This window comes from Scomber scombrus, chromosome 18 (assembly GCF_963691925.1).
Source record: "Scomber scombrus chromosome 18, fScoSco1.1, whole genome shotgun sequence".
Lineage (NCBI taxonomy): Eukaryota > Metazoa > Chordata > Actinopteri > Scombriformes > Scombridae > Scomber > Scomber scombrus.
In genome coordinates, this window is record NC_084987.1 from 18,990,503 (window position 1) to 19,055,347 (window position 64,845).

The 64,845-nt window shown below is 38.7% G+C and overlaps 2 protein-coding genes across 4 annotated transcripts; both read right to left on the reverse strand.

Annotated features, from left to right (window-relative positions):
• Nucleotides 1-33,791: 33,791 nt before the first annotated feature.
• Nucleotides 33,792-41,453, reverse strand: atf7ip2 (activating transcription factor 7 interacting protein 2). Of its 3 annotated transcripts, none has more exons than XM_062438853.1 (17): nt 41,318-41,371; nt 40,395-40,680; nt 39,108-39,180; nt 38,825-38,956; nt 38,371-38,439; nt 38,203-38,240; nt 38,031-38,071; nt 37,881-37,936; nt 37,116-37,161; nt 36,498-36,574; nt 36,243-36,383; nt 36,056-36,093; nt 35,888-35,928; nt 35,746-35,786; nt 35,377-35,496; nt 35,039-35,232; nt 33,792-34,378 (listed from the first exon to the last, which is right to left on the reverse strand). In XM_062438853.1, exons 2-17 carry the CDS (start codon nt 40,574-40,576, stop codon nt 34,168-34,170), a joined length of 1,500 nt encoding a protein of 499 aa, XP_062294837.1. In that variant the 5' UTR covers nt 40,577-40,680; nt 41,318-41,371; the 3' UTR covers nt 33,792-34,167. The 3 variants fall into 3 exon arrangements, with proteins under 3 accessions (XP_062294837.1, XP_062294836.1, XP_062294839.1); XM_062438852.1 differs by lacking the exon at nt 41,318-41,371 and adding an exon at nt 41,214-41,295; XM_062438855.1 differs by lacking the exon at nt 40,395-40,680 and having other exon boundaries at nt 41,318-41,453.
• A 5,400-nt stretch (nt 41,454-46,853) lies between these two features.
• emp2 (epithelial membrane protein 2) lies at nt 46,854-60,682 on the reverse strand. Its single transcript, XM_062438692.1, has 5 exons — nt 60,527-60,682; nt 51,376-51,711; nt 51,180-51,288; nt 50,962-51,102; nt 46,854-50,151 (listed from the first exon to the last, which is right to left on the reverse strand). Exons 2-5 carry the CDS (start codon nt 51,451-51,453, stop codon nt 49,982-49,984), a joined length of 498 nt encoding a protein of 165 aa, XP_062294676.1. The 5' UTR covers nt 51,454-51,711; nt 60,527-60,682; the 3' UTR covers nt 46,854-49,981.
• Nucleotides 60,683-64,845: the final 4,163 nt, after the last annotated feature.

Consider the following 64,845-nt stretch of genomic DNA (forward strand, 5'->3'; position numbering starts at 1 on the left):
CATCATGTGGATGGTGAGGTGCGTGTGCATCATTTACCTGTGGAGGAGATGGCACCAGTATGCACTATGGGAAGGGCAAACCGACAGAGACAGTGTGATGCTCTAAGCAATGTTGTGCTGGGAAACCTTGGGTCCTGGTATTCATGTGGATTTTACTTTGACATGTAAAAAAAATCAATGACATAATGGTATGTTCATATATTTTTAAACTGTAAAACCAATTATGTTTTGCAAGAGGGAATGCTGGTTGAATTACATTTTCTCTCATCATAATGACAGAATATTGTCAATTGATGTAGATTATTTGCTTAAACTGTTGATACAGAGCATTTAAGTAAAATGTTCACATCATCATGTGGTCAATTCAGATGAGGTGTTCAATACAGTAGATATATTCAGAGCACAATGACAGAATGCCAGCAGGCATAGACAGTGAGGTAACCTGCTGCAGTTTCCATTTTGGCTTAGGGATAGGGCCATAGGCATTGAACAGCCTGATGACTGTTGAGATGATGACCTAAAGTGATCTGTTGTACATGTTGAGATGAACCAGAGGTCCACCAACCCTTCATCAGGTCAACAGATAGAGATTAAAGTGCTATGCAAAGACATAATTAACAGTAAATGAGAAGGTGCATTTCTGATACATTAAATTATTGTATTCATATATAAAAAGAAACAGCTGCTCTTTGGTGAAATTGCAAATAACAGGTTGACATTTGCAGTGGGGCCACAAGTACACATAGCCTCATTTTCAGGGGTCACATGCACAAAACAGTAGGAACAACTGGTGTAAAGTAATATTCATGTAGAATTTTCTTTAGGGAGAAGGCTAGTTCAATCCTTTCTTGCAACTATGATTTTAGCCTTATCTGAGTCTGCCATGAAAGGGACTTTTATGGACCTTGCTCAGCCTCACCAGACAATTTCAGCTTTGTTTTTCATGCAACCTAAATACAAATTGATTCATAACAGTGAACACTACTCCCATGTCAACTGGATATTAACACTAAAATTTAGTCTCTGGAGTTTTGGAGTGCCCCAAAGTCTTCAGCCAGTATAAAAGGTCAAGTCCTCCTTATCATTTAATGATTTTGAGAGGGTAATACATGCTTTTATCTCGTCCTGATGCCCTCTATTTTGGTGCTAGGCCTCCCTCTATTGCTTGCAGTTGGTCCAGAATGCTGCATCTTTTAACAGGAACATGCAAGTGAGAGCACATTTCCATTTCATCTATCTCTCTGACCTTTAACAACCACATGTCCTATTAAGGTCACTCAGGTCCACTAACTATTTGTTTCTTCTTACTCCAAGATCAAGGTTGAAGCTCAAGGGAGATTGTGCCTTTTCAGTTGCACTAAAACTACTGAAACTCTGGAGCGAGTTCCCTCTGCATGTTAAGCTGGCCCCTACACTCATTTCTCTTTTTAAGATCCCATCTTAAAACACATTTTTATTTCTTAACTCAGTGTGAGAGTTGAATTGCATCATATGTACTTTATAAATAAATTGGAGTTCTAGGGAGATCTAGAGGACAGTGCCTCCAAAATGTCTGAGCTCAGCTCTACACCAACAGTTTTAACCAAAAGATTTGGGGTAATGAATCATCTTGTGTTTGCATATGAGTCTGTGTATGTGTGTCTCTGCCTGAGGTAGAATGGGGGATGTGAAAGTTTGGTTTGAAAATGAAATCAGTTTACTGTAGATGTCGACAGCTGAGCTTATTCTGCATAATGTCCCAGAAATGGTTCACAATGAGTAATTTCAGCGCAGACAGAGAGTCTAGCAGGTCTACTCAATAAGCACTCAGTCTACAGTATAGTGACACATCTTGTGCACTGAAAATAGGGAGTTAATGAAACCACTCACGCACAGACAAAGGGAGAGTGAATCGCACATTGCTGATAAATGTAATTGTAGGGAAGAGTTCAATTGCTGCCTCTAAAATATGAGATTTCGACAAAGGCCTTCAACACTAGTGGGCATATTACACTTGACATGTTATTAACACCCATCCTCTCTACTCTGTATGCCTCTCTGTCTCTTGCTTTCTCTCTTTTAGCTACAACTCTATGTCTGTGTCTCTGCCTTTTTTCTGTCTTTTTTTTAAAATCTCCCCTGATCTCTCTCTCTCTCGTTCCCCAGACCTGCCATTAATCCATTAGATCGAATGTAAATTACTACAAAAATGGTTAATTAAGCATGCTTAGCTACTGGCAAGGTTATGAAAACATGCATTAAGTGCCTAGAGAGTCCTGCTATTTAATAATAACCACTCAGTGGCTATTTAGTGAATTGTTAGTGATAGATAGACAGATAGACCTCTGACTTTGGCAATCAAAAGGAAAGATAGAGTAAAACAAAGAACTTGCCTCTCTGTGTGTCTTGCCTGGCCTGGTCCCATCATGTTAGCCCCTTTCTCCCTTGGTTGTCATGGTGATTAATAGTCACCTAGTGGGGTCCAGAAGTGGTGAATAGAGGAGATTGCACCTGTCACACAAACACACACGCACACACACACACACACACACACACACACACACACACACACACACACACACACACACACACACACACACACACACTCACACACACACACACACAAACACACATACACACACTCGAAACCAGCAAGGCAGACAGAAGTGACCTGAACATAGACCTGACAATATCTCCTCTTAGATGAACAGAGAGGCTCAAGTCATCAATCGAGCATTGACAGCAGCCATGCTGAGGGGGTCGGTGTCACAGCTATAGATTTTACAGCTCTGCAAACTTTGCAGCACGACTTCATGGTCAGACAACAGTGTAGTTCAGTAAACCCTTACACTAAAGGTTCAAACCCCTAACTTTTTTGCCTGACTGCCATGTACTTCTGAGGTCTGAAAAGGAGCCAAAAGGACTCATGTAATACTTGACAGTAAAGCATTAGAATCCACTATAAATGTTTTACAGGCTTTTCACTTGACAAAATACTTTATCAGACAAGGAGAATGTTTTATTTGTGTCCTGGGGAATAGTGTCTTTCTTAAACACTGAAATGGCCAAAAATAAATATGAAAAAAACGTATTTTTAAAGAAAACTGATGATGGAGCTCTATTGGAATATCTTTTCATGATTTACAGTTCAAAACGGAACAGTAGTCACATATCAAATCAAGTTAAACGCTACAAAATAAAAGCATCTGTATAATCAGATAGTTACTGTGTAAAAGGGTAGACTTGAATAATGACCTCAGACGGCCTGAAGAATTTGAACCATATAGTCCAACAATGTGCAAAAGTGACTTAATTAACGTAATTGACGTTAATTGTCATGAATAGATGGTACACAAACACTCTAAATAAAAAGAGTGTTTTTCTGTTTTATAGTCGCTAAGACATGTCAACCTGATAAGCAGAAAAGAAAATGCTACTTCTTGTGGCACTTCAGAATAGCACAATAAGGAAGTAGTGAAATAGCTGCTGTGAGTTGTGTAAAAACTGCACTGTTTGATAACTGAAAATACGGATCACTGGCAGAGAAGTGGAATATGCTGCAGGAGTTGTTTGAGTTGTGTCTCTGGATATTTTGACACATTTTTTGCCATGAAAATTGGACTCCACTGTAACTGCTGTGCTTTAAGCTGCCCAAAGCTGCTGTGATGCACGAAGAAGCCGCTACAAACTTCTCAGAGCCACGTATTTGATACTCTAAAGATAGATTTTCAATTCCTTTAAGGAGCTTGTGCATCGCTCGTGACTGGATTCCAAGCAGACTGTTCACTGAGAAAGGCCACAAAGCTAAGTGGAATCTATTTGAACTCAGAATGACTCCAATATTAGTGTATTTTAAAGATAATATTCTAAATGTATCAACTGACAACAATCTCTCTAATTACAATAAATTACTGTTAATAGACAGTGTATCATATGTGTGCATGTGTGGTCCTAAATATTTGCTTATATCCATATGTTTTGTGCTTCAAGGTGTTAATATATGTCTCTGTGTGCATCTGTGTGTGTGCACATATGGCAGGTGCAGCATCACATAGAGAATGTCAGGATAAAGGATGATAAGTCTCGACTCCCTCGAGGTTAATCTCTATGAGGCGTAAGATCCTATATATCTCTACTATAATGAGCCATCAGCTGCCACGCTCGTCAGACAAGAGCAGGGGCGTAGATTCTCTGTCAGAGCCACAAATGCATGTGTGTAAGTATGTGTGCATGTCATCATATGTATACACTTATGAGGACCACATATCCCTCAAGGATGCAATGAACATCATGCAGGAAACGGATTATAAAGCATTAGGTCAAGGTCAGTTTGGACACAGACATACAGAAAATGAATTGGAGAAAAAAAAGAAAAGTAGAGTGATGCTTTACCCCTCAATCCTTTTCAAAGACAAAGTGGATGACATAAGAGATGACAAAACAGAAGAGGATGCATGTGTAATTGGAGTGATGAAAAAAAAAGTCTGATGGGAGCTGTGGATAAAAAAATGTTTTAAGAAGACAGAGAAGGGAAGAAAAGAGGAAGGGGGAAGAAATAAAAGTGGGTTCATGCTTTGGTTCTCTGAAAGAAGAGGGAGAGGCGGAAACTCTAATTAAGGATAAGAGACTCTTTTCTGTCTCTCTCCTTTCTTTTGTGTGCCTCAGCAACTTTTACAAACACTCCCCCCACCCCGTTCTCTCTTTTTTTTTCTCATTTACTGCAGTGGCAAGCACATTCCCCCGCTCTCTGTTCAGTGCCTGCAGCATGGGAGACTGCTGTACAGCCTCTTCTCAGGGCACACACACACATACACATATGCAAGTACAGAAATGCATACAACCCACACACTTGCATTTGTAATTTCTGCATTTTGGGCACGAATAAACATGCACATGCTTAATCGTGTTAACAGAAAAAGGCACACACATCACACAAATATTGCGCTGTGAAGTTCCCTGCTGGGCAGCAGCAGGGGGTGTAAGACTTAAAGATGACGTGATTCCCTCTCTGATCTCTGCTAATGTGTTTGTTTCCGGAGAGAGATAAAGAAAATTGGGAGAAGCAAAGGGACGAAGGAGGAAATTAAGTAGATAAGAGCAAAAAGATGCAAAGAGCGATTTAGACAGAGTGAGAGGAGAATGAGAAGAGAGGGAAGTACAGGTGGTGGAAAAATGAGAGAAGCTGAGGTAGGAGAGGTAGGATGAGGTTAAGTTGGTGATAAAAAAAAATGAGAGAAGAGGGAAGGATGAGAAGAAGGAAGGGAGTCAAGTGAGGATAAGGGATGAGATGATGAGATGCTGTGGATGTCTTAGTTAGGAGACTATTAGCATTCACACCCTAATGCCTCCCCCTCACTCTCCCATCACCCCCTCTATCTTGTCCATCAGTTTCCATCAACGCCTGTAGAGTGAAAGATTCACTTACACGCATGCATGCACACACACACACACACACACACACACACACACACACACAAACATACAGTGCAATACACACTCTTTTCGTTAATCTTGGAACGAAATCCTTTTCGAGTAATTTCCTAAATTGATTTTTTTTTTTATACTGTTACATTTTGCTGGCTGATTGTCAATAACAGTGACTCTTCCACTGATGTGCAAATGGCCTTCACAATCACAACTGACCCCCTCCCTCCTGTGATTTCTATTGTTCTGAGGACATTTGCATCGTCCAAACATAAATCTCTCAAAGTCTCGCTGATGAGCTGTTATGAAGTACTGTGTCTTTGTTTCACATCCATTATATTTTTCTGTTTTCCTCGGAGACAATTGATCTCATATCTCAAAATAATGGTTTTGGAGAGCTCAAAATGTGAGCACACACATACGCGCACAACGACACACACGCGCACACACGCGCACACACACACACACACACACACACACACACATACACACACACACAAGGCGAAATGAGACAATAGCCAAGTGAAGGAGAATGCCAATGCACTATGCTTTCCAGTGGAGTGAACACTTGCAGAGAAACTACAGATAGATACGGTACCAGTCAAAAGTTTGGACACAGTTTCTCAATCAAACGAATAGGAAGGTGTGTCCAAACTTTTGACTGGTATTGTAGATAAATACACTTCTTTGACAAAATAGTTATTTATATAATCTAGAAGTTATGTCAAGTGTGGCCAAATGGCCCCCTCCCAGACATCGCCTTTGTGCATTTGTTTTGTCTTTTGCTTCACTGAACATTTAACTCTGCCTGGATGGAAGAACAGGCACTTTTTCTAATTTGAGGCATAAAGAAACCCAGACACTGTCTGCTGCCTCACTGAAGGTCTCATTGGCTTATGATAATTATACCAATGTCTCAAAATGGAAGTAGTGATGACTGATTTATGTAAACCCTGCACCTTTTCTCTGCATTCTATTTAAATTACAGCTCGTACAAGTTATATAAAGTGAATGAGATGATTTAACAGACAAAGCTTTAAGAATAATCAACCTCTACATTAAATATGTTTTTAAATCAGATCTCTTCACTTCATCTGATGTATGGCAGACAATTTATTCGCCTCTTCTGAACATTCACTGTTCTGTCCAATTTCATTAGACTCTTAGGTCCTAAAAAACATGCCAGATATATATAAACATAAAGATACCATGGGGAGAGATCATGAGGTGCCCTGATGGCACTATCTATAAACCATCTCCCTCATCTCTCCACTATCAGCTAACATATAAAGGCACAAAATGCTCAAAAACTATTTTAAAAAATTGCATGTGTGTGCAAATTGTTAAGGTGGCATCTTGGAGGATTATTTAGAATCATACAGGGAGGAATATATTACCTAAAATGCTGATTATTCCAGTAAGGTTGTTTTATTTCCATTAAAATAAAGATTAACGCGCTCTCAGCAAAAAAAAAAACCTGTATTGCTCAGTTATAGCGTTCACATTATAACTAAAGAGTGTAAATTCATGGGAATGGCTCTTTTTGAAAGGATTTGCCTTTAAGGTTCACTGATTAATGTTACTATAATCATCTAAAAAATGTGTCAACATATTTAATAGTGTTATTCCATGTCAGTGAATACAGTATGCATAAATACACTCACACATTTACACATTGTGCTCACAAATGGTAATAATTTTTATCTTATGGTAAAATCACACAGACGCAAATGCAAATGCACTTGATAATGACTGTTAATTGAATAATCAAATCAGTGTAATTAAGGATGAGTGATAACAGTGTTACATATTTATTTAACAATGAGTTTACTTATTTGTACATTTAGGAGATATATTGAAAGGTGAGAAGAGAAGAGAAGAGAAGAGAAGAGAAGAGAAGAGAAGAGAAGAGAAGAGAAGAGAAGAGAAGAGAAGAGAAGAGAAGAGAAGAGAAGAGAAGAGAAGAGAAGAGAAGAGAAGAGAATAAAGAGATACAAAGGTTGTAAGCGAAAAGGTTAGAGAGGGAGAGAGAGCCTGAGGAGAAATCAATAGACAGAATGTTGACATAACCTTCTACTCATCCTATATTAACCACACCCTCATGGCCTATAATTGGGACAACACACAAATACTCACAAGGGCAAGTGTACCCTGTAATGTATCATCCGGGGAGTTCACAAGGGACTGTTAGAGGTTAAGAGGGAACATGTGTTGTAGCTCAGTGACTGCTGTGTGTGTGTGTGTGTGTGTGTGTGTGTGTGTGTGTGTGTGTGTGCGTGCGTGCGTGCGTGCGTGCGTGCGTGCGTGTGTGCGTGCGTGCGTGTGTGTGTGTGTGTTGGGGGGTCTATGTTGGTGTATACGTGTGTCACTGCTGCTTCCCCTCTGTGCAGTAACTATACAACATAAATATTGTAATTATAGTCACTTATCTATCATTCTTATAACTCTGTCCTGCCTGTTTGTGTATTTCTTTTTCTTGCATTTATTTGATGTGTTTGTTCAGTTTTTCCCACCTTCGTGCTTTACTTTCTCTCATCTATTTTTTCTTGCGTTCCCTCTTGGACGCTGTTTCTTTCCTTCCCCTCCTGTTCTCTCTCCAGCTCCTGTTTTTCCTTGACGTCATTATGTGTATTCACTAAATCACTTAAAAGCAGTAGTTGCGTAAAAAAAAGATTAACTATTTATACACAGCCTTGCCTTAACCTGAATACCTAATGCTCTTGCACATGTTGATATCACAGTTTATAGTTTACATTAGGTATATTTGCATTAAATCATACATGTCTTCAGTGTATGCACAGGTGTAGTTATACACACCCACACACACTGCTCCCAAAACTCTGCAGTCATGTTATTATGCCACATTCCCCTGCGATGGGAAACAAAGTGTGTGAATCTCAGAGTGCATGCCTAATGCATAAGTGCACGTGTCCATTATATTTTATATATACTCATACATTTAACATAAGTTCGGAAGCTTAAATCATATGTGACAAAAGAGCAACATCTTTCCTTATGGCAAGGGACATAATGAACACATTGCTTTACAAAATGTATACACACAACATTAGTCTGTGTGAATACAGCCACACAGTTAGAGTTCAAAATGACAGGAAGTATAAAATCAAATGTGTGCTGTCCACCTGTCAATAACAGGTCTTATTATTGTTAGTGACCGGATATTTTGCACAATCTTTATTACATAATATTGGTATTAACCTCATCTTACCAGCACTGTGATTTAAGCAGCATCCTACAGCCTACAACCCCTGGATTTTGAATCGCTTCAGGCCAAAATACTATATATGGTTTGAGAATTTAGAAACTAGGACCACACTATCTGCCAGCTACAATAAATACACAGGAGTGTGTTTTTGTGACTTTGCTGCAGGAAAAAAATGACACATCAGTAACATTACTGACACATTGTACAGGACCCACAGCAGTTAGTGACCAGTGGACAGGAACAGCAGACTATAAATATCTCCCTACATAAAGTAAGATAAGCCTTTATTGTCTCCCTTAGAAGAAATTTGTCTTGGGCATTTAAGAGAGCACAGATGACACAGCAGCACACAGCCTGTCCATAAACACAAAATATATCCATATGCATGTACAATCAAACTACAGTAAGCATGCAGTATTACTGCACCCCCATTACACACACACACACACACACACACACACACACACACACACACACACACACACACACACACACACACACACACACACACACACACACACCCAACACACGCACACACACACATACAAAACTGCACAAATGCCCTACAGAATATTGCACAGTTGCCCTAAATGAAGTTATTGCACATATTACCTACACCAAGATACTGCACATTCCCCCAATATAGCCATAACCCCCTCCCCCACATACCAAATTATTGCACAGATGCCCTACTGATTTTTGGTGCTTTTGCAAGGTTGTTGTTATAACATTCATGCCAGAAAGAAGTTTGAAATGACCAAGGATATCTGGTGGATTTCCACATTAGGCAAGGATGCTTGGAGTGAGGCAGAGTCAAAGATGATGCCAAGAATGAGACAGAGAAATTTAAAGTTCATGGAATGCAGAGATGAGAGTGTTGAGACCATATGATGGGGGTGCAGATGATGGCGTGAGAGTGAGAAAGTCATCAAGGACATGGATGACATAAGGATGTTTGTAGTTGTTTGTCAGGATCCAGGAGAGTGCTTCAGATAAAGATTAAAATATTTTTGGGTTACTCTTGCACCCGAAGGTCAGATGCATTGCAAAGTAGTATGCACCCATCCAGAGGATGCCAAGAAGATGCCAGTATTCAAGGTGGATTGGAAAGGACTTTGAAGGCACTGGTTTGTCTGCCTTGGACAACCAGGCTCCTTGGCCTATAAGGTGGATGAGGGAGATGGCTTGATTGATTGTTCCATACCGCATGGAGAAGTCTGGTGTAGGAATTAAGCTATTTATGCTTGGGATGGTGGAGCCATGGGAGAAAAGAGGTCTACTATAAGTCTCTTTTTTCCTGAATATTTCCTTAAAACTACGCCAATCAGACTGATTCTTAATGAGGGGAAAGGTGGGCTGGAAAATAGGCTGATCACGAATGCTTTAACCCTTATATGGTATTCGTTTTTTTTGTTACACAGGGAGTCCTGCTGGGCCTGGTGGACCCATTGCATTTTGAGGCTTTTAATTCAACATAATCAAACCTTTTTTTGTTAAAATACTCAGCAGATCTTTACTTCATCCCAATAGCAAGTAATATAAACAACACATATGTTAAATTTGTTCCCTTTACCTTTGTTAAATCACATTTATGAATAGAAATGTCGCTCGTTTTTTTTTTAGTTTAAAAAAAAAATGCAACAAAATAAGAAAATGCATCACAAAGCAGGCATAACTAGAAAATAATCAACACTTACATGTACAAATGAAGGAAGTTTTTCCAAAACTAGTGTTTTATTTGAATTTTATTAGAAATTTAACTGTCTGAACAACACATAAGCCCCATTGAAAACGGCCATTTTCATACCAGACTATACCATACAAAAGGTGCAGATTTCACCGTGTGTGCATTGCAAATGTAATTCTTGCACTGGGTGCATGTATATTGACTTTTTCTGTCCATCTTGGGTCCACACACTTCACAGCACTTCTATTTGTTGCTGGCCACAATCTAGAATAATGAAAAGCTTCTGAGCTGGCTGATGCTCATCCTCCTCTTCCAACTCAGTGTCAGACTCTGAATTTTCAGAGATGTGATCCTCACACTCTGAAACTTCATCCTCTGCATCACCATCTAAACCTTATCTCTCTTCCAAAATCAATTGTAAGGTAGTCTGAACAGAGAATCTTGATCAGTTGCGGTATGGAACCACGCTGACACAGCTATTCATAGTGTCAGGTCCCCAAGATTGGTTCCCGCAAGACAGAGGGTGAAATGTGTGGGAATGTGGGTGCAGATAGTGTTGGGTACTCCAATTTTGCAACAATTTTGCAACCTTGTGCGGGAACAGGTGGGTGCACCTGTTCCCGCACTCTCCTTCGCTCTCTCTCTCTCACAAACACACACACACACACACACACACACACATACACACACACACACACACACACACACACACACACACACACACACACACACACACACACACACACACACACACACACACACACACACACACACACACACACAGGCCCAGAGAGGAGGAAAAAGGAAGGGAAAATGAGGGTGCACAGGATCTTTTACACACTTTCACTAGACCCGGGTCCAGTGGACCCGAAGACCCTGTATGTAATATAAATGTGTAGGGGGGGTATACAGGGGGGTCTCAGTTTGAAAAAATTATTATTTGTATAATTTTTCTTAAGCTAAAAACTGAAAACGGGTCCCACGGACCCGAATACCTTATAAGGGTTAACTTCCTTATACAGGAGTTTGTCGAAAGTGTTGGGTTTAGAGATGGCTGACGGCAAATTGTGTCATGTGTAGGAGGAATTGGGTATAATTTGGAAACCTGGATGGAAGCTGTGTGTAAAACCTTTCATGAGGATGTTATCAAAATGGCAGTCTGGGTGCATCTTTAAGGTGGTAGCTAGAGTTTTGAATTTATTGAGATACTTACACAAGCTGTGCTTAGTTGGATCATGAGGGCAAGGTGGTGGAAGCGGAGCAGAAAAGAAGAAAGACAAGGAAACAATGGGTTTTGTCTGATGGCAGCATTATTGATCGCTGTTTTGGGTGCGATCTGTGCAGCTGTCATAGCTTGTATCAAGTGGGAGCACCTGAAGGGGCCTAAAAAGATGGAGCAGGAAAGGTAGGAGCAAGAGAAGAGGAAAGGATGCTGGGATGGAGTTTGTTTGTGAAGCCTAAGGGAAAATTGATATAAAATGTCTGGACTGTAGAACATTAGTTGGACTCCTTCAGTTGTAGGATGTGCCGTGATGTCATCAACATCACTGCAGATGCAACACTGGGAAGTGGTCGGTAAGATCAGGGAGCAATAGTGATGTTTTGTTCTGAGTCTGTGAATACTTGGAGAAGTCTTGCTTTATTGTCAGAGTGAGGGAAAGGGATGTTTTGCTGACTGAGTATTTGCTTCAAGCGAGCAACTATCCACTTATGGCGATGGATTTAGTTTGTGGTGTATTTGTCCTTTGTGCACCTGGATCTCGAGCGCGTAAGAGAGAGGCATCTGGTTATTTTCGTTATCATTATGTTTTGCCTGCTTGTAAAAGTAGCTGCTATGCTAAATTGTTTCTTCCCTCTGCCGTTCAACTACTAAATGGACTTTGTCATTGTTGATTAATGTTTTATCTGTTTTTTAAATGTGTCTATCAAGTTTATTTTATAATATTATGTATAGATTTTATTCCACATTTAGCTCTCTGGTGGGGTTTTTTTATATTCCCTTTTTTTGCTACATATTGTATTATTTGTTTGTTTATATGTTACTGTGTTTTGTGTACAACAAGCTGCTCCAAACAAATTGGCCCTGGTGGGATTAATAAAGATGTTTGTATTGTATTGTATTTTATCAGACCAATTACAGCTTCAACATTTAGCCCCTCTTTCTATCTTTTTGACTCTTTTATTTCCTCCTTTATCTCTCTATCTCTCTTCCTCTCTGGTGTTTTCTTCTAATTGGCCATCGTGGGTTCTGTGTCTGTCTATGAAAAACGACTATTTACTTTGGCTTTCTAATGCTCAATTTTTAGCTTTTATCGCTTATTTACTTGTTGCCTTGTCATGCCCTGCAGACTCAAACATTTAAAACGCATCTGACAGTCATGACTCGCCCAGTATGTGTCTGCTTTTTCTAAAAACTAATTTTACATCCTTGGAACTCTCAAGTCTAGACAAATATGCTTTCTTCTGTATGCTTTTAAGTATAATTTCGCTTTTAATCCATTAAGTGCTGGTTCAAGCCAGCAAGATCTTACAAGCCTATGTTGCTGTTGGAACCAATAGTGAAGTCACTAATGAATATCTCAGCAGTAAGGTCATCACACATTAGAGGATGCTAGAAAGAATCTTTCTTCTTGGATTTATGTTTTTTCTGTTGACAGTATTTTTTTCTTTCTGTGACTCAGCCCTAGCTCTTGATTACAGTTATGTATACAGCCAATACACATTACAAAAATGCTGGTCAAAATGTCATACACACATCAATATAAAGCCTTAACAGAGTTAACATTTGTCAATTTCAACATTTTTTCAGAGGTATTGACTCACTGATTTGTTTGTGCCTTTTGAAGGTCATTTTATTCATACTCATGCATAAATATGGCCCCCTAAATGTTAGCTTAGCCCTCTGATATTTAAGGCTCTAATGGACCGTTTGACTCAGACATAGTCAGGATGAGTGGTGTTTCTGATGCACAGTAGTCTGTTATGCTTGACCTTTTTATTCCTGTCTCACACTCATTAGAAATATAGATACATACTGAGAGGGAAAAGGGAAATAATGAGGACATGAAATAATACACTAGAGTTGAACACACTCACAGAGTTCCTTCTGAAACGCATAGCCTACTTACAATGATGCATCTTCTTTGTACAGTTGTCACAAAGCTGGGATATAGATTAGAATTATAGTACATAATAATTTGTAATCTATTAGTCACCAGTCTACGACAAAACAGTAAGCAGAAAATGACTATGTTATTTTAAAATGATACTGAATAATGTCTATGTAGTATTTTGTAAAGTATAGTCAATAGAGTATAATGGCAATTTTAATACATCGGGTTTATCATTGTGAAAACGTAAAAGAAAAAGGAGCTCAACTGCTTGAACACACTTTTAAATGCAAACTATGTAAGTGCATTTTCCTTTCAGTGATCCACCTTTCTGCCTCAGTATGAGCATGGTTTTGAATAATGCGTTTGCGTCATCATACTGTAAGAACTTTCCATTCATTCCCAGCTATTCCACCACACTCTTCTCACTATTGATTGTCTTTCATTTGCTCGACATTGCATTTAAGCCACACTTAAGGCACCTAAATGGTTCAGAAAGCTCACTTCTGTGGGTTGTAGTTTTTAAGATGAAAAAAGAAAAAAAACTCTGACACTGCATTCTGCCATGGCCTTAGGAGTGGGATGAGAAATTTCCCAATTAATCAGTAAAGGGGAAAAAAAGAAAAGAAACATAAACCCTTGAGTCAGGTCCACTCCACGTCCCCTTTAATCAAATCCACCCCAACTTCCCTTTAATCACAGCACTTTTCACTAATGCTAAATACTAAATAAAGCCTGGAGGGCGCACTGGGCTGAGGGGGCGAGAAAATCCCCGGGAGATGGTCTGTCATGAGTTGAGCTTGTTACTGGAGTGGAAAATTAACCTCTTGATAGACACCTGACGAAAAGATAGAGTGAGGAAGAGAAGGTCCATTGAGCACAGACAGTACATCCTGTCATTTGTATGCATTGCAGTGCCAGCCATAGTTTGAAATCTGAAATTGTGATGTGTTTCTTATATAAACTAACTCCCCTCCCCTCCAGTACCATATCCGTTGACTAGCCGATATCTTGTTCTGTTCTTATACATTTAGTTTCTTTCATTCTTAGGTCTCTTCCCTCTAAGAATTTTGAAAGCAAGATAGGATATCTCCAAAATGACGCTGTTGAGACACATACTCAAGTCCTTGGTTCTCTATGGCGTTACTCCATCTCAATGATGAAAGCTCTGGCAATTGGCTCTTTGGAGCAAGAATTTTCTCTCTCTTTCTCTCTCTCACACACATATACACACACACACTCACACACACTCTCTCTCACTCACACACACACACACACACACACACACACACACACAGGCACAGGCACAGGCTTGCTACCAGCATCCTCATTAGGGCTTCCTGCCACTTCAGCACTTTGTGTGCTGTCTGGTTTTAGAAGAGCCAATTTATATGACATGCTTGTAGATCTGAATCACTTATGGATAAACTTTGGCATTTGTGAGTCCTTCCATGATTTCCAAGGCACTTGGTAAAATGCTTTTATTTTTGCATGCAGGTAACATCAACCAGTGATGGTAAATGATGATTTTGACTCTTTTCCCTCTCAAACTGAATCCTGCCATGTCTGCATTATGCAAGTCAGTGACGTGTAGTTGTTACTTTAGACATTGTCGTGTCTCAGCATTCATGTCAACAAGATTGTGATTCAAAAGTTTAACAAGTCAAGTCAGCCTAACCCTAACCTTAACCCTGGCCCATAACACCCAAAGCACTGGATCATCTACTTCCCAAACTCCTAAACTCAACACGTTTTTTTCATAATACCCTCACTAAACAACCATTCCTTTCAAACTCTGTGCCTTCAATATGTAATGCAGGTTTTTTATTACAAATGTTTGCTTTTCTCACTGTAAATATCACCCCCTCAACCAGGGTAAGATTAGCAGGGATGACCGCCGCTGATTGGCCAAACACACACAGCATGATCATTTCAATTTGTGTATCGCTTCATTTCATAAAACAAGGAGGTACTCTAGTATCGATTTAGGAAGCGTTTAGGGCAATGGGATGACATTTCTTTGATAACGCTAAAAGAAATGTTAAGCTTTGTTGTCAAAACTTGTTCCTGTTGGAAAACCAAAAAGGCAAGTTGAGAAGAGTCGAGCTGAGTCGTAACATGCAGTGGAAAAGCAGCTCAACAGTTGCCTATTTACACATCCAGTAGACACTCTAAGCAAGCATTAGAATTTATTTGGGATCATGTTTGTTGCCACCTGAATGTAGGTCTAGTATTAACTCTAGTATTAACTAGTTTTTACTCTGTTTTTCCATTTCTTTTTCAACTCCTTTGGAAATATTTGGCTCCTTAGCTGCTACATTTGCTGATGGCTAACTTTGTCTGCAGTTCAATGTCAGACAGGTAGGGAACTGCAAAGTTCTTTTTGGGTTCATCATAACAAGTCATCCTTTTATCCAAATGTTAAATATCTAGCTAACTTTAAATCTCTCTCTCTCTCTCTCTCTCTCTCTCTCTCTCTCTCTCTCTCTCTCTTCTCTCTCTCTCTCTCTCTCTCTCTCTCTCTCTCTCTCTCTCTCTCTCTCTCTCTCTCTCTCTCTCTCTCTCTCTCTCTCTCTCTCTCTCTCTCTCTCTCTCTCTCTCTCTCTCTCTCTCTCTCGTTCACACACAGCCCTGAGTCACTGAACTCTCATTCACGTTAATACATGCAATGTTTAAATGTATGTGTAAGCATACACAGAAAGTAATATTCACATTTAAAAGAAATAATAAATGAATAAAAGAAATAATTTACAGGAAAAAATGAATTCTGTCTCTTTCCTCCTTTACATAAAAAAATGTTTGACATTTGTCTGTGTCTACATCACACTGTCAATGTGGGTTTGAGTTTTTGTGTGGATGTGTGTGATACTGTAATTTACAGAGCATAGCTGTAATTTTGCCATCCCATTGTAAGAATGCCACCTCAGTTTTTCCTTTGTTTGTATGTGTGGGTGGATCTCTGTATGTGTGTGCGTGGGCTAGTTTAATCTGATGACGCAAATGATGTTTGACGTTAATGAAATGTTTAATGAAGCCATGGCCAGAGGGCAGGTGCGGGGAGACACGTGCACATTAACACACACACACACACACACAAACACACACACACATAAACACGTGCAGATGCACCTCCATGTGGACATACACATTCATATGTGTTCACAAACAGCGATACACACACACACACACACACACACACACACACACACACACACACACACACACACACACACACACAAGACGGCATGATAAAAGGTCCCTGTCACACTAACCAAAGGAGACAGAAAACCACCATCTCTGATATCCCTCCACTCTCCCTCAATCCTGAGACTGTTCACACAACCAGAAGAATTAAATACATAAAATACAACAACCTTTCTTCATGTTATTCCTGGTTCTGTGAAAAACATTCACCCCTCCTGGCACAGATATCAAAGTTACAGCATAATGAAACTTTTCACATCTCATTTTTTGATGTTTTGAGCCCAGCGAACAAAGACCTTGTCACTTTAATTGGGGTGGTGGCAGACAGCAACTTTCTGACAACCTCTACCCATAAAACAAAAACTAAGCTAAGAACTTACACTTTAATGAGATTAACAGACCAATTCCAGCCTCTCACATTCAAATGCTTGCAGATGTGTTTAGCACTGTGCTTAACCTTTCACACTGCCTGGGCTTGTTGGGTTAAAGAGTCTATGATTTGTAATGACCTAAGCAGCTGGAGAGCAGCCAGGGCTCTTCAGGCAAGGCACCTTAGCTTTGCTAGGTTTCTTTTCTGCTGAGTTGTTTTCATTCTGGCTGTCTAATCAAAGACTGTTTAAACCTGGATGGCAGGTGAATGCAATTAGCTACCACAGGATAGAAAACCAGCAATAGCCTACAGTATTAAGCTATAAGTATTTTATCTGAGAATCAGTTGTCAACCAGGTCAGACTGATGAAAAGGTGATTGGGGCTTGCCCTCAGAGCCTATGAGCTTTGCATCAGCAAATCGTGTATCAAAGCAGTACTCGTATCTCATTGTATACACTCAACTACAGAGGCTTAACTAATACAAAAATAGACAATGTTGTGTGGTTGAAATTCATCCAACTCTAGCTCTAATACTATTGCATGTTGGATAACACAAATGTTAAAAGTAGGGTTTCAAAGTCTCATATGCCTCTCCTTGATTTATTCAAACCTTAGCTGACACGGCCAAAATATATCAATCTAAACTTAAATCTAAATTAATATTCAAGGTAGTATTGCTGTAGTTAAAATATTTAAAGCATCAGAAAATTGTTTAATAAATCAACAATTAAGTATAAAGTAATGAAACTAAAGAACTAGCTGCTATGGATAAAGGGTAGTTGGTTACTTGCCTGCTACACAATACATTCTATTTTGTGAACAAAACTAACTTGCCAATCATACATTCACACCAGCACCACAGTTTGGTATCTTACATTGTCAAATATGATACAGTAACAGCATCTGTTTCCCCTTCCTGTACATTTTCCCACCTTACAGTTTACACACAGCTGCATTTCCAAGGTTCTCTGCTTCCATGTGTGTCCTTTACATTTGATTTCACCCTGATTACTGAGTAAAACAGTGTTTTACTTCTGTATATTCCCACACAGTAAATGGGTTTACATAGCAGAAACACATTTCTCTTCATCAGGAGACTCAGCCTATGACTAAGAATATTGTGAGCAGAGGATTCTCACGTGAAATCTGCACTCTGTGAAGGCAATACACACTGTGAAAAGAAATCAATGCATCACTGAATACCTCACATCCAATCATGGGTAGAAAATAAAGGGTCAGAGGTTGCAAGTTCTCTGAGTAACTTCTGTCTGCCCAAAATGTCCCTATTAGTCTTATAGGACATTTTTCTTTTCTTTAATTCCACTGGACAAAACCTTTCTTGAATTCCACAGAGAGCTGAGTGTTTCACCCATGACATGAACTGATCCTGTCAATTCTACAAGAGGGCGTTGACCAGTTAGTGACACTAACTTTCCATTGGTGCATCTACTATTCCAGTCAAGTCTTACTTAATGTGAATCAAGTAGCCTAAGCAGTACGTAAAATAGATAATGTTGCTTAGCCTCAGACCTCCTGAAGAATGGTCTATCTCTGATAATCGTGTGATGTAAGATGACTGAATTAATAGAATCTTATTTGATTATATTTCTCACCATGTGTCATACATTGACTGGGATAGCAAAGTCTTTTAACAATAAAGAGTATTTCAAGAACTGCATAATTTTATTCGTGATCACCTAATTATTGTTTTAACTTGTATTATTGTTCACTACAGTATTACACATTTATAATAGACATTCATATTAACCTGAAATTGTATGTGGAATGAGGGAATCAATATGACATAAACTATATTACTCTGAATGTTTTATACAATATACAATATTACTAAACAATGTTATGTTTGAAATGATGGTTATTTAGTCATAGTGATGTATCTAAATATGTGATTTCATGAACATGAAATTCAAAATTTAATTCCCAAAAAGTTCATCAGGGTTTAGGAAATTCAAGACCTGCCGTTTTAGAACAAGGACATGCTCTGCTACACTATGTTTTTCCTTTGAAAACAAAAGGACAGAGCTTGCGGCACGAGAATGTCTTCAAAATGCCCTAAACTCTGGAACTGATAAAAGCATGCTTCAGGGGACTTCCTCTTTTAAGCTGGACTTTACCAAGCTCGTTAACTGTGCCTTTATTTTATCTTAAGTTCTTCTTCGATGTCCTTTTTTTTTTTTCTTTTGTTCCTGGACTAAAAGACTCACTCAATCATTTTAAACTTTTCAGAAAAAAACTTTTCTTTTATATTCTTGTAACATTAAGCTTTGTGTTTATCAGGTAATATTTTCCCTTTGCCTTTCAAGTTTTTGTCATCCTGCCAACTTGACCAGCCCAACTAAAGAAGTAGACAGATCAATATATTTAACTCTCGACACAAGATCACAAGGACTCAACAGAGACCGCCAGACATGTCTGACTGACGCAGACAAAACAGCCAGCAGCACATCGACTTGGATCTCAGCCAGCCGGCTATGACGCAAGACAGTCATACTAGCTAAGAGGAACTGTTTTCGGGCCCACGTCATAGCGGCTAATCTGCATCCAAGGAGCCACCTAGGAGCTTAACTGCAAGCAAAGGCTCCTCAAAGCAACACAGGCCTGCACCCTGAGGACAGGCCACGCCAGCAAACTTAACTCTGCATCTTGCTGGTGGTTCACCCCGCAACAACTCCAGAGGCATGAACCTCAGCTGTCTGTGATCACAAAAAAATGAGATAATAATTCCCTTAGAGAATTTGATTGCCCTAGCGTCATGTTATCTCCATTCCTTTATAACTTCAGGTTACATACATCATCAGTATAACTAACTCAGTGACCCAATTATCTCACAATTTAAAAGTTTGTATTACTTTGATTATTTTATTCATCATGTATCCATTAGATCTTAAATATATCTTAATTTATCAGTAGGAAGCTGTTTGGTTGTGTTAACTTAAGTTTATAAGATTGATTGATTAACTAAGCAAATTTTCCCTTCAAAGGAATGGCGGTAATTTAAATGAGTTACATTTTTTATGTAAATATTAACTGTAATATTTATTCTACTACAGTCTCTCCTATAGCCTCCAGATAAAGTAATATTCTTGCTCTCAGTTGAGGGTCTAGACTTGTTTTCATGTATTATTTTCAAAAGGCCCTTTGAGATTGTAACAAAGGATAAAGGCTATACAAAATATGGTTGCTAGAGGGTTGTCAGTTTAAATATGTTTGGGTGTGGTGAGCATCTGCTCCTCTCCCTCCCTGCCCCTATGTTGTTTAGGTGCATTTGAATAAAGCACTTAGCTCTGAACGGCTCCAGCTGAGCTGCTTGTTATTAACAGTGAAGTGCAGCTCCCAGGTGTGAATGTGTCTATCAACGAGTGTGAAAAAGCTGGCTCCATGCTCAGCAAACCTGGCTTGAGTAAATGAAATTTGAGGGGAAAAAAATCCAGTGAGAAAATGTGTAGTGAAAGGAACTGTGAGGGATGATTCACGTCTTATTTGTTTTTAGCATGCAGCATCAGCAGCACAACCTGGCAGTGCAGGGAGGTGGAGGAAGAGATGCATACTGTATAGAGAATAAGCAGAGAATAACAAGAAAATTGCCTATCACAGTAAATGCATTTACCATGACATCATCACACACACAGAGATACACACAAAGTTTACACATGCAAAGACATGGTAGTAAGACACTGCTGGAAGAACATGAACAGAGTGAGCGAGATAGCAAAGTGGATCAGGTGTGGGAGGAAAGAAAGGAGATAAGACTCATAGAACAAAAAGTAGTAAAATGCATGTAGAGAGGAGTCATTAATCTTTGAGATGCCCCTTCTTCTCTTGTTCTAAATTGCCTGCTATTTATAGGCTGTCGCTGGGTGCCGCACTGGGGTATCGAGGATATTCTCAATGGTTCATATAGAGGTCAGAGGTCAAGTGATTTAACTCCAATCGCAGACTGTGAATCTCCAATGTGTGTATTTGTGTGTGAGAGAGAGCGAGAGATAAAGAGTGTGTGAAATGATTTAATTCTGCTCTGAATGTGTGTCTCCTGCGGCTTCATTATCCAAGCTGGAGAATCACACTGAGGCAGCAGAATCACTTTTTAATGGGACTATTTTCAGCAAAATGGAAAGGAATGAGATAAGGCAAAATGCACACACACACACACACACACACACACACACACACACACACACACACACACACACACACACACACACACACACACACACACACACACACACACACACACACACACACACACACACACAGACTAACACTCAAGTGAAATAAGACATTTACAATTAGCAATAATGCAGTATTCTTTACAGAGGTATCAGGAGAACTTTTCAGCTTGCTGTGCTATTAGCAAACTAATTAGTGGGTAGTACACATGTATTCAGTGGCCATTTCTGCCCCAAAAATATAACTGAATGTGTCTGTATGTTGTAAGATTGTCTGATAATTCACCTACATATTGGAAATGACACCGGAATTAATTGACAACATTTGACACAGAAAAACAATCACACCCAAACTACACCAAATACACGACTTGACTCTGATGACTCAGACTGTGTTTGATGAGCCGACTAGCCCATGATTAGAAGCAGTTTCTGGACCATTGTTTTTATAGTCAGTTTGCTTTGGCTTCTCTGGAGGCTTCTCATAGCTTTAATAAATACAGTTTAATCAACTTTTAATGCCGTGCTGATTGCTACACTTCTCAGGCGCCCATATAGCTATAGATATAGTTCTATGAACAGAGATCAAGCTGCAGCAACCAAATTAGATGGTTTAAACTGTTTAAATTGTCAAAGTTAAAAAGAAATGTTCGTAAAAACTGTTTATAAACTGTGATTTTCCTGGACCAGATATGCTAACTTCCTTATTTCTGCTGCATCTTGTAACTGCATGTGTTACTTATCCAAAAGGTGAACAAGCTTGAAAACACTGTTTGCCTGATATCCGATACATATCTTGTTATTATCAGGAAGTACAGACACAAACCAATCTGAAGTGTAGTGGTATGAAATTACTTCACTGCATTAACTGTTTTGAAGACATTCAAAATGGATGGTTATTAACTTTTTAAAATTAAACCCCTCAAAAAACGAGATCCTTTTAATTAGTGCTTGTGTTGCCTATCCTAAAATCACAGAAAAACTTGGTTCTTACTCCCAGCCTATCATTCAGAGGTGTAAAAATCTTGTTTTATTTGATGGCAACCTCAGCTTCATTAAAATATCAATCCAAATGTGCTGTCTTCTTTCTATCAGCTCAGGAGAATCTCAAAGATCAAACCATTCCCCTCTGCCATAAACATGGAAACTGTCATTCATGTCTTCATCTCATTGTACCTATTGTAACTCGCTTTTTTCTATCTTTTGGATTTTGTGCCAAAAAACAAGAGCACATCACCCCCCTTCTAGCATCTTTGCATTGGTTGCTAGTTAGTTTTAGGATTGATTATAAAACATGTACTTTATATATTTAGAGCCCAGAACCCCAGGTCTCAGTCAGACCTTTTAACCACATATGTGCTGGCCCGTGTTCAGTGATCCTCAAATGAAGCTCCTCTGACTGTTCCAAAGTCTAAACTGAAAACAAAGGAGACATAGCCTTCACAGTCAGGGCTCCTATACTTTGGAACAACCTCCCCAAAGAGTTCAGGTTGTCTCAGATTTTAAATCTCTTCATAAAACACATTTTTACAGACTGGCCTTCCAATTTTCTCTTAAACCTGAGTTTTTGTTTTACTGTATTTTTTTTTTAATTGTGTCTATATTTAGTTTTGACATATTTTGTTTTTATTCTTTCACTTGTCCTCACTTTTTTGTCATCGTTGGAAATAGGTTCTTGTCTGTTTTTATTCTCTGTAAAGCACTTTGTAAGTTTTAGAGGTGTTTTGTAAATAAAGTCTATTATTAAAATATGAAGAAAAAAACCCACTTTTACCTCCTTGGTGTGTTCCTTGGAGTACAAGTGACTTATTTCAGGGAAGGGATCTTGCAGTTGTGCTTTCTTTAATATCTTTAATATAATTAAACTACTGAACCCTCACCCTGCTAAATGGTCAATTAGCCTGTGTCACTAACAGCTCATACAATCACATTCTTTAAGCAGAGATTTTTCAGAAATAAAATACAATAGATGAATTTCAGAGAATGGAATCCATGTGGAGGCTTAAAAAGTTTCCAACTCCCTCATCAGTTCCACAGCTCTGTTCCACGCCGAGCTCAGGCTGCCGGTGTCCTGCAGGGACAGCCGTTGTCACGACAACCAGAGTGCATGTGATGGCCAATCAGATGGAAACCCCCGGCCCACGTCAGGTCCCATGATGTCTGCTCTTCACTCGCAATAAATTGTTTGTGAGTGAATGTGTGAGTGTGTGTGTGTGTGTGTGTGTGTGTGTGTGTGTGTGTGTGTGTGTGTGTGTGTGTGTGTGTGTGTGTGTGTGTGTGTGTGTGTGTGTGTGTGTTCGTGAGTGTGCGTGCGTGTATGTTGGATAACAACAGGCCTGCTGGCTGTGGTGTCCATCTTGGCTGTGTCATTGTATACTGACCTGTCTATGGTGATGATATGTGACACCCGTCTCTCCCCTGCCTCTGTGTGTGTGTGTGTGTGTGTGTGTGTGTGTGTGTGTGTGTGTGTGTGTGTGTGTGTGTGTGTGTGTGTGTGTGTGTGTGTGTGTGTGTGTGTGTGTGTGTGTGTGTGTGTGTGGGTTCTAGACTTCAATGTGGACAACTGCATGTGTACTACAGTATGTGGAGATAATTTTCAGGATATGTGTGTGTGTGTGCATGTGTGTGGACGTCAATCAGTTTACACAGAGTTGTTGTGATTCGTCTCCCTTATTAGGACAAAATGCAATTGCCCTTGGTATAAAATCATCTATTTTAGGATGAAGACTTGGTTTAAAGTTAAGGTTAATTTAGGATTATGGTCAAGGTAAGCCAATGAAATGTCTTCTGAAGTGATGAACACATAACTGTGTGTGCGTGTGTGTGTGTTTGTGTAAACGTGTGCATACTTGCGTGTGTGTTTGTATTTGTTTCTCTGCCCACAGGACCGGTGAAACTGGCTGCCTGTTTGTTTTTATGTTTGTCATTGATTATGTGGACGATGATGTTGCTTTAATTGCATATATGAAAATGTATCCTGACAGCATGACCAATCTGAATTTAGAACAGAAATTAATTGTGTGTGTGTGTGTGTGTGTGTGTGTGTGTGTGTGTGTGTGTGTGTGTGTGTGTGTGTGTGTGTGTGTGTGTGTGTGTGTGTGTGTGTGTGTGTGTGTGTGTGTGTGTGTGTGTGTGTGTGTGTGTGTGTGTGTTTCCCTGTGGGTATGATTCTTCTTTACACGATGTGGAACGTTTGCTCCTTATTTGACCTCAAAGACTGCAAGGCAAAAACTAGGACACCGCAGTAAGTAGCTACAGATTTGCACACGCGCGCACACACACACACACACACACACACACACACAGACTCAGCATATTCATATCAACCTGACTAAAGCGCATGAGATGCATGTTTGATGCAGTTCAACTGTGAAATAAATAGTCTAATGTTTGCTGCTGTGGTTCTCACAGCTTGGTTAACAGGGTTAAGACACAACTTCTACTGAAAGTGTCACATCCTGATTAATACAGTATCCTTAAAGTTTATGTGCTCATTTTTATAGGGTGATAATACAATTTGTTACTCCAACAGCCAAAGAGATAATTTTATATACCCAGGCTTCTAATCTTCAAATGAGTCAGCCTGAGTAACCACAAAGGCAGCTGGAGACATGCCTAATGCTAAAAAATATTTTATCATCTTTTTAGGCTGTTCAGAAGTCAGTTTATCCCCCAAGCCATCTAAAAGGGAACCTCACATTCGACGCTAGGCCTATGCCCTGAATCCTACAGGGTTTTATTAGTAAGGGTAAAAACTTCACAATTCTGAGCAGTACTTAATGTTTTCTGCATTTAAAGTGAATCAACCGGACCAATCAACTCTGGTATAGTAGGATGGTTCTCTCAGTATCTTAAAATTACCCAATAGCAAAAGTAATACTATATTAACTGAGACAAATAATATCTGAGTAATATTATCCTCTTGACAAAGTTTCACTTGTAGCTGCTAGGGTTTTAAGTCCTTGAGGTCCTGATTCAGAGCTTAATGGACAGACTGTCGCTCAATATCAATTCATTGCTTAACACAGTAAATAGCTATTGATTGAGGTAATCTAAAACTTATGAAACATGGTCATTTAGACTTTTTCCTCTGTGGGATTGAACATTAACAGACACAGTGACTCTGTTTCCAAACACAAAGCCCATATGTGATTGTTGAAACCCTCATTCCAAAAAACAGGGGCATTCATTTGCTGCCATAACAATCTACACTGTTCTGGGAAGACTTTCCACCAGATTTTGGAACCTATAACTTCAGAGATTTGCTCTCATTCAGCAAAAAGCGCATTAGTGTGGTCAGACAAGGATACTGGGCGATAATACCTAACTCACAATTGCTCTTCCAGGTTATCTCAAAGGTACTGGATGGGGTTGAGGTCATGGCTTTTGCAGGCTGATCAAGTTCTCTGAAAACTATATTTTGGCTTTGTGCATTGTGGGGCATTGTGGTGATGAAACAGGATAGGACCTTCCCCAAATGAGACTGTCCTCCCATTATAAACAACAGCATCTGTTGTTTCTGCAAATTTCCAAAAAACAACATATGTTTATGTGAATCAACAAAGCCCTGTAGCAGCAATAGTAATTACAATTTAATTATGATGTTATTATAAAGCAACAAAGTCCACAGAGGAAAGAAGATGGGTCAACAAGACTGCTGTTTGTTTCCCATTTACTACAAACAGTCAGTGTTGGTTTCTGTCATGAACGATCATAGTAATCTGCCATGACCATGATTGTTCTATAACCTTGACCAAGTTTAAATCATTATTGTAACCGTGACAACAAGGTCCCCTAATCAGCACAAAGCAGTAATGTTAACCCAAACCACAATGTTTGTCTAGCGTCAACAGAGTACTAACTTAAACCTAAATCAGTCTTTTCCCTAAAAAGTCATTTTAGAGTCTAAACCTAACTGAGCCCTAACCTGAGTTGTCAGATCAGGAAATTGAGTTATAATTCCAACCATGACTTATAACGGTTGTTGAGGGCACTGACAATCACATCAGAAAATGCTCATATGTCTAAATGAGCTACTGAACTTGATGGTTGCTGGCTTAAAGCAAGATTCCCATTAACTGCACTTATCCCTTTATCTTGTCATCAATCCTCCCTTTTTTTCCTGCATTTCCCCCCCTTCCAGCCGTCATCCTAAACTACTCCTCCACACTCATGAAGTAGTTCTTGATTGTGTACTGTCCCTGCAAAATAAATCTTAAAAGTGAATCCACATAGTTTTACACACACACACACACACACACACACACACACACACACACACACACACACACACACACACACACACACACACACACACACACACACACACACAAACACACACCCAGATGCATAACTGCAGAAATCAAGCAACTGAACCTACACATTCAAGCACAAGTCCACATACTGAACACACACCATCTGTCACACACACAAGCATAAAAATGTATGCAAAAACATCCCGCACATGCAACTGTGCACGTGTGCATATACTCACACATATGCACAACTATAGGAGATACAGCACTTCCTCCTAATTACTCAAGTCTTTACTATCTCCCTTTCATATTTCATTATCCAATCTGTGCTCCACTGCTTCTTTTACCTCAATTTTCCTCCATTGTCTGAGTGTTTCTGTGTGTCTACATAAATATGTATTCGCACTTCTCTGAAACATGTTTCTGCCAATAACTATTCTGCAGTATTTTTTAACCTCTTTTTTATATTTTTCCTCCCATTTCTCATGCTAGAGTTGTCTTTCTCAGGCAAAGGCATTGGTTAACGTGCACAAATACACACATAACCTCTGTTAGGCTATAGGTGATTGGCTGTATGTTCCCATAGCCACTGATGTTGCTGCTCTTGTAGTTGTTGGTGCTGTTATTTTAGCTTTCATTTGGATGGAACCTTCTGGGGATGGTGAGCTGAATCAAATATTCATGATAGCAAAGAAAGGAAACATCAAGCTCTATGAGCCTACTTCCAGCACCACAGTGTACACACACATACTTACTGTGTGGTAGGGAATAGAGAAAGAGAGACATATAATGTGCTTGTAATACTTGTATTTTAAAACATAGCCACTCTACTTCCTGTATGCAATAAACTGGAATAATGCAGATGATGGTTTAAGTTTGAGATGAACATGTTCATTTTACTCACTGTGGACTCTTTGTTTTCTTTGAGAAAGTACTGCACTCAATCATCGCTTTCCCCACTGTGTATTATCTGTCAGGAAATCCAGCTTGACCTTTTGATTTCCATGTCGATGTCTCTCTGCTCAGAGAACCTGAAAAAAAAAGGCTTTTACGTTTAACGCTTACTTTTGAAAGCTCACTGTTTGAAATATTAATGCTAAATCTTGTCAAACAAGGATGTTGCATTAACATTCTTAACAGTGTCATCTTCTTGGCTGGCTTCTGCCCACCTTCCTCTTTTTTTCCCCATGCCTGCATTTTTTTTTAAAGTGGAACATGGAAGGATTAAAATGGGTCACCAAATTGGTTCGTGTTCCCTCCACCAAAAGCTGTGTTCAACTTTTTTGATTAAAAGATAAACAATATACAATGCATTATTTTGTGTGGATGATAGATAGACATGCACATACATAAAAAGGACAAATCACTTATTTCTCAAACACACAAGCTCACTTTCTTTCTATTGCTTTCTTGTTTGACATATACCTCACCTTCTCTCTCACCATGTAATTAGAAAGTGATGGAGAGAACAGAGGACACTTACATTAATGGGTTCAAGAGACAGTATATTTATAATGGTTTTATATACATAGAAATGTCTAAATGGTATTTGATATATTTGTTTATATTAGTATTTTGTATATTTCTTTATAATCCTCTCTCAGTGTTAATAATCATCTGTACTGCTTTGGCAATACGGATTTATGATCTGTCATGCCAATAAAGCTTGCTTGCTTTTTTTTCAAGTTCAGATAGGTCGAGCTGGAGATTGTTGGGTAACAAGATTAAGACTTTTCACCAATTGTCACCACAAGTGTGCAACAAATATTGCGATGTATGGTCTGGTGCAGCTGATAATTTATTCAACTTCTATTTGGATAGACCTGAGAGATCTTATGTTTTGAAAAATATATATACATGTGTAACATCTGCTGTGTAGTGGGTGTGCCATGAGTAACACTATTTTTTTCACGAACAAAATACGTATTGCTAGAATTTAACTGGTCATACCAATAAAACTTTGAATTTAGAATATTGCATCTGATGCAGATAACTGTGAATTCCATGTCAAAACCCTAGTCATTAGTGCTGTGTCACAAAGTAGCCTATAAATTTGTCTGCAGTGCACCAAATGATGATGTGATTCATTCCTATGCTAGCTGATGAGTATAGCCTCCTATTCCTTTCTCTGTATTTCTTTCTTCCTCTGCATGGATGTGTAAAGTATAATTTGTATGAGTGACCCATCCTCATATTTAATTATGAATATGGCCTATATTACAGCCTATTGCAGCAGCAATGGATTCTTCGCAGCAGTGAAACATTACATTTGTAGTACCAGGGGCTTATATTGCTGGGTTGGTAACTGTAAAAAACTGAAAGAGCCTGACACATGGTTAGAGGGACTATGTATGTTCCATACAGACTCTCTTACACACACACACACACACACACACACACCCACACACACACACACACACACACCCACACACACACACACACACACACACACACACACACACACACACACACACACAGTCACACTCACACTCACACTCACACTCACACTCACACTCACACTCACACTCACACTCACACTCACACACTCACACATACACCTTAATATTAAAACACATAAGCAAAACATATTTTAAGGGACATAAGCTCTTTCCACTCTGTCATTGTTTAAAAACACACATACACACAATTTCCCCTACAAACAACCAATGCTCTTCAACAGATTAGATTTTTCAAAAGATAATTGCATCCGCCTGTGTTAAATTGTTGCAGAGGTTAAATGGAGGGGGAGCAGGAAAAACAGAACAAAAAGGAATTAAAACGAAAATTAGTTGGACGTGACTTATTCAGCATCTTAAATGATGTATGATGGTTGATGTGGGAAAAGATGTGTGGACAAAATATGATCAAATAAGTTCAAAATCAAAAAAGATGGAAAAATATGTGTGTGTTTGTGAGGTAAAAGTTGAAAAGAGCTGTGCATGCGATTAAGGATTTGTTGTAAAAGTTGTAATGTCAATAGCCTGTCACTCCAAATTACTCGTACCAAAACACACAGATATGTGTAAAAGCACACATACAATCCCCACAGTCTAAAACATGATCATCAACTGCACAAACACACACAAAAACACACACACACACACACACACACACACACACACACACACACACACACACACACACACACACACACACACACACACACACACACACACACACACACAGACCCCAGTTTGAACCAGACACTGAAAGTGGTGTAGTGGCTATTTAAAGTTGGATTAAAGCATCTCGCTTTTCAAATCCAAGCCAGAGTACTTGGATGTGAAAGCAACATATGAGATAATGACAGAAGGAGAAAGAGGAGTATAAAATAGAGGGTGGAGTGTGTGTGTGTGTGTGTGTGTGTGTGTGTGTGTGTGTGTGTGTGTGTGTGTGTGTGTGTGTGTGTGTGTGTGTGTGTGTGTGTGTGTGCGTGTGTGCGTGCATGCGTGTGCATGTTCGTGTGCGTGTGCGTGCGTGCGTGCGTGCTTGCGTGCGTGCGTGTGTGTGTGCGTGTGTGTGTGTGTGTGTGAGTGAGCTGATGATCATGTTGTGTATGTGAGTGGTAGCTAAAGTGGTGGCCTTAAACTTTAAAACAGCAACTATGAAAGATTGATGTCCTGCTAATTCAGCTGCTAGCAACTCCTTTGGCCATCAAACCACTTTGAAATATGGGAGGCCGATTATGGTGAAAACATTGAAATATGCACATACAAACTGACAGTTTTCACATACACACTGAAAAACTCAATCTGCCTCAATCTGCCTTCCTGCTATACTACAACAACTTCTAGTCACACGTAGCCTATATCCTGCTGTATGGTGGTGTATATGTGCACGTTTTCAAAGCATATGTTCACATTTTTAGTGTGTATGTGCACATATTTAAGTGTTTTCACCCTAAATGGCCTCCAATAGCCATTTTGAAATACACACAAACACACACACACAGACCTATGATCTATGAGAGTGCCCTGTTGTGATTTGGCGCTTTATAATTAACATTGACTCAAATGTTACCCCAATTCAGTTATTGCAATGCTGCTGCACTGAGCTGTTGATCAAATCACTGTCACGACTGAGAAGTCATCTGACAAAATAAATATGAAATCAACTTAATAGCTACAACTCTATCATATGGTTGGCCTTATGACATTTAAAATGAGCAATCACAGAGAACTTTAGAATAGAAAGATGTTTTCTCATGTTTAATGTCACACAGCCTCAGGCCAGGATTATGTCATAATTTTCAAGAAGCTGAATTTTCTTTGTGCATACTTTAAAAAAAAAAAGAGGAAGACAGAAATGAAGAAGCAGTCGGAGGACAAGGGCATGAAGAAAGAAGGAGGTTGGAAACAAAAAAAGTAGTGGCAAAAATTGGTCAGATATGTATTTTCTATATCTTTGGGTTTATAAATGTAATGGATTTTCAAAGTTATAAGTCCATCAATGTTGTACAGGGTCAAATATATCTACAATTATCGGAAGCATTCCTGTGAAATTTTGGATGGACTTTCACAGTCCCCATAGGATTAATCTTGATGACTTTGGTGATCCCCTGACTTTACAAACTTCCGAAACTGTTGATACTCTCTGACCTTTACAACATATGGGCAAATAAACGGAGTCAAGATGAGGATATGAATAAATAATATGCATAAATAGTCTTAAACAGAAGGTGACTCATGCAGGAAGGATTTGGTCCTGTCTTCTCTTAAAGGATGTTTAGCTCAATTTGTTGCATCTGTGTTTTGACAGTGTGTGTGTCCATCTGCTCCCACCTGTTCCAAGGTCCCTGTCTACATCTGATGATGTTTAATTTAAAAATAATGCCTCTATAACTCAGCATAATATTAAAGCCATTGTTTAATGTATCATGACTTAAAAAGCAAAGAAGTTGCATTCTGTCTGAAAAAAATCATCTGCAGAAGGCTGCAGAAACACTGCTTTAATATAAGCAACCATGATATTTCAGTGATTTCAGTGAAAGATGGAAGTATAGGGCATTGTGACTGCATGTTTTCTAATAGTCATGTTACTTTATGCAGCGGACATGCCTTGAAATGTTGTCTATACAAACACACACAATAAACCAACATGGCTGCACCATCAACTGGCCTGGTTTGTCATAACCTGTTAAGGATCCCCATCTAGTGTTGCATCGATAGAATGCAGAGGCAGTGATGCATATTGTGAGGTGAAGGTCCCTGTGAGATCAAGCTGAATACCCTCATCTGCATGTCTGTATGTTCAGTAGCAGATTTACATATGGGCGACATGGGGGCGCACCACGCACCAAAAAGAGGACATATATTAGAATGTGTCGCTTTACCTGTCTGCCTGTGGTAAGCTGCAGATGAATTCTAAATGTCTTCATGAGAATGTTACGAGAGAGAGAGGGAAATTTAGGCGACTTTTTGCAGCACAGAAACTCTCTGTTTTTCTTTATCATAGTCAAACACTGTACAGTATGCTGAGTATGCACCTCCTAAAGTCTTCCTTTTTTGTTTTCTTCAGAGGAAAAACATATATCCATCAAAGTTTAATGTGCACCCTTAGCAAAAAGTAGTTTATTCAAGTGTACTACAAGTATATTTATTTTAAAAGTCTAAGACTAAGTACATTAATACTAAGACTTACACTTATACTTTAATACTAAAGCTTATACTTTAGTATACTTTTTACTTCTTTCTGCCACAAAATACTAATACTTAGTATATCTTGATCCAAGTACAGAATAAGGTCAAGTCATTGACTCGTGCTTACATTTAATTTAGAAGAATAAAAATGTTTTTCACTACACACATTTGCTTTGAGGTATTATCCCTGTTATAAACGTATATGTACAAGATCATATAGTATATAACTAGTACAATGGAAGTATATAGTGAAACGGCCTTACCAATAATGTGAATTATATCTATATATCACATGATGATGCAGAATTATTGGTCTTGTAAATGTTACCTAATTAATAAAAATTCAAAAATTGATGGAGGCAGGAGGAAAAATCATGTCATCATCCGATCATGGTTTCATTTCATATATTTGCCCCTTTTGTACTTTGCTTTATGGTTTAATAACAAAGCACGCCAGATCATTTTTGTGACAAACAAAAATCCTTCAGTGTCATGCTAGTCACTTATTAGACAAAACATATAAAATCTTAGGTAGTGGTTGAAGGTGGACCCCTCCCTCCCAGCCCCCACACATATGCATACACATCAGGTATAAGGCAGAATGCACCAATTCCAGCCCATTTATAGTGCTTTTAACTATACCTCCCTTTCATCTAGCTTTCCATAGTTTGTTGACCATGGAAAAGAGTCTGTAGATTTTTTTCCTTGCCATATGTACTTTATAGCGCTGCCCTAGGGGAAGCAGCTTTGCAAAGAATTGATGCAGTTCTCATGGTCACAGGTGGTTACTTATTATTTTGATCAGTTACCACTCATCAAGATGGTTGCTCTTATTACTATGAGATGGCTGATGCCAGAGGAAGAAAGTAGAGATAGGCATACTGCTGATAGCAAGATCACCGTTCTGTCAAGACTGTGGACTGATGAAGTTAACCCTCCTCCCTTAAGTATGTTGGTTTCATTTCTCTATGACTCTATGAAAAGTTTTCTATACAAGGTACAAACTTCAAAAGCTCACAAGGTTAATATGATGAGTAATGCTCTGCCTTTAAGTGTGTAGGAAGGGTTTAATACTCCATAGAAATCATCAATTTTACAGGATAGAAGGGACCAAAGAAGCAAGCAATGCTCTGCTGACAAAGGTCACATTTGTTATCTAATCACTCTCTATGCTCTACAGCTGTTTGTCCTGTATGGATACCTTGCACCATTTCTATGTTTTTCATAAACGCTCTCTCTCCTCTGCTGTCGGCTCTGATTAAGCCACTGCCTGCACGTGACCAATTAAAAAAACAAAACATCTTTATTACCAGATTCAGATAGAAAATGTAATATTAAAAGTGATAGTCAAATTGCTCAAATTCAGTGAGCTCAATTGAGAGAGAGATATATAAGACCACCGACAAAAACAGCAGCAAAGTCTAAAATCCTCAATAGTAAACAAAAGTATCCCCATGGCTGAATGCCATCAGATGTAAGTAGGAGAGTAGTTTCTGTGTTTGTGATTCTGCAAGTCAGATTCTCACATCTCTCCAGCTGAGAGCAAGAGAGCAAGAGAGCAAGAGAGCAAGAGGACTGTTGACTGCTGCTGCTAGCTGGTAAGAAAGCAAAGATTTATTTATTTATTCATTTAAATTCTTAAGGCTCAAGAAAAAAATCATACACAGCATATAAATTAATCAGAGACCCACAGTATTCCAAGATTTTCATGGGCACGCACAACAATTGAAGTGTCTTACTGTAAGATTTTAATATCAAATTTATTCCATTATTCAAAAAAACATATAGAAAACTGTCAACTCTTTTTTTACAAATTGAAATAACTCACATTGACCTGCTGTTATATGGCTTAAACCGCAATTATTGAAGGTTGAAATCTGCGTGTGTGATGTGTGTGTCCTCTCTCAACGCAGGATAAACACATACTATAAATACTTCCGCCCAAGTGGAAGACCAACAAACAAATTGAAAAGAAAAGATGAAAAGATGAAAAGCTTCAAGCGTATATGCTTCTTTTGTAATATATGGAGCACTTGAAAACAGTTCTTATTGAGGCAGTAGTTGCTTCCCATATCCTCCTCCCAGTTATTCAGGTATGACTGCAGTTACAACTTTACTATAGGGTCCATACCGGCCAAACTTGTCTTTGCCCACAACAGCAACACACATCTTGTACCCAGGCTTGTACTTGGGGATCCATGCATACATGGGCAGAGGGCTGGCCCTCACCTCATCAAGGGTTTTCCAATTTGTGAAGATGCCGCAACCCTTAACTTTTTCCATGGTTATGTAGATGCTGCAGCAGGGAGAGGAAACAAGAGAAAGCATAAGAAGTGAGGAAGAGGACGAAAAAAAGTAATGAGAGTTGTAGTGAAGGCCACTAACTGGCTGACCTCTGCTTCCATCTGCTGGTCTTACTGTATGTTGAGATAAGCAACATGCAGTAAAGGATGATATTCTTCTGAAAAAGTCCTATATTCCACCTGGCTTGTTTATGCGTGGTTGCTTATCTCAGCCAAAAGAGCGATGGCGGAAAAGTATGGATCTAATTCTCATTAACCATTCAGATATTTTAAGAAAAACAAGCCAAAGAGTTATGATGAAACAGATTTCTGTGTTGTGAAAACCGAACTGTACCAGTGTGCCAGATGATGTTGCCATCTGGCACACTCTAATTGCCTCAGAGGGCAACATTTGCAGTTTTGATTACATTGTAAATAAACCTGTAACTGTACCCAGCTCACTAATGTTTACCAGTCCAGTGGAACACACTTAATATAATAACTTCATCATTTGATTCATTTTGTTTGCTTTTTAACGCATTCCTCTCCATAAAGTATTCTGCTCAAGGGAAGTTGAGAAAGATATACAAATAGAGCTGCAGGGGCTGAAACCTCTGTTTAAAGAAGCATCTGCCTTCTCAACACACCATCTCTTGCCCTCTGGTGATTATCACCTGTAACTATCCATGGGTGGATCTGAAAGGTCCTCCTCCTCCACGTTCCAGAGCACAGAAAGGCCAGCAGGTTGCTTGATGAGAGCCAGGTGTACTAGTAGTCTCTTTGGCATGTTGTACGAGGCAGCCTCTATGCTCATGACGGAGGGAAAAGTGGGAGTGGGAAGAGGAGGATAGGAGACCTCATCCTCTTCCTAGGGATAGATAAACAAAGTAAAGAGAGTAGTGGTAATATGAGTACAGTAACATGATAAATATTACTGTGGGTTAGTTAGTTAGTTAGTTAGTTAGTTAGTTAGTTAGTTAGTCAGTTAGTTAGTGTGTGTGTAGGCTTTTACCTGCTCTGAGTCGGTGTGCTGGGAACAGTTACCATCGCCAGGAGAGACGCATTCCTGTTTCAAACCCTCACACTTGGGCTCCTTTAACTTCATGAACTCCTCAAACTTGTTTTCATTTTCCTGTTTTCATTACACAACATAAGTATGGAAATGAGTAATATCTCATCATTAGCTGCAAACAATGAGTTTATGTATGCCCTGTTTTGAAACTAGTATATCAAATAATGAAGGATCCTACCTTTGACTCAGGAGAGCCTTAAATAGTATGATGCTGATAGTTGAATATTATTTAAAATGTAAACCTAATTAAAAACTACATCACATAAACTGACTGAAACACACAACAGGATAGATTAAATAAACCATCACCTGAAACACGTCTTTGTTCATGTCCGCGCAATCTGTGCCAACTGGAAAAACAAACAAACACCAAACATGGCAGAGGATAAATACTCAGACAACCAACTTATGCAAATGTTCATTAGTGCACATAAACGTGCTGGGCTCTTACTGTGTGACATGGTCTCCATGGTTTCATCCTCAGAGTGTGTCCTGCAGAGTTAGACGTCAAATAAAATTATTACACAATCTGACAATCAATCCATTCATAGCAAATGCCTTTATAACTTTTTTTATTTTTTTATGAATGATTAATATCACCAAACCTGATTCCACATACCTTTCAATGGTCACAGTAACATGAGATGGCAGTGGACTCTGAAAGTCAAGCATATGTGAGTTTATACATTTGTTCAGATTAATCACATGTGACATAATCAAAGAAGAGTTCATCCTTAGAGGTAGAAAAGAGTACGGAGTGGAGGTAATGGCAGCACAGTGTGGGCTCATTAGCTTGTGTGCTTTACCTGCTTTAGGCCTGTTTGCTTGAAACTGTAACTATCATCATGAGAGAAGCATTCCTGTTTCACACGAACTGATTTCGGCTCCTTCAGCTGGTTGAACTCCTTAAAATCATCTGGCTCTTTCTTTATGCGCCTGTGACGTCCCTGATTTATACAAAATAAACATGGAAAGGAGTACTATGTTGCCATTAGTTGCACATAATATATTTATGCATGCCATGTTTTGAAACTAGTATATCAAATAATGAAGGATCCTACCGTAAACTCAGAAGAGGCATGAGGAGGAAGTGGAAGAGGCAGCTCGTCACTTAAATCTGCTATAGCACTCGTCAAAGCTTAACATGGATTATGTGCAACCCCAAATAACAGAAAAAAGGAAAGGAAACAGTAGAAATACAAAGATGTGGTTAGGTATTCAAGTTCTAACTCTCCATATAATTACATTTGGACCATTATAACAGTCTGTCATGTCCACTTTCTCCACTGTAGAAATACATTTTACCACATACTAAAAGAGACAAATATTTAAAAAGGTAGAGTCAGTCATTCTAGAGAAAGATTGTTGATATTTGAAATAAACACTCAAACAAATACACCCCTCACCTTGTGCTCCTTCAGAAGCTCCGCCCCCCCAAATTCAGACACACATTCATGGCTCAGTCAGAGCCACTTTGTTTGTTTCCCATTTACAGAGCCAATGCTGTGTATGAAACACCAGAATGTTTTTCCAGCACACACACAGAACGGACAGCTAGCAGACTGTGTGGAGATATTCGCTGAATTTGACAAAAAGTATATTGAACAATTTTCCTCCAGAATCACTGACTACCTTTAATGTAGTTCACACATGGGCTTGTATTAATGAAACAGCCTTACCATCTTTATCTGCACGCATCTTCTTTAGTGCCCCTTTAGTAGTTTCCTAGAAAGAGAAATAATCAAAACTAACCAGTCAAACTCAACATCTCACTGTTTATGGTAACTTAAGATGCAGACCTCAATAAGTACTAGTTTTTTCAATTTTGTATAGTGATACAACAGTATTTACTTATTTCTTATTATCTATTGTGGTTTTGTATGGCCGAAACAAGTTGTATCTGTAACCACACTCAACAGTGTGATGACAACTCTGTACAAGCATGGGGTTATAAATACAATGGAATTGAACTTGTCTCCATTTGCTTTAATCTGTTGTAACATATAATAACTAAATGCCTGTGCACGTTAACTTAATAAGCTGCTTTGTGTGCAGTCCTTAACATTTTGAAATTTGAATGTAACATGTTACAGCAATAACACTAATTTAGTTTTTAGAGCTGAACTGTCAAAAAGTGTTCCTGAACTAATGTGCTGATAAGTTGGATGTTAATCCTCTCACCAGTGAACATGGTATAATTACTAACCACAAAAGCATCAACTTTACTATATAATGTCCAAACAAACTATATTAACACTGACATACAGGTGAATTATTTTTTGACTGAATAAACAAGGATAAAATGATTACGATTTTTACATGTGTATTACTCCAAATCCCCACATACTGTTGAAGCTGGTAGTTGAATACTATTTAAAATCAAAAGTGAAAAACATCTCATAAATTGATTATTAAAAACACAATGAATAACTGGATATACATACCATCATCTGCAAGACGTCTCTGCTCATGTCTATGCAATCTGTGCTCTTTTTGTCTACTGAAAAAAAAAAACAACATGACAAAGAATAAATACTCAGACAACCAACTGATGCATATATTCATTAGTGCACATAAACTTGCTGGGCTCTTACTGTGTGACACGGCTTCCATGGTTTCATCCTCAGAGTATGTCCTGCAGAGTTAAAAATCAAATCAAACTGTTTCACAACTGATGATATCCAAATTCATGTAAAGCACAAATTCACAGAAGGACATTCATCATTTTCACTAATGACTAAAATTACCAAACCTGACTCCACATACCTCCTGACGTCCACATTATCATGAGATGCCAGTGGAGTCTGAAAGTCAAACATTCATAAGAGTTTGTATATAGACTTGTTCAGACTCATCACATGACATAATTATATTCAAGTGAGTGAATGGCTGCGTGCGTGTGTGCGTGCGTGCGTGCGTGTGTCAGCATCAAACCTTTTTCTGTGTTTTTGTTATGTTGGCAAGAATGGCTTCTGCTCTCTTAGTCACCATCTTAACACGGGCCTGAGGAAGAGAGGGATGTAAAGATTTATATGCGCTAGATGTATTGGATTTATGGTAGGGCTGGCTTAAAAAAAAAAGATTGAAATTTATCTTCGTTTGAATGATCCAATATCGATTAATAATATCCCAAATCCCATCTTTTAATGTATGCCTTTTCCTGAGGATGCTGGAAGCATTAACCCATTAGTCTTGGTTCTTTGCACAACCTGAGAGACTAATTAACCTCATTTGAATCAAAAAACATGGTGGGAGCTACTCACGTGAAGCCTAAAGGCAGATGTTTAGTTGCATTCCAGATTTAAAAATTATGAAGACAAAAAACAAACAGTAGGCAGATTTAAACTGCGTATCTTCAGTAAGTGAGTAAAAACTAGTTTCCACTGACCTCCAATTTTTTCATGGCGGTTTCATAGTCAAATTCACCATTTAGCCGCTGAATAGCCTCTGCTAAATTCTGCAGCTTTGTATCATTCTTTTCCACTGCACTGCGAACCTCCTGCTCGATCAGTGTCTGTACCTGTAGACACACACACACACCGTATTCAGTAACTGCAGATGTTTATCATATTACGCAACATATGCATTTACAAATGTAACCACGCATGATGTCAAATATGCAAAGAATAAATCTAAAATGCATTTCCACAGTCTCTGATGTTGTCTCTTACTTCAGATTGGGAGATTTTGATCTTTTTGTTACTGGCTCCAGAAAGAGTTGAATTGGTGGGCAACCTCTTCATTCTTCAAACATACAAAAACACACATACAGAATGTCAAAATGCACCTAGCTTTCAATGTGTCTTATTCTACATTGAGGAAATTAGAAAAATGGACTTTGCTGTCCTAATTTGTGAAAATATGTTAAAAAATGTAAAGAATCAAAGCAGTAATTTATATTTTGTTCAAGGACCACTGTAAAACACCTCATGTCAACTGACTGATTTGAATTAGAACAGGAGAATTTGTGGTGACTGGGGTATAACAATCTATAGACTTATACACAACACAAGTATAAGTCCAGTAGTGTCATACTGGGCAGAAGTTGTGCGATGACTTTTACTTACAATGTGGCTACAGGGGGTGTTACATCAACATTGGTCCGAAACTAGTCAAAAACACAACATTTCTGCATTGCAATACCACAAATATACCTTGAAATATCTCATGAATAACACTATAACTTTGTGTGACCTGCTGTAAAGAGAAGTAGCAACATGTTATGTGATAGCAAGTGTAGCCACTCTAGTATAGCATGCAAGTTAAAACAGCTACCTGCCAGAAATAGCACAACATGAACGTTTCAGTCTTGATATACCACTTACAGGAAAATCAGACGACAAAATTTGACAAAGTTGTACAAGCACTGAAAGTCAAGAAGAAAAGTGTGCAGGAGCAACAAACATTACAAACAGTACAATAACAAAAAAAGGAAACTTCCTGAGCAACAAAACAAGGATGGCAACATTTTTTAATTTCAACATGTTGGAACATTTCCACCCTTAAACATGCATCCTTAGCCTTGTTATATACTCCTTAGCCAGCATCGTCTCTGAAACAGCTGTAGCATGTTTCTACAAGCAAATTGTTATTTTAAAATACTTATTAAAAATTCAGTTAAGAGGTATACAACTCACATCAGATGCTCAAACATGTGTCCTATAGATTATATTGTATTTAAAACAATTTGAGTTGCCAAGCTCATCAAGCAGCAACGTGCTTCACTGGTATAAAATAAAACAGAGATTTACTCAGAACTGTTTACTTGACTTGTCAACCTAGTAACAAAATAAGCAGCAGAGGATGCCAAAGCAGTACAAACAACAACTGTATGTATGAAGTATAGTAGTATGTATGTATCAGTCAAACTGCCAGCCATTTTAAAAGCATAGAACTGTGTGGCTACAAACATTTATGAAGCTGTTTTGCAGTCGTGATGATGTTGGAGGTTAACTCACACATCCAGAAGACACAGGGCCACTTCTGAGTCAGATTTCAATCCCTGTTCTGTTTTCAGTTCACGCCACTTTTCAAACGCCTCTCCAATGTTCACTCGAGCCCTTAATTTGTTTGCTAACTTCCTGGGTGAATCTTTGGATTTCCTGCGTTTGGCGTAATTCTTTGCTCTCTCTCGAGCCATTTTTCACTCAACCTTCACTGCACTGTCAAGAGAGAAGTTGCATGCAGTTGGCAAGTGGGCTGAAGTTGTTATCAATCCAGCAAAGACAGCTAAGAAGCTGAAACCTGGAAATAACAACAGCCACTGTTAATTTTGACATAATTTCTCTACAAATTCATCCATAATAAACACTTCATTTCAGGGATGAGTAACCCTGTGATGTAATACAATGTTATTTTGATTTGTTTGCCCACAATAATATCATCATCACAAAATGATATTTTATATTACGTTATCAGTGTAACAGAGGAACTACACATAACCTTTAAAATGATTGTACATATGTATTCAGTCTATTAGGGTATTTTTTTTTATATGAAACAGTGCAAAAATGTACAGGTTAGGCAAGGAGCAACTTTCAATTCAAGCTCAACATTGCTGTATTTGTCAACTACACCATGGTTGCGAATTAGATATTAACAGTTAAGAGCATTAGTGATTCATTAGTTAGTAACTAGTTTTGCATGCCATCTTCGAAACAAGCTCACTGCTAAGAAAGCTAACCTTTAGCTAAGCTAAAACTTTTAGCAAAACATTCCACTGTGTAGGTAGCTATCAAACTGCCCATACATTAAAGTGCCATTCATATAATCATTACCTCGTCCAAGTCTACTTGTTTTGCTAGCACACACTGTAAAAAAAAAAAAAAAGAAGAAGAAGAAGAAGAAGAAGAAGAAAAATAGGTTGCTAGCATGGACGTACTCCGGTCCGGTTCGACAATTTTGGTTTCTGAGGGATGACGAAGGAATGTTCGGCAAAGATCGGCCCTATTCCGCCTCTGATTGGCTGGTACTCATCGCCTTCGTTAGTTACGTTAGTTCGGAGCCTTTAAAAGATGGTCCATTCACACATCCATGATCTGGGTTGGTTATGTTCTTCTTCTTTTGTGTTTATTGGCAGTTGGAAAAATAGCCTAGAAGTGCTTTACCGCCACCAACTGGATTGGAGCCTACTGTTCTCCCCATCATGAGACCTGACAATGAAAAGTCATGGTAATTTGCTTTCCTTAGTCACTGAAGAATTGATATTGTAATTTCTACAATGAACATGTCTGACTGTTTCTGGTTGGCTACAGTGTGTGTATTTCTAGTTGGGTGCTTTTCTATTTTATTTAATGTATGGTTGAGACCTGGCCTGGGTGACCTATTCTCAGACAAGTGATGGCATTTCCTTCCCTTTGTTCCCAGCCATCTGCGGAGCACTAAAATGTCTTTGTATATGCTAGATGTCCTCCAGTTTCATATAGGCTACTGTTTGTGCATATGTTCAAATAACATATGCACAATCATATACCCTAAGGGGACATATGTCCTAATGTCTTAACTTTTTACTTTGTAAAAATGCTCTACTTGCTCTAGATTCCTATCCTGACATACAACTTTATCCAAATGATAATTCAGCTTTTTGTCAAACCAAACCTCAAGAAATCTAATAGCTTTTACTTGTTTCATACAATGTTAAGGAGATGGGTGCGATGTTATGCCATCTTGAGAAACCAATTACTTGTGTTTTTGCAACAGATAGTTTGAATTCCCATTTACTTACCCATTTTTCCACTTCAAAAAATTGCAGTTACATTTTCTTATTGACATAAGATACACTGAGCCCTGTCATCCTCATACAAAGATTACCACACGTTGTTCAACCTGAGAGAAGATGTAATTGATTATTATGTTAAATAACTACAGATTATATACACAACCTTGCGGAGTTCCATTCTCCACCGTACATACACTTGAGTATCACTGCACCTATTCTTATATTTTCCTGTCAAATAAAAAGTCCATAACCTAATTGTATTCTCCACCGCCAATTCCCACTGACTTCAGCTTAGTAGTCGTTCTTTCCAGAGCATGTCATATGCTAGCTATCAATTTCCTCATTGGTCGGTGTTTTCCTGAGGTCTGATTCTAAGCAGAATACAGAATCCATTATAGCCAAATTCCAACAGAACCCACTTTGATAAGGAGACAAAACAGCTCTACTTTCTAGAAAATATGTTACAAGTACTATTGCTCTTCTCAGCTCAGATATATTGAAAGGCAGGTCTAACTGATCTCTTGACATCGCCCTTTTCTCTAATTTTTTTGGGATTCTATATTAACATTCTGTTTCCTCATTGCCTGAAGCTTACAGTATTAGAGGACAAATTAGGAAAGTGAAGTATGCAGGAGTTCTGGGAGATGGAAACTTGCAACACTGAAGTGCAGATGGAGAAGACAAAGAAAATGATCAGTGTTGGAAAAGTCAAAGTATCCAAAGTAGTGAGAGTGGAAGAGCAGGGGGTCGGTGGGTTAAAGGGGGTAAAATGGATTACTCTTTACAGTTAGTATGAAGGAACTGGTAGAGAACTTGAAGTTGGGGATTAGTTTAGTTAAAAGTGCTAAAGAATGACAATGAGACAATGTTTTGAGTTTGAAACAATGGTTCTTCCAGAGGACTTATACTTTGGATTCATGAAATACAGACTTAGGAAGTTCATACCAATGTCAATGAGATGTTTGCAGGATTTTGGGCATGTGGCTAATGTATGCTAAGGGAAAAGACAATGTGCTAGATGTGGTGGGGAACATGCATATGGTAAGTGTGGAGAGGGAGTGAGACCAAAGTGTTGTAACTGTGGAGGGGACTCCATTTTGGGGCTTTGAAGTGTTGAGAAGAGAGGTGGAGGTGTAACAGATTAGGAGTGAAGGGAAAAATGGTTGGACAGGAGGAGCATGGCCACAATTAAAGGTAAATGACAGTGAATATCAAGCAGGATGATAAACATTTAGTGTGAGTGATGAATGTCGCAGCTGAGGTAAAACTGGACAGATTCAAATATTTTTTAAAGCAGCAGTGCATCATCTTGATATGATGGGTTTGAAATGGGGGGAAGTGAGAGACAATCTCAGTGTGAAGAGTCACTGTGTATTGTATTGTTATTGTAATAAAAGTTTTAATGCTCCAGTGAAATATACTTTAGAACACCATAACAGAAATATATAACATTCAGCCCTCCCTTATCAACACTCTTAACCATGCCAGCTCTCCTAACATGATAACATTTGTTCTTTCAGATAAAACTGAATTATTTATCATGTCATTTTGTCTGAAATTTGTGGTGAAAAAGTATGAGTAGACTTTACATCTTACATAGCAAGCCACTCCCGAATATATCAGTGTGTTATGTGGGGCAACTGAACAGGTGGACCCAGGTGCAGACACAGATGAAAAGACAGGAAACAGGTAAAAACATATTTGTTGCAGAGCACAGTGAAGATGGGCTGCAGGCTAGGCAATGCTCTCTCTCTCTCTCTCTCTCTCTCTCTCTCTCTCTCTCTCTCTCTCTCTCTCTCTCTCTCTCTCTCACTCTCTCTCTCTCTCTCTCTCTCACACACACACACACACACACACACACACACACACACACACACACACACACACATACACAACACAACCTTGCAACCTCCTGACTGTAAATATTGAGCAGGTATGTTCCAAAGCTACACAACATTGTATAACAATTACATTTATACATTTCTGGCCAAAACTAAAATGATTCAGAGTTTCTAATTTGAAACTCAAAGCCAAATCAGAGACTTTATAAAATCCAGAAATAAAATGAAACCACTCCCTAAAAATGTATGATTGTAATCAATGAAGTCTAGAACCGAACCAGTCTTGTGTTATTATGGATAGATCTTCCACAGACGAAGCCAGATTGTGTTTTAATCTGCAATAAATCCAGATAGCAATTTATCGTTTCTCTTGAGTAGTGTAATTGGTCTTACATTTAAATTGTCCAGTAACCTTTTATTCTTTCCATGCTTGGGAATAAGGGTTATCAGTCCTTGCCTCATACTTGACATTCATTTCTTTATCTGTAAGCAGTCTGGCATTGCCTTGAATAGCAGATTTATGATATCCTTCCAAAACAATTTATACAAATCAGCTGTGAGCCCGTCGGAGCCAGAGGATTTGTTCAAGTTCTTTCAGGCTAACAGCATCCAATTTTTCTATTTTTTTCCTAATGTTTCTCTATAGAAGTATAGAGAACTTATTTTTCAATAGTTCTAGTGTCCTTGCATTCTACTCATTTTATCAGTAATTTTGTCACTACCTTATTTTCCTGTATTCTCTTCTTTAGATTGCTGAAAGTGTTCTTTTCTCCTCTCTTTATCCACTTTGCTCTTGATCTCACAAATGTATCCTGGACTCTTTTGAGATGCATATCTTCTCATTTGGATTTCAATGTGATAAGCTTTACTTTGTCCTCTGCTTTTACAAATTACAAATTCCCATTTGTTGCGCTTTTCAATTTGAGTTATTTCTTTATACAGTATTGCTTTTTAATCAAGCTGAAGTTACTTCCAGTAGCCTTTGGTTTTCCTTTTTCATTAGCAGAATTTATTTTCATTTTTATTATACAGTGATCAGTTAATGCAGCTTTGGAAAATGAAATGTCCAAGACATATTCCATAACTGGATCAGTAGCAAACCAATAATCATATCTGGATTTGCAGGTACCATTATATTTAGACCAGGAGTATTGTTTTCCCTGGATGTACACTCCTCTATATATCTACCAGGCAATTTCTACAGCTCAATAAGGCTGTTCAATCTGTGGCCACAGACTTTTCCTTGCCTCCCTATCCTTTCAGTAGTAGCATCCCAGAGAAACAGAAACCTCTCTCCCTGCACATCAGGGAATCCTTGATTCAGTGCCATATCTCCTCTTTGACAAGTCTCCAGTCAAATAAGACTACTATTCCTGTTGTCCTCCTTTTTGCTGACCCGGGGCACAATGTTGATCGCTTCTTCAAACTGGCGAGCTTTCATGGTCCAGTTTTGTTGTATGATGTCTGCTCTGATGTTTTTGTCACTATTCTCCATCACACATTTAAGTTCCAGCAACCATTACATCTTGTGTCTTTCTTGCTCCCTGATTCTCTCCTTAACCTCCTTAATATCTTTACTCAGGATTTTGTTGTGTTTCCCAGCTTGTTGATTTTTTTTCTTTCAATTCATAACTTCTTCAGCATGGAAGTGGACTTTAGTTAACAATCATGCAGCTACTCCATTTACCTTGTTCTCTGAGTTGCACCAGTTGTTTGTCAAAGTTATTTTCCGTGCTTTGATTTTCTTCCAATATGATCAGGTTTGAGACCATCATCTTTTTGTTGCATACAAGTATAATTAATATGGAACATTAAAATGATCATTTATTCTCTGTGTTGATCTGACAAACTTTACACATTGTGTGGAGACAGCTGGGTTGCCACGTACAATATTTATAGCATACATGTAGGCAGGCATTTGAGGCATGAGGCCCCTATAACTAATTCTGAGTTTCCAGTTACTCCACCTCCACTAACTGAAGCCTGACCCTTTCTAGAATTGGACCTTGGTTATTCTGTGTGGTATCCTTTTTGGAGTCGACTGCTTATAGCCTTGCTCCGATGTAAATGTATTTATGGTTGGGCTGTGTCCTCCCGTAGGAGGGATACAATGGTCACTGACTAGGGTATGCTTTCTTTCCAAAAGGTAATGCCTTGTGTTTTGATTTCACTACTACACATCTGCCAAAGGCTTTTTGTGTCTGTGTTTCTTGAGAGTTAAACACACATTGTGACCTGGGTCTTTGTAAAGTTTCTGTTGTTAACCTTCAGTCTGGCAGGTTTAATCACACTTTGGTTTTCAATTTTGGGTGATTGAATTGTTCTTTAGTAGGGATGTCATGATTTTTGAATGCTCATTTCGATCAGTTTTTCAATTTTCAGTTACTTCTCAAGACGTCATCTTGCCAGAAGTCCACGAAATGTAAACTCGCCTGCTAGACCACTGTCCCAGTTCCACTTCTGGTTCCACTTGAATGCTGCCATCCTCCAAAATGTACAAAACCCCTTAACCTTAACTAGTCATTGATATGGTAATGTTGGTTATAATTAATCGTTTAATTATTAATCAGAGTTCCAAATTGATAGTTTAGTATATTTGATGTGACTTAATTATTTTGCTATCAATTTTCTCTTTTCGAAGGGTGGTGACCTGAGGTGAATTGAATGCAAGTCAAATTCTGTTATTTAATAAAAAGATTGATTATTTCAGATAGTTTTTTAAGCTGTTGCACCCATAGTGCAGTAAATTAGATTCTGTTTAATTCCCATGTCAGCCAGACTTTATCACAGTGTTTAATGAGAAGCTTTTTCTTTAACTCATTAACAGATTTGGCACAAAGAAAATGTATTTAGTGTATATTACATTTATTGAGATTGACATCAGAAGGGGGCAACAAGAAAAAAAAAACCCAAAAAACATCTGTAACTTCTTGCAGAGTCCCTTGGGTCTTTGTTACTGAGTCTGCTGGAAGTATGCCCAATCTGTTTTCACCAAGTAGAAACAAGTTCATTCTTTTCAGCAGTGTCTTCCAGAAGCATGCAGCAGCTAATTCTGTAACTCAAAACTAAAAAAATGTGTACACATGGCATCGTTTTTTGTCAGTCCGCTGGGTGTCAACAGCAGAACACTTGTGACATGTGTATAGCAGTAATCTTGCAGATTACAGAAGCTGCCAATGATGATTTAGACTTAAGCTAAAAATTAAGAGCTTGTTTTTGTATTTTAATTTGTCTCAGAGAATAAATGCAAAACCTTTTGGATGAATGAAAATATTGACCATTTCAACACATCTTCATTCTCAAGTGAAATGAGACTCGTTATCAATTTGAAATTAATACATCATTAAGCGTTACATATATTTAACTGCAAAAATGTTTAAAAACAGATCCCCATGAATACAGTTTTGGCAACAACTCCTATGATTGAATGTTTACTTGACTGATTATTTTCAGTGTGGTTTATAATTGTTTGTATAGGTCTACAATCACTAAGCTACAGTACATCAATGACATAAAATACATACAGGAAAAATACAATCATAACCCAAAATGTTTCCAAATAGAAATCAAGAGTAGGGCTAATATTAACTCATCTCTTAGAAAGTGATTGCTGCAGTTTCCTCTTCCAGCCTATTGTACAGCAACTACTTACTCAACACAAGTTAAAGGGGTTGACTGAAAGACAAGAACTTGCATGAATTGGAGGCTTAATAATCAGTGAAACATTCTTAAGATGACAACTTTATAAAAACATATGGTCAACAAATATCACAATCTTGGCCTCCAATATGTTGTTTTGATCATGTTCAAGTATCATCTTGAGATAGCAGAGCAAAATCTTTTACTTCCATTTCTTTTCCCTGAATCTTCATCATTGGTGAGCTAGTGAGTTACCAGGCTCTGTGGTCCAAACTTTGCCCAACATGAAAATATTTCTATAACAATATAACCCAGTGCACATCTGAAGATGCATATAGTTGAACTGGGAACTTTCTATGCATTATTTGTTTCTTAGAAATGTTTCAGGTCCTAGCAGCTACCAAGTTAATACCCAGCTGGTCTGCTTTAAATGTTCCAGCCCCAAACCACCACCAAGAAAGAGGAAAAGAAAACCGCTTTACACAGTGCTACTGTGGGAGCAAACATTAACTCTACACTGTCACAAATGCTGTAGTTACAAGTTATTCTGGAAATTGGTGGCAGATACAATACAGTAAAGATTTTATTTGTATTAAATGTCAGATCACATGTGCACAGGGGTGTTAGATATGTGTCAGTAATAGACCAAATAAACAGTAGCCTGACCAGAGTGGGAAAGATATGTCAAGACTCAACTACTTCATACATCCTCAGTCACATGATGCTAAAATACACTACAATGGTTTAAATAAATAGCTTTTGTATTTTTTCAGTGAAGCTGTTAACAAAAAAAAGTATAATAATAACAAAACATATTAATAATAATAAATGATAAGAAATAATGTTCTTATTTCAAGTTTGTATGTTTCTATTCTCTCATTTTAAATCCCAAATATCACAGCACATCATTGGTTTCTTTTCACCATTAAAACACAAGTCAGTAACATAAGAATACAAACAATGGGTTAAAATTTCTACATATCTCAACTACTTTCTTCACTACACGTCCTGTATACTATGGTTAACATAAGATTCTTTATTTTTCTCTTTTTTCTTTATAATTTTAGCATTTCAGTCTTAGACAGATTTTTGGGGGCAATTACCTGAACTATACATAGACAGCAAATATGTACAAAATAAATTCTGTTGACTATAGCTTCACAAAAAAAAATGAAAGTATGGACCCTTCAGAAAGTCCAGGGGCTGTATCCCACTAAGACAAAAGTCCCCACTTGTCTTCTTCAACTTTTATCCTTATTAATCAGATGTTTCAGACAAAAGTTGCTATGAATGGAGTTGGAGGGAAGCAGAAGACAATGAGAGAAGAGGAGGAGACAAATTAGTGTGCTGCAACACAGCTCTTGTCCTGTGTAACGAAACATGGGCAGGCAGTAAAGGAAGATGATAGTAAAGGTATGTTCTCACTAAATTCAGCAATGAGCCTCAGCTAGATTACCTTGAAAGGCAGCTGGATTCAAGATCATGCAATCATGTGAGAATCCAGCTTGTCAGGCTACAAGTTATGCACTTGTATTGGACCAATCAGCGTCTTGTGAGGATTCTTGCCTGATCTTGTGATCTCATGAAATCCAGCTGCCTCTCAAAGTAAGATGGTGATACACAGATGGTTCATCCAATCACCTGCCAATCAAGTTGGAGTTTTTGAAATTACCCTCCCTTTTCCAAACAGTTGCTGAGGACGACTTCTCAGATGGTTCTGTGTATCAAACCATCTGGCATATCAGGTTATCAGATAGATGCATCCTTTTCATTTATATGTAGAGCAGTGAGTGAAGAATGCAAAAAGGTGAGTGCGTGCTCCGGGGCATTTGCATGGAGTAGATGTGACCCCAATTTTACACAAATTAAACTTTACGAGCACAGTGTACCTAGCTAGCAAAAGTCAGATTACACTTTTCAAACTAAAAATTGTTGACTGAATGTGAATTAAAGCCACATACACAATAATAACGAGTAAAAGTAAATACTTTCCAGAAAGACATTTTAGTTGCCATGGGGGAGTCGTCATGCATCTTTTCCACATTCAGTGAGAACAATATACCATCAGGAAAGAGAAGGGCGTGGACATTGGGTCTGCAGTAAAAGGGGTTTCTAAGTGTATAAGGTGGAAACAAATGTAACGCTGAATGCTTTATTGGTGTATTATTTGGTTGAAATTATGGTGGATTCTTCTTTATCTGCAGTGATATTTTAAAATCTACGTGTTAGAAAGCAAAAGTGTGCATACATGTTTGTTGAAAAAATTGTATGTCTCTACGCATATATGTCCAAGTGTTCCTATTCATATATTGGGAGATCTGCGTGCCTAGAGTTCAAGACCATCACATCATTTGCGTTTCCTGAGCACCAAGTACATGAGGCCACTGATGAGAGTCATGGGGAAGCTAATCCATGCCAGGATATAGGAGGATCCATAAATGCCTTTCTCAAGACTAGGCAAGTGAAAGGATGATTTCTGAGCCGTGTAGATAGACGCTCCAATCATCACGCACAGAGCTGACAGGAGGAGAGAGGGTGAAAATTAGACAAGGTATTTTATGAATTGATGTCATTCAAATGCTGAGATATGCAATCAGCCAGTGGGGCCACTTAAGTTTTATTTTGCCTCACTTAGCTCAAGACATCCCTTGTTATATACTGTTCTGCAGTCACAAACTGAGATTTAAAGATTTTACAGTCGGCTAACCTCAACTAGCTTAACTTTCCCTTTTCTCCACACTGAAATGGCTGGCTTATTTTGGGTGTTATCCATGATCAACTATGCATTCCTAAGTTAGATAACATAACTTTAAAGCTGTGTTGGCTGAGTGCCAACTAATGGGAAGTTTACTACATTGTGCCACTGTTAATTGGTTGACAGGGTTGTACTTGTCCTGGTTGACAACATAATTTAACACCTTGGATGGGACTCTATATAGTCTTGGGCTAAGACTGCCCATCAAGTGACTCAAGTACACATAATTTAAATCAACAACACAGACATTGCCATGTTTTGTTGATGTCAAACTGCAGAATAACCTTATTCAATGCTGAGTATCAAGCCAAGCCATTTGTATGCGCATGTGTTTCAGATCTTGGCTGCATTAAGACCGCATTTTAATATTTTACATTCAGAGATGGTCGGCTTGCATTTTTATCCAACCTCAGAAATGTATAAATCTTGCCACAAATTTGGGAACTGCGAGGACTATCATTCATTTATGACAATCGTGGCTGACATGCACTCACAGACAAACAAGTAAGTATCGGTGGCGATTCGATCGGTAGTTGAAAACAACTAGATAAATGTTTGTGTGTGTCACTTACAGGCCAGTAGCTGGATAATAGCAGTGAAAACGAATCTCTCCCCCTGTTTGAGCCTGAACAGCTGAAGAATGAAGACAAAGAAGCTGACGCAACATAACATGGTGGCCAGGATCATAGTAGCCTGGACTGCCTGCAGATAGGCTGAGGAGAGAGAGGAGAGGAGATGTTACAATACAAACAAACTTGCAAAAGCTACATAGAGTTAAACACTGCCTTACCTGCATCAACAGTGTGGCTGTTCTCTATGGGGAAGCAGGTGGAATTACAGGAGTACCACAAGTCAGTGTAGATCAGTTCCCGTCCAGTTTGAGACACCACCCACCATGCCTGCATCAAGGCACAGAAAAATGGTTAAAATAGTGAAAATTGCCCTGCTCTGTGTCAAATGTATGTCTATTCATGGTTTATACTCACATTGTTTATGGTTGAAACAAAGAGGAGGATGGTTGCGGCCACATGGAAGAGGATGATGAAAGCTAAGATAATTAACATGGTTGTCCTTCTGTTTGGCTAACTTGTCTGCTGATGTGTTGCCCGTTGGTCAGGCCAGAGAAATATCTTGCAGGCTGCTTCAGTGGCTGTCTGTGTCTCTCACTGACTGATTGTCAATGTGCAGAATTTGCGTTTTGGCTTTTGGTAGGTGACAGTCTCGCTTGATGATTTCGTCTTTGTGTTTATGCTGGTTGTCAAGCAGGCTGGTTTGCAGGCCAATAGTCAGGGTTGGATCAAGGTCTGTCACATGAAAGGAGTCTGTCAGGAGCAACATACAGATGTATTACTTTAGTACCACACACAAACACATAAGGAAGCTTTAACATTGTCGCATGGGAAAAAACTTAGTTGTATGTTCAGGATAGATTCAGCATTCAGCATCTATGCTGACTTCAACAACTGTTACAGAGCCACTGTGCATCTTTGAATTGTGTAAATATTTTGTGAGACTCCAAACTAACTGAGAGGCAACAAATATAGGATACAGTGCCATTCAAGTAGAGTTCATGTGTACGCACAGCAACTACATCTGCAACCAATTACCAAAATACAACATTTCTATACACAACTGTGAAAAATGCAGCCCATAGAAAATGGCTAGAGAAATATTTGCAGTCTTAAAGTCTTCCCTCAAATTACAGATAATGCCTCTGAGATGTGAGACAAAGTGTGTATGTTAGGTCTATATGCATGCCTCCCAACTCTCTGTGTGTGTGTGTGTGTGTGTGTGTGTGTGTGTGTGTGTGTGTGTGTGTGTGTGTGTGTGTGTGTGTGTGTGTGTGTGTGTGTGTGTGTGTGTGTGTGTGTGTGTGTGTGTGTGTGTGAGAAACAGAGAGACAGAGAGAGCTGTATCTGCACAATTACAGTATGTGGGAGTATGCTGTTTACTCTGCAGTGATTGAAGGCCTTAATCCTGATTATGACCTGTTGAGGGAAGCGGGGAATTCTCTGTTTACATTTTCAAATGAGCAATCCGTGTTTTCTGCTGTCAGGATGGACCAGAATATAACACGCTCTATTAGCATAGCAGTGTTAGCCAACAATGCCAACAATGCCGGGGCACCGAGATACTAAAAATGAGGTATTATGTGAGAAGTCAAGGGTCACATATGAGAGTTACATACAGCAAATTAACATTTGTGACATTGGCATTTATAGCATTACAACATAAGCTAAATATCCAGAAATATATGGCTTCAGAAAACATTGGGGGTAGCAGCTATGCTATTTTTGTTGATATAACTTACTGCATTCAGAATCCCAAGTGTTTGTCTATCCAGGAAAAGGTGTCACTCTGCATATAAAATGATTAATCAGCGTTTAACAGTCATACTGCTATACACGATCACATAATACACAATTCTGAAAACTAAGATATAATTCTGTCCAGCAATACTGTTTTAGCAGTTATTTTTTAACTTAGTGACATCTCTGATATCACTTTGATTGTAGTATGCTCTCTTGTGTATACTGTACACATCAAACTATCCCACACATAAACCTATACATGTGCATACATATACATGTGATTTTGATTTTGTAACTGCCTGAACTCCCACACAAGTGAACACTTCAGAAGTTGAGCAGGCAGGGGCATAAACATGTTTAAAAGCACATGTTAGTGCATACACGCATGCACGCATGCGCGCGCGCACACACACACACACAGCCAGACAACAGGGGAATTAGTCCTCTCCGCCAAAATGGAGTCACAGTAAAAACAGCCTCTCCCTGTCGACAGGAAGCAGGCCACAGTTTTTGTGTGTGTGAGCATGTGGCTGTGGGGTGTTGCCAGAGGACAGGCCCTCCCTGTCTGAGGTGCAGGGGAAGGGGATATAGGGGGTTGAGCATCAAAATAAAGATATACTCTTTCATTCATGAGACATAGTGTTTAAGGTTTAGGCAGGAATGTAAACAGCGACTTCTTTTCCTAAGCCAAATGTTCCTGATCACAGTGGTCTGAGAATGAAACTGAAGACACTCTAATTTGCACCTGAACCATTTTTCAATATTGCACAAGAGGAGCAGACTTTTATCATGTGTAGGCCTGTATTTGTATACATGTAATATATCCTTAAGATACATCATATGAAGCAATGCCAGTCTACAAAGGTCTGTATATAGTAGATATAGTGCTATGTGTTTCGTACATATATAAAACATACCTAAAAGTGACTATGATCATTAAAGACAATATTTTATGAATTATATACAAAGCATATGCATAGTTTATCATATATGATAAATTGTTGTGTATATGAGTGAGCATATTTTAGTGTATTAGTTAAAGGTCACACTGGCAACTGTAAGTTGGTCTGGCTTTTGCAAAATAAAATATGTGTAAAACTTCCAAGCAAGCCAAGGTAAGAACCAACAATTGAATTCACTATCTATTTCTAAGCATCTCTTAGGCGTTTGAATGTATTCCCAAATGCAGGAACATTCTTTCGAGCAGCAAGTAATCTCCTGGACATGTACGCACACACATGCACACACATGCACACGCACACACACGCACACACACACACACACACACACACACACACACCTGAATCTGATTCTGTCTGCAGTTGCCTTCTTGTGTCAGGGAGGAGAAGAGGAAGGGAGGAGCATGGGAGGAGCCAGAGAGAGAAAGAAGGGAACCCCATTGGAGGGAAATGGAGGGAAGAGAGAAAAACAAAAACACAAGCGTAAACGCAGACACACATATATACTCTGATGTAGACACACACACACACACACATACATACATACAAAACCGCGAATACCTAGCAGACAGCGTCGGGATAATTAAGTTAATTTAAAGAATACAGATAACAGACATAAGTCTGTATGTCGTATGTGTTTCTTGTGTAAATTATATATATATATACCTCTTTGTGTGTGGTTGCATTGTAAAAAGGATTTATCACTTTAATTGGCCAAACTGTAATTATCATAATGAAGGGTAATTATCCAAAAACTGCAATTTTACTGACTTATTATTTATCATCTCCTTCTTTTAAGAAACATAATTGGCTGTAAACACTGACTTTATATGGCCGCTACTTTGATTTCATTCAAGTATAATATAATAATAATCCCATTATAATGAGTATATCTATTATTTTCAAATAGTGTACCAAATATGCTCTATTATTGCTGTTTATAATCGGTATATGCTACTCTCTTCATCTCTCTTTGCGTTTTTGGTTTCTTTTGTGCTGTCCCTCAACTCACACACACCCTTTCAACAGACACACATATTACCCTAAAAGTGGAGCCCTGGATTCCCTAGGGATCCTTGAGAATGGCATGGCCTTACAGAGGCTTCACTCAGCACTGATAGTAAAGTGTGAAAACACCAATGCTCACCTCTGACACCAGGCAACAGCTGCACACACACACACACACACACACACACACACACACACACACACACACACACACACACACACACACACACACATACACACATACAATCATATCCACATGCATGCCGTATACATTAGCCTCGCTAGTCTGGTATGCATAACATTGATTTCACAGATCTCATGCCTTATCTTTACAGACATATGCACACATATGGTAACAGCTGTGGTGTCAATCAACAGAACAACAGAACAGTCTTCATCATTTAATTTTGTTATAATTCTTTATTATGTATTCATCACTCTGGTCATTAAGGGATTATAATCTAGATTACAACGCACTGATGCTGATGCTGCCCAGTGAAGAAAAAAAGAAAAAGAAAGCTATAAAATACTATTTTTCAATGTGAGACTAATGTTTTTAGAGCTTTATAAAGTAGGTTTATATCTGGTTTCAGGGGTTTTATGTTCACTCAACACATAAAAGAATAACGGAAATTGTCTACATTACTAAGAAAAGGAGCATTTTTATCCACTGTTTTGTTACGTGATGTCACAGTTTTCCTTTATGTCAGGATTTCAGCAACCCAATCACACGCAGGGCTGAGACAGATACATGCTGTGTAATCACAGAGGTACGTCAGGGTGATAGATTCTATCAGACTTCAGCCGCCTCGCCTGATACACTCACTGACAAACAGGCACAAATGCTACCATTCCTCCTCTCCACTCAGCCTTATAATAGGAGGCTGGGGGACTCAGTGCAAGAGTGCAAGTGTGTGTGTATGTGTGTGCCGACTAGTTCCCTTGCCTGGTGGAAAATGCTGACTTTTAATGTCCTTTTTTTACTCTTTTCATAAAACACAAAGCCACAGACTTAACTGGGCCTCTGACTCTCACTCCCCCGTCTCTCTCACTGTCCCTCTCTCATGGTGCGTCTCTCTCTCTCTTTCTGTCTTTGGCCATGGAAAAACTGATTGAGGAAAAGAAAAGGCAAGAAAGCTTCCAGTGGAGCCCTCTGGCCCCTTATGAGGTTGTACAGCTGAGGCTGAAATGCAACATTTCCTCCTCAAAAACGTGAGTGTGCTGTGATTCACTACAGGGGGATATTCAGTCTTGAGAGTTTTATTTTGTTTTGCATGGACATTTATAATATGTCTATAGCACTATAAACAAATGAAACACTTGTATGAGACCACACCTCATATTTGTTCTAGTAGTACAAAACTGGTGGAAAAACAAAATGTCAAAGGAATTTTGAAAATCTAAAAAAAACACACTTGTTAAAACCTGTGTTAATTACAAAATGCTTTATAGGGAACAACATTAAAAGCTACAATTTGCAGTAACAGCTTATACAAGTGTCTGTTCTGCTGCATCTGAAGATAAGTTATTTTGCATTGTAGTTATACTGTAGGTGTGTCAAGCATTGCCTGCATAACTTGCTTAGTATTTTTGTTCTGAAGGCTCAAAACTAACCACAGTATCAGCTTAGGTCTAAGTCATTATCCAGAAGTCAGTGTGCGTGCGTGCGTGCATGTGTATGTGTGTGAGCCAAGGTTTATTTTGAGAGAAAACACAAAAGGCTCATCTTCCCTACGTGTCACCAGAACAAAACACAAAGCTTTGTTTAGGGAAGACCACAAAAAAACCACAGATACACACACACACACACAAACACACACACACACACACACACACACACACACACACACACACACAGGCACAAATATATACACACATATAGTTTGTTTAGGATGTATGAGCAGCAATCTCAGAGAATGCTGAGGAAGAAGAACAGAATTATAAATAAAATCCCATTTCCTAATTCAACAGCTACATTATTTTTACATTACAGATTTAAAAGAATAGCTTTTATCAAGAAGAACAGTGTCTAGAAAAAAACGGTTATAGTGTGGCTTGAGGGTGTCACCAGAGGATAGGCTATCTCCTAATTTAGGGGCAGAATCCAACACAGTCCACTTTTCTTGACCAAATATTGTGCATCAGGCTAAACTGGCTGTCCTGTTTTAAAGACTCCTTAAAATGCAGCCAAAGAATATCATCAATGCACCATAGGTCCATCCTGAGAGGTTAGCCATGTCATGTGAGGAGACTCAGGCTCCGTCTGTCTCTTTCAGAGTTTCCCCTGAATTGAGACACACCTGTTGTTACCTAGTCTCAGTTTCTTGTTATGTTCAACTAGGGCTGCAACTAATGATTATTTCCATTATTGATTCATCTGTTGACTATTTTCTCAATTTATCAATTAATTTGTCAACAGTTAAACAGTTAAAAGTATTATAATTTCTTAAAACCCAAGGTGATGTCTTCAGATGTCTTGTCTAATCATCAAATTCCAAAGATATTCAGTTTATGATCATGAGTGACATACAAAAGTTTCAAATCCTCAAAAAATGAGAAGCTGCAATCACAAAATATTTAATTGTATTTCAGTTTTACCTCTAGCAGATCGCAGGGGAGCTGGAGCCAGTCTCAGCTGACATTGGCGGGATAAGACCTGGACAAGTCAGTTTTAGTTTACTGTTAACAGTATCATGCTATCATGGCCAACATCAAATCCCAACACAAGGTTTGTTGTCATGAAATCACAGCCAATAAGGGTAGTTAAGGATGTACCATATGGGGTAATAATGCAATACGTGGATTATTTCAGTCTACTGGATTGAAACTCAGATTCCATTACAAGATTGTCACTTCATTTTTTCCAGATTCAAAATAAAGGAGAAATGGTCCTTCCTTTTTCTTATTAAACAAGAACTGTGCTTATTGAAAGGATAGCATATTAAGCTGATACATTTGTTACAAGTATCTTTAAGTGCAGCTGTAAACATTTGAATATAAGATGTTTAGAAAACACAGACCAAATGTTAAAGTGAAATACCAGTGAATATATGCAGCATTCACAGCTCAAATTGACAACAACACTGTTACAAACAACTTTGTATAATGGTCATGAGACTGTTTTATTACTAGCAACACAAGCCTAATAACTTGATATTTACTACATCTTTTATAATAAATCCAAAATCTATGAAAGGCTCTGGATTGTCTATATAAAGTTATATGGGACTGGCTTGGTTAAAGGCTTTAAAATTCATTCATTTATAATTATAATAATAATAATTCATTTATTTTAGTTATGTTGAAATGTGTACTATTTGTCTAATTTGTACTTTTTTAGTGAATTGAGAAACCACACTTCAGATATTGTCCAGCACAATGAAGTATTGCAGAGGACCGGGTTTAGTAATCAGGAACCTAAAAAGTGGACAGATGCTCACAAAGACACAGACGTGCAGGCAACACAGACATCTTTCCTGCTGGGTTTAAAGACGAGGAATTCTTTCATGTTGGACACCACCATGGTTATTGTGTGTGTGTGTGTGTGTGTGTGGGGGGGGTGTTAAGTTGTCACAAACATTCCTAATGTGACAGCGCTGAGTAATGAATCCCACATGGCAAAGAGAAGTTGGGGAACACCTAAGGCCTCCACTAACCTCTCAACACACTTCTCATCCCTCCGACCTCCTCCTATTCTTCTCTCAATCACTTGTCAAAGTCACACTTGTCCTTGATAGTTTTCATCTGTCGGCACCTTTTGAAAGCTCTACCTAAGCTATCCCCCTGACTAACCCTCCTGCTATCAAATATCCCACACCTCTCTGCTCCCACTGCATTTCGGGATGACTGAAAATACTTCCAAATTAACACTGGCACTGTGCCTTTAAAACTCTTGGACCCTTGTGTCACATCACATCAAATCAGAGAGAACAAGGCAGTAAACACTTGGGGAGCTATGGTACATCAGATGGAGAAATTACCTCTGCTTGAGGAGAACTTGAAGGCTAATGAATGTATCAAACTACGGTTGAGCTCAACTCTGGTGGAACTCAAACACCCCACCTTTATATGACTCTCTTCAGGCCAGTCTAGAAGTCTACTGTGCTATCCAATGCACCACACAGCAAATTTCCTGTAATGGCTACAACAATATTTGAATGGACCAATGGCAAGTTTGGCAAATTTCTGTTGATAACAGTTTCCATCAAAAAGTTGCCAGAGCACATGCTCCTGTTTAAACTTTAATTCATTCAGCTGTCTGCATGGTTGCTTAACATAATTCTTTACATATTTGTATGTCTGATGATTGCTGGGCTCATGAAACTAAATTCAAAGTTGGAGAAGAAGACAAGAGAAGAGAAGAGAAGAGAAGAGAAGAGAAGAGAAGAGTTTGACATTATACATAGCTGCACTATAATATATAAAAATGAATGAGTTGAGGTGTGTTGGTGTTGTTTTCTTCCTTTTCATTCATCATAAACTTTCTCTAATACATCTAGACTGCTAATTTCAATGTGTGTGACATCACTGATGGAGTGGATTTTCTTGAATTTGCTCTTACACAATTTAAAGTGCACGTTGCAACATGGAGTATTCCAAAATCAAAGTTTCATAATATCCCTTCTACTCCGTTTTCATCCATCTCTACCTTTTCCCATGTCGGAATCTGTAATCACCTGACAAAAAAGATTTGTGTGTTTGTGAACTCTGCATGTCATATGATGTTGAATCCTCAGCACACTTCCAAAAAGGAAAGGTTTTCCACTTAATTTGTTCTCCATCAGCCTCCACGCAAACAGTGCTGATTAAGGATGAGTCTCAACCTCTGTAACCAAGTCTAAAAAATCTCTAATCATGTAGAGCCTGGGCAAAGTGGGCTGATTTCAACCACAAGAGGGCGCCCCCATGAAGTCAGTATGTTATCAACGGTCTCATCAGAACTAAAATGCATATGCATTAACTCAGTAATGCAAGAGTGGGTTAACAGCAGCCTATAACCCTAAGTGGATATAATGTACTTTAAGACCTACTTTGCTCAGTTCAAAAATTAATTATATTCATGTGATCCAAAAATAGAAATGCAACCATTAGCGTATTAAACAAACACTACAGGGAACTTTAAGTTAAAGAAGAAAAATAATAACAGTATGCAATATATAAAACGATAGCTACAGCTACAAAAGGCCATTATAATATCTTTTGAATAATTAGTGTGGTCATTTGGGAAGGCTTAGTGCATTAAGTTCACTAAAACGTCTAATGAGCAATCCAGCAGACACATTTCTTTGAATGACACGCATTTCCTGCACCCATTGAAACATAAAAAGTTAATCTTCCTTCGCAACGCACTAAGTATTCATTCACTGCACTCAGACAAATTAATTTCATACACATACACACACACACACACACACAGGGTTGGCTGACAACGCCCCTTTCATTTCCACCGTCTGAGAATTGAAGCCACTCCGCAGAAGCTGAGTTATGATCTACGTTAAAATTAAAAATTAAAAAATACCCACAGGGGGAAACACGACAGCAAGAGCTCCTCAAAAAATCCACTGTATTAAATAAAATAAACCCCATCCTAAAATAATAAAGCGATAGGAGACTGCTACACAAATATCCCCACAGAGTGCGGATTATTTAGGAATGCTTAACCACAGCAGTACAAGGATATTGAACAATATAAACTCACCACAAAGACATTTTCAGTAATTATAGGAGTATTAGTGGTTAATTAAAAAGAGATTTCACATACTGTGCTGTGTTTGAAAATGACATATATCACTTACAAACTACAGACAGTTCAATGCTGCATTCAAACAATATGCAAACTAAGAATTAAGTTTACCTACCGAGTTTGGAGTTAGAAGGAGACAAAGCTGTGTGTTCAGTTCCAGAGGTGTCAGTGTGGATTTTTTTTTTAAGGGGGGGGGGATTAGGGGATAATAAATTGAGAAAGTATTGCAAGAAACAGCCTCCAAACGTGACAAAACAGCAGCTGGAGATCCTACTAGTGATACCCCCCCAAAAAAGTTAGAGACGCACGTTCTCCTGCCCGGTTGTCGGGAACGCGCGCGGGGGAGGCGCTGAAGATGGGGATGGGTGTGGTTTGGGATTTAATATGCTGTTAGAGGCGCGCGCGCGCGCGTGTGTGTGTGTGTGTGTGTGTGTGTGTGTGTGTGTGTGTGTGTGTGTGTGTGTGTGTGTGTGTGTGTGTGTGTGTGTGTGTGTGTGACAAACTTTTTTAGGCTCTGCGGGAAAAGTGTACAAAAAATCATCATGGGGAGTCAGAGGTGAAGAGTGGAAGTCTGTTTCCTGCACATGGCTGACAGCCTTACGGGGCAAAAGGGACTACAGAGGGCAGAAGAAGGAGGCCAGACAGAGAGGGAGACAAAAGGAAATTAAAGGGATGAAAGGGGATGAAATGTCAAGAAGAGGAAGGCATGGAGAGAGAATAATGAAAAGGAGAGAGGGGGGAGCAAGGGAGAGGGGAAATGGATAAAATAGAAATGAGCAGAGTTTGAATATAATATTCTTCCTACTCTGATGTACATATTTGCCATCATTTTAAACCCCCTTCACATGTATATCTATATATAGACTTAAACTTCACATCAATGAGTGTCACTATACACCCAGTTTTCCTCCTAGAGACACTTTTTCATTCATATAAAGGTCCAAGTGTTGAAGTCACTTTCGTATGCCTTGTGTTTGTATAACCCTTGACTGCTCTATTTGTATTCTTATTCTCCAGGGAATACTCCTTTTTTCACCTCCCTGAACAAGCTAGGCAGCACTGAGAGGTTTTGTATTTTCTGTTGGTGAAGTTTGGTTTTCTGTATAGGTGGCATTCTTTTCTTCATTGCCTAGTTGGGGGGCAATGCTCATTGTACAGCTAATATTAACTAAAATATTGTCTATTTCTTCCAAAATACTACAGAGTAACTGCCGCGACGTAACATGTTTTCCCACACTTATGTCCATGACTTTTATTGCCCGGCTATAGCAATCAACAACATATCAGATCAAATACATTTCCTTTCCGTCTACCAGCTTCCTTTTCTGCAATCAAGTTTTACCCTCCATCCTCTCTCCGTCAAGCCCCTTCAGCAGCACTAAATCACTTTTACGGCAGTTTCTGCAGTCATTCTTATATACAAAGAGCATATTTGTTAAGAGTCAAGGATATCATGGATCATCATCTTTCCAGGCCCATCTTTCTACCTCTCTGACATGTCCCTTTTTATTTATTTTGTCCAGTGTATGATTTGACTAAATTGTCTGTTTTTACGTTGTTCTGCGAAATTTCACATAGTTATTCATCTCAGTTGGACCAATTAGCCTAAACGAAGGTCAGATATATAAATGAAGGTCTGTCAAAAGGTCTGTAAAGAATCAAATGAATCAAATAACTGGTGCCGGGGCCATATATACATTCTGAGCTCCATCAGTCCTGCGCTATCTATCATAAACAATATTCTATTCCAACTCAATTATTTTTCTACTCCTTTTTTGTACTTGTCAGATTCACCGGATAATAGTTTGTAATAATCTACTTGAGATAGTGTGAATTGCCTGTGCCACACCCATCACTAAATTCATATTAGCTCTGGGGTTGAGTTGACAAACAACTCTCCCATCAAGTCTTGCCATGTGCAATAATTGATAACTGAAAAATCAAAATTGAGCTGAAACCTCAACAATTATTGAATGGGCAAAGGTATTTATTTACGTTATGACAGCAGGATGTCAGGTTTTTTTGTTGTTTTTGCCTTGTGCTTGGTGGTCCGAGGTGACCATTGTGACAGAATGGGGATTCTTTAGTGGAGTAAGAAGGAAACGATTTGTCAGGGCAGGCACGAGGTTATGAAGAGGGCATTGTCAAGGCTTGTTATGCAGCACATAATTCTTTGCATTTTCCAGGCGACCACAACACAGGACTGCCGTGGCTGCCTGATGGAATGAACAGGAATCACCCTGCCTGATGCAGACTGTTAGAAAACTATACTTTTTGAGTAAATGTGAGCTTGCAAGTACATTTAATTACATTGGAGGCATTAACTGTGTCATGTCTGCAAATGCAGGAGCATGATTGGCACAGCACCACAGTGGTCAACCTCTGATGTGATATAAAGCATGAACGAGTCCTAGTTTGTCATGGACTCATAGTTATGTGAATCTTTGTGTTGTTTTATTATGGTACACATTTGTTGTTTGGTGCTTTAGGTCATTTGGTTTTGCTCGTTTGTTGTTTCACTTTTCTTTGAGGGTCTTTCTGGAATTCTTGGTTGGCTTGCGGTGTTTTTTCCTGATTTGGGTTTGCTGTGTCTTCCTCGTGTGTTCCTTCCTCCTGTGTTCATGTGCTCCTCCTCACACCTGCCCTGCGTTAAGTTTGTTAGCCCTGCCTTATCCTTAATATTTTCCCCCAGCCTTCTCACCTGCCCTGCATCTTAGCTCTGCCCTACTCCATGTGTCTTTCCCAGCCAATCAGCTCCCAAATTGCCCTTGTGTTGGGCCGTCTGTTCTCTGTTGTTTGATTAGTTTTCTGCTCGGTCTTTGTTGGATCCTTTGTCTAGTTTTGTCAGTTTCTTGTTAGTTTTTTCATTGGTTCTGTTCCTGCTCTTTTGGTTTTTGTTACATGTCTAAAGATTCTAAACCTTTTCCTCAGCCTTGCCTTTGGTCTCCGCTAAGGGTTCCATCTGCTCCTCTTTCCTTGACATGGTTACAGAAAAAAAGCATATACACCAGCTTCTATTGTCAGGAATTAGATTGAGCATATGGCAAAGCTAATATGATTCTTTACACAAGCCTCAGGACATCCCACTCTTGTTGCTGTGTAAGAAAAGCACGTTACCATGGCCAAAAATGTGTAAATGTATAAGAATCATCACGTAACACATGCATACTCTGTAAAACACACACTGTGTTGCAGTGGGTGCAGACAGGAGAGGAATGGATACAATCTTTAAGTTGAGCTGATGATGCCACTTTAGCACTTGATACAATGGACTCTCTCTCTCTTATTCACAGTCATTCTCAGACACTGACACACAGGCCACACACAACCACACTCACTGCATTTTGTGTCTCCTATCTACATGTTTGTATAGGGTTTTTTAAAATCCTATTTACAACTAAAGTGTAGGATATCTCTATAAAATGGTTACTGATCTGTATCCTGATGGGTGATGTATTTCTATCATTTAAAAAAAGTTTAAAAGAGATCCAAGATTTTCTATGTTTTTTTATGGCGGTAGAATGGAATCATAAACACGGATGCCACAATTATTGTGTCTTTTGTTCTGTCCGTCACTTGTGGGTCAACCTGCTGCATGCTTGTTGCTCATTTCAACATCACATCACTGTACATAACATCAAACACACACACACATACACACAGGCCCGCAGCTAAATTGCCTGTTTAAACAACAAAGCGGTGCCATCATCTTCAGCTCCTCAGGCCACCGACTCCGCTACCACAGCTCTCACCCAAACACACTTTCACGCACATACTCATACACAGGAGTGGTGGAAACAGGTTCAACCTCTCTGACGGGTATCGGGTGACCACCACACAGGCAAACGTGGAAAAAATAGACATAAATCACCATACACTGTAATTCACTGTAGACATATCAGTTGCCTGCTATTCTTATAGACCTACAGTTGAAAACAATAAGGTGCACCCAGTAACCCTCTAATAGAGCTTTTAAGTACAGTTTGGTAGCTCCCCTTGGGCAAAAATACATCATTGCTGCCTCATAATATTCTGTGTAGTCTCCACCTTTAAGAGGTTCCTTTTAGAGGCAATAGCTATTTCAAGCAAGTAATAGCATAATGAAAAAATACAAGCCCTGCAGTCAAACTGTTGCTTGAGTAAAAAATCATCATCTTCACATATGTGTCCTGCATTATTATGATGTTTCAGCAGCTCCTCTTACAGTGACACACTGTATTTAAAGCAGGAGCAAGCATTTAGAAAGTAGATTATTGAATCAGGTAAATAGCAAATGAAATGTCGGTCATTTAAAAACCTGTAACATATGCACTTTCGAAGCATGTAAGACATCTGTCATGCCTTTGACAAGTTTTCAAGAAATCTATATTAATGCAACTTTATATCAGCAGTAATTGGAGCCTTCTGCTGCTCTGTACTGCATTTCAGCTTCTT

What these genes read in the sequence shown, in the direction of transcription:
- atf7ip2 (XM_062438853.1), bottom strand. Translation starts at nt 40,576, where the DNA reads ATGGCTCGAGAGAGAGCAAAGAATTACGCCAAACGCAGGAAATCCAAA. An exon ending in TCAAAATCTCCCAATCTGAA is followed by an intron (nt 38,957 to 39,107) that starts GTAAGAGACAAC and finishes GTGTGTCTACAG; the next exon opens with GTACAGACACTGATCGAGCA. An exon ending in AGCAAACAGGCCTAAAGCAG is followed by an intron (nt 36,094 to 36,242) that starts GTAAAGCACACA and finishes CTTGACTTTCAG; the next exon opens with AGTCCACTGCCATCTCATGT.
- emp2 (XM_062438692.1), bottom strand. Translation starts at nt 51,453, where the DNA reads ATGTTAATTATCTTAGCTTTCATCATCCTCTTCCATGTGGCCGCAACC. An exon ending in CAGCCACACTGTTGATGCAG is followed by an intron (nt 51,103 to 51,179) that starts GTAAGGCAGTGT and finishes CTCTCTCCTCAG; the next exon opens with CCTATCTGCAGGCAGTCCAG. An exon ending in TATTATCCAGCTACTGGCCT is followed by an intron (nt 50,152 to 50,961) that starts GTAAGTGACACA and finishes TCCTCCTGTCAG; the next exon opens with CTCTGTGCGTGATGATTGGA.